The following is a 72,089-nucleotide window of genomic DNA, read 5'->3' as shown; positions in this document are numbered from 1 at the left end:
AAGACCTGAGAGACGTATATCAAACAGCTTTACTAGCAATAAAGCTAAAATGTGTATCCCTATCACTTTGTATCTATGCTCATATGTAATATTCTTTTCAAGTAAAGTTGTTGACTGATTTTGATACCAGGGTTATGCTGGCTTATAAAAATAGATGTGGAATGCACACTATTTCTCTAGTTTCTAAAGGAGCTTGTATATTCTTGGATTTTTTTTTTTTTTTCTGTTAAATATTCGATAGAATTCACCAATGAATCCGTCTGGGCCTGGAGTTCTCTATGTGAGGAATTTTATTATTATAAATTTAATTTATTTAGCACACAGGGCCGTTCAGATTTTCTGATTTTCTTATATTAGTTTTGGTAACTTGTGAAGCGAAATAAAGCACATCTTGAGCGGGAGAGGAAGAGGGAACGAGAAGGAAATGAAAAAGACAGGTACTCCTGTGATCATTGAGTGGAAGGAGTGAGGTGTAAGGAGAGGCTCTAAGTGTGAATTTGCTATCAAGTTAGTTATCTGCAGGTGGCACATATTCCTTGTGTACTGAGAAAAGACATGAAAAATGCCTATTCTGAAGTGAGTTAAAGTACTCCCAATGACTTAAGAGTTTAATAGCTTCTGCATCTCTGATTTCCAAGATTGAATTCAACAATTACAGGTCTTAAAAATAAAAATGGAATTTAATCTATAAAGAGAAGATCGTATTACTTGCAACAAAGCATAATGACTCTACAAGCCATCTATCTCAGTAAAACTGTCAAAAAAGTTAATTTGCATGTCCACTTTCACTAAATTAAGTTGTGTTTTAACATTTTATATACTCTTCATAAGTGTGAAGTTTTACTTTTAAATACTGGCCAAGTAAACCAAACCAAACCAAGTACATCTATTTTTTTTTTTTTTTATAGATCTTTATTGGAGTATAATTGCTTCACAATACTGTGTTAGTTTCTGTTGCACAACAAAGCGAATCAGCCATATGCATACACATGTCCCCATATCCCCTCCCTTTTGAGCCTCCCTCCCATCCTCCCTCTCCCACCCCTCTAGGTCATCGCAAAGCACCGAGCTGATCTCCCTGTGCTATGCTGCTGCTTCCCATCAGCCAACTACTTTACATTAGGTAGTGTATATATGTCCATGCTACTCTCATTTCGCCCCAGCTTCGCCCTCCCACCCCATGTCATCAAGTCCATTCTCTATGTCTACCTCTTTATTCCTGCCCTGCAACTAGGTTCGTTAGTACCATTTTTCTTTCTTTTTTTTCAGATTCCATATATATGCGTTAGCATACGGTGTTTGTTTTTCTCTTTCTGACTTACTTCACCCTGTATGACAGACTCTAAGTCCATCCACCTCACTACAAATAACTCAGTTTCATTTCTTTTTATGGCTGAGTAATATTGCATTGTATATATGTGCCACATCTTCTTTATCCATTCATCTGTTGATGGACATTTAGGTTGGTTCCATGTCCTGCCTACTGTAAATAGTACTGAAATGAACATTGTGCTATATGTATCTTTTTGAATTATGGTTTTCTCAGGGTATATGTCCAGTAGTGGGATTGCTGGGTCATATGGTAGTTCTACTTTTAGTTTTATAAGGAAGCTCCATTCTGTTTTCCATAGTGGTTGTATCAATTTTTATTCCCACCAACAGTGCAGGAGTGTTCCCTTTTCTCCACACCCTCTCCAGCATTTATTGTTTGTAGATTTTTTGATCATGGCCATTCTGACCGGTGTGAGGTGATACCTCATTGTAGTTCTCATTTGCATTTCTCTAATAATAGACCAATGGTACAGGATAGAATGCCCAGAAATAAACTCATGCACATATGGGCACCTAATTTATGACAAAGGAGGCAAGAACATACAGTGGAGAAAAGACAGCCTCTTCAATAAGTAGTGCTGGGAAAACTGGACAGCTACATGTAAAAGAATGAAATTAGAGCACTACCTAACACCACCTAACACCATACACAAAAATAAACTCCAAATGGATTAAAGGCTTAAATGTAAGACCAGACACTATAAAACTCTTAGAGGAAAACAGGAAAAACACTCTTTGACATAAACCACAGCAAGATCTTTTCTGACCCACCTCCTAGAGTAATGGAAATAAAAACAAAAATAAACAAATGGGACTTAATTAAACTTAAAAGCTTTTGCACAGCAAAGGAAATAAACAAGACAAAAAGACAGCCCTCAGAATGGAAGAAAATATTTGCAAATGAAACAGCAGACAAAGGATTAATCTCCAAAATATACAAACAGCTCATGGAGCTCAATATCAAAAACACAAACAATCCAGCTGAAAAATGGGTGGAAGACCTAAATAGACATTTCTCCAAGGAAGACATACAGATGGCCAAGAGGCACATGAAAAGATGCTCAACAGTACATCTATTTTTAAGAGGATTTGTCATATCTTAGAGTTCACGTGAATCCTACTAAGAATTATGGCAGAGGTGGGATGGGGAGGAGTGGCAACTTAGAAATTTGAGTGATGAGATCAAATAGAACATATTAGATTATATGTTAGTCCTGAAATTTGGATATAAACTTATGCAAAGGAAAAGTCACACATAAACATTTGTCATTTTAAAAAAAATTCAAGTGCTCTGCAATGCTATAAGTGTTATAGACATTTTTACAAGCACAACAGAAAATATTATAATTATCAAACAAATGGAAAATGCAAGTCTGGATCAATACGCAAAACTAATGGAAGCCATAAAGTTTTAGAGGAAGCATTTACAACTGTCACAGTTTATTCGAACAGTATGTGTCTTGGCACCCAGAGAACAATCCTCCTAGTCTCCTCCGGCATCAAGGTTCCTAGCTCAAAAATCAGAGTTCTTACTTGAATGACAGTTTGACAATTTTGTATTTATCAAAAGGAATGAAATCTAAAGCGACTATGAAAGAATAGTTTGCATGTTCTCATTGAACAAACATTTGTAAATTGACCTCTGCTTATGTAAATTACCAAGTTGAGGGATGGTAATAGGTTGGACAACTTTTATGCCAATTTAAAAATTCCCACCACCTTTTGGCTCTGGCTATCGCTGTGACAACCAGCAGTCTTCAGATATATCTTAACAGTTCCTCATTTCTTGCTTTTTGCCCTAGGGCTTCTCTTATGTCTCAATACAGGATGCTGTGGGAGCTGACGCAGCCTTTCTGGAACAGCTAGAGAGATAACATCTTGCTTGACGTGTGGTAGACAGGAGTCAGGGGATAAAAATCCCTCTCTCGAATGCCCTTAGACTGACAGTTCTGAGACATATTCTTAGTCTTCAGAAACTCTGCAGGGAAATTTAGTTCTGGTTGTTCATAGCAGAACCAAGTCAATAATGCACCTTTGGATTAGTCTTCCTTTCTTTCCCAGTTTACTCTTGCAATTCCGCGACTCTGGGTCCCTGGGATCACTTCACACATGTAAAACTGTCTCAAGCTCTGCTTTTTGGGAGAACCAAAACTAAACATTATTTTAAAATGTGGAAGTTTCCCTTCCTACCACAAGAAACTCATGTGCTATATATATTTTTAGTTTATCTCAAGCACAAGAAATACTGTTAGTATTACATCATGCAAAACAATTTTGTGCAAAATAATCACTAATTGTGTCACAAAACTTGTCCTTAAAGCAAGTGGCAGAGTTGGAATTCAAAGTCAGATTTGCTTACATCATCATTTATGTCTCAATAAGAGTAAGAGGGTGTGCTCAAATAAAGCAATCAAGGAGAGTTGGATAAAGACATGTTTACCAAGGTATAGGTAGGGGGGTTAAGGAAATCCAAAGAAGGATGGTAAACTGACCCTGGGGTCAGGAACAGCAGAGAGCCATTATTACTCCTGAACTGAAGAGGAGAGGGGAGGGAGTAATCAACAGAATGTGGAGATAGTAGCTCTATGGAGAGGGCTACCTTTCAAGATCTGCCACTTTGAGGACAAGAAAGCAGCCAAGCCACTGCAACCTAGCAAGGAGGGATCTAGGGGAGCAAGTACCACACCACCCACCATACACTGGAGGGAGAAGTCCACTGGGAAAGTAAGTAAAATCCTGTCCTAGCCATAATCCAGAGCTCCAATGGGATAAGAGATTGTGGTCAAAACAGACTGGTTAGTGGGGAACAAATTCTGATAATGCTTGACCCACTAACCTGGAGCAGAGATGGGCTACAAAGGACAGGGGAGTATTATGGAGGTCAGCAGCCGCTGACAAAGTCCAAGAGGGCTTTGCTACCTCATCCTTGGTGATGCTGATGAAATAGAAAAGAAAGTGGGACTAACAACAGACAAAGGAATAATTTAACAGTGATTAGAGTCTGGGGCCCCAGAGGACCACAGATAGAAGAAGACTCCCCTCCAGAGTAGAATCAAAACCTGCTTGATTCTAAGAATGCAAAGAACTTCTCACACCTCCAAAATAGGGACAGGAGGATACTGTCCATGTTAAGATTGCTCAGGAGGATTTTTGAATTAACACAGAATAATGGTTGTTTTATATCTCCTATTCTTCCCCTTTCTGAATCAGAGCTTGTGGAGTGGTTTTTCTGTCCCTGGTTTTAACACTGTACAATGCGTGTGGAAGGGAACAGATAACTAGTTTTATTACTTATTGGCTGCTGGAACAGGAATCATGTTCAAATCTGAAGAAGAGGACAGAAAATCACCTGAAGATCCTGGACTTTGAGCAGTATACAATGACGGGGTATGTCGTTGGGATATTTCTCGGCGGGAGGTCAGCATGGAGAGAAGGAGAAAGTGGATATTTGGTGAGTACAATTATGGACTCTGGCACGACTGGCCCAAGGCTGGCCAATATCTGTGTTTTCTTTTTGCTTAGTCCACAGCTAGACTACATTTCCCAGCTTTACTACAGAGACTTGTGGCCAAACAATAGGTCTCATCAATAAATGTGAATGGATGTAATGACTGCCATCCCTGAGGAGTAAAGAGCTTTTTCCACACATGCTCTCTTTTCTTTGCCTGAAGCCTTGGATACAAAGATCCTGTGAAGGACTCTGAAGTCCTATGTAATCAGAGGGGTTTGAGTTTGAAAATCATTTTGCAGAATGTAAGTTAATTGGATGTAAAGTGAGAAAGAAGGAGGTTTCTATTTTGGAAATTTACTGACCGGGGTTCTTTTTATTGGTGGCAGTCAGCTTTATATGATTAATATAAAGAGAAAGCATTCAATTTAATGTTACATAAAATAAAATAATTAAAACACAATAAGTTAGAAGAAAATAAAGAAAACAAATCATTGCAGAAATTTCAAGATGTTTCTTTGAGATAAAAAAAAAGTAAAATGAAATGTTTATGACAAGGAAAGAAACCCACTAAAAATAATAACAGGAATAAAAGGAGTATAGCTCTAGATGAAGCAGAGATTAACTATTAAGAAAACAAAATGAACAACTGTATGTGCCAATTTTGAAATTTTAAATAAATGAACAACTTCATAGAGAAATAAAACTTACAAAAACTGGATCAAATCAAAAGAAGAAAATTGACATATTACTGTTACATTATCACACGTACACATACACACTCTCACACACCCAGCTATTTTTCGAGTTGAAACATACCAAAGATTCAAGGGACAGAATTACAAAGTTTTCCAGAAAACAAAACATCAGAGATTGTTCCACAACTTTATGAGACCAGTATAACTTTAATGCCCAAACAAGATTTGGATATAACAAGAGAGGAAAAATAACAAGCTAATCTCATTTCTGAACATATATTCCAAAAAAAGAGAAAAACATATAAAGCAATATATTTAAAAAAAACAGTATGGCAAGATTGTGCTTATCCAGCAATGTACCCTGAATTCAATTTGGAAAAAAAAATCATTACAAAAATATATTAAAGGGGAAAAACCATATAATAATCTCAGTATATTTAGAAATGTTTTGTTAAAATTTAATATTCATCAATGATGAAAACCATGGTACACTAGGAAGGAGCTTAGGCTGAAAACAGGAAACTACAAAATACTTTCCATAAATGTCTAAGATACAGTCTTTTCAAAACTAGGATTAAGACAAAGATTAACAATTCTAGTCAATGTTGTAGTGGGGCAGAAAAAAAAGAATAAAGATATGTGGACTGAAAAAGAAGAAAACCAGCATTTTAAGCACAAATGAAACACCATTTACATGTAAATCAAGAAAAAAACTATGTTTTTTGTAAATTGTTCAAATGATTAATAGAGTGAAGCAAGGTAATTAGATATATGATAAAAATTCTGCTCCTGGGTATGTACCACAAAGAAGTTCTCAGAATACAAGGGTATGATATTAGGAATTACTGAAGCAGTATTTGTGTTGGGTGTTAGAGTATTGGAGACAACATGAGTCACTCATCCTTGAGAGTTGTAGATAGTAATGTAAGTGGAAAGACATGTGGGATATTATGAAACAACTGGAAGCAATTTATAGATGCAATATAGCGAAATTTGTGGAATGCAACTAATGCAGCACTGAAAGAGAAATTTGTAATCTTTAAATACTTATATTAACAATGAATACAACTTTAAAATTAATACTCTAAGCTTTTACTTTCAGAAGCTAGAAACCCAAATATAAGAGGAAGAAAATAATAAAAAGTGGAAGCCAGTGAAATAGAAAGTAAACTAACAAAAAAGAAAAGACATTCATATGTTAATAATTTGAAAAGATCATCAGTTTGGATAAAACCATAGTTCTGTAGATCAAGATGAAAGAGAAAAAGCACAAACTATCAATATTAGGAACGAAAGAGAGAACATCCCTACTGATCTTACAAACATTAAAACACGATAAGGCAATTTTGTTGATAACTCTGTGCCAATACGTTTGACAATTTAGATGGAAATTTTTTTTAATAAATTTATTTATTTATTTACTTTTGGCCGCTTTGGGTTTTCATTGTTGCGTGCAGGCTTTCTCTAGTTGCAGAGAGAGGGGGCTCCTCTTCATTGCGGTGTGGAGCACGGGCTCTAGGCAGATGGGCTTCGATAGTTGTGGCACGCCAGCTCAGTAGTTGTGGCTCATAAGCTCTAGAGCACAGGCTCAGTAGTTGTGGTGCATTGGCTTAGTTGCTCCGCAGCATGTGGGATCTTCCCGGACCAGGGCTCGAACCCGTGTCCCCTGCATTAGCAGGTGGATTCTTAACCACTGAGCCACCAGGGAAGTCCCCTTAGATGGAAAATTTATTGAAAGACACAAACTATCAAAACATACCCACAAAGAAATAGAAAATCTTGATAACCATGTATGTATTAAACAATGTGAATTCATTGCTGCAAACCTACCCACCATCAAAACTCGAGGTGCAGATAGCTACGGTGATGAATTCTATTAAATATTTGGGAAAACGGTAATACCATTATTACATAAACTCTTTCAGAAAACAGAAGGGAAGTATCTTTCAACTTATTTTTGAAGCCAGAATAATCCTTATACCAAAACAAGACAAGCACATTAAAAGACAGTTTAAGGGGCTTCCCTGGTGGCGCAGTGGATGAGAGTCTGCCTGCTAATGCAGGGGACACGGGTTCGAGCCCTGGCCTGGGAAGATCCCACATGCCGCGGAGCGGCTGGGCCCGTGAGCCACAACTGCTGAGCCTGCGCGTCTGGAGCCTGTGCTCTGCAACGAGAGAGGCCCGCGCATCGCGATGAAGAGTGGCCCCCGCTTGCCACAACTGGAGAAGGCCCTCGCACAGAAACGAAGACCCAACACAGCCAAAATCAATCAATCAATCAATCAAACATACGCATCTGATTCAAGATCCTCATTAAAAAAAAAAAAAAAAAAAAAAAAAAAAAAGAAAAAAAAAAAAAGACAGTTTAATTATAGACCAATATAATTCATGGGCATAGATCCTAATATCCTTAACAAATTTTAGCAGAGGGAATCCAGAAATACATCAAAGAAATCAGAAGAGTTGCTTTTGGGGATGTTACTACGGAGAGGATGCTAGGAAGCCACATAAGCAAATGTTCTAGAGGGATGGAAGTGTTCCATAGCTTAGGTGTGTGGGTTATCTAGATGTATGCATTTGTCAGAACTCATTGAACTCTATATTTAAGATCAGTGTATTTATTATAAAGGAAAAAATAGTAATTTGCAATGGAGAAATCTGGCAGACACCTCCTTAACCAAGTTATCAATATTAACATCACCAGTAAGAAGATATAGTGATACCATGCACTGAGAACATAACATTATTTCTGTGTATTATTTTTTTAAATGTATAATTTCAGTCTAATGATGAGTAAACATCAGACAAACCTAAACTGAGAAACATTTTGCAAAATGACAGGCTAGAACTCATCCAAAACGTCAACATCATAAAAGACAAGGAAAGAAAGAGAAAGGGAGGAACTGCCACAGATTAGAGGAGAGTAAGGAGACACAACAACTAAGTGCAATATAAGAACTGAAATTGGATCCTGGAAAAGAATAAGAACATTAGGTAAAAGACTGGTTAAATTTGAGAAAGGCTTGCATTTAGTTAATAGCAGCGTAACAATGTTAATTCCTGGTTTTGACAATTGTACTATGTTATTGAAGATGTTATCATAGGTGGGGGGGGGAATAAATTAGGAGTTTGGGATTAACATATACACACTACTTTATATAAGATAGATAATCAACAAGGACGTACTGTATAGCAGAGGGAACTCTACTCAGTATTCTGAAATAACCTATATGGGAAAAGAATCTGAAAAAGAATGCATATATATATATATACATAACTGAATCACTTTGCTCTACACCTGAAACTAACACAGCATTGTAAATTAACTCTACACCAATAAAATTTTTTTAAAAAATTTAAAAAGATGTTACTATAGGAAACTGGTTGAAACTTATGCATGAACTCTGTACTATTATTTCAACTTTTCTGCAAGTCTAAGATTATTTCAAAACAAAAAGTTTAAAACAATTAGTATATATTGAAAAACTATACAGGAAGAAAAGATACAGGAGACCCACGGGAAAAAAATGCACAGAAGAAAAATAGATCTATGAATAAAGGATAAACTGATATATAAAAACAGTATCATTTAGATCAGTGGAGATCATGAAAAATTCAAAACAATAATTTGCCCACATGCCTTTTAAGTGTAATCCAGATCCCACAGCCCAACTAACTTGTCTATTGGATTCCCATATTCTGGGCCACTAGTCACCTGCCTTAATCACCCCAGGGTCGGGTACCAGAAAACTAGAGACCCCAGAGCCAATGGAATTATTCAAACTACTCAATCCTAAAAATGTTTAACCTGCCTTGCCTGTTCCTTCCCGTGGAAGCCACAGTAAAGTTGACATCCATAAGTATAACAAACTATATTTTCAATGACAGTTATCTCTGTTAGCCTTACCATTTCTAAATAATAATAAAACCTATTTTAAAACAACATGAGAAGAAGATGGCGGAAGAGTAAGACGCGGAGATCACATTCCTTCCCACAGATACAGTAGAAATACATCTACACGTGGAACTGCTCCTACAGAACACCCACTGAACGCTGGCAGAAAACGTCCGACCTCCAAAAAGGCAAGAAACCCCCCCCGTGCTTGGGTAGGGCAAAAGAAAAAAGAAATAACAGAGACAAAAGAATAGGGACGGCACCTGCACCAGTGGGAGGGAGCCGTGAAGGAGGAAAGGTTTCCACGCACTAGGAAGCCCCTTCGCGGGCAGAGACTGCGGGTGGCGGAGGGGGGAAGCTTCGGAGCCACGGAGGAGAGCGCAGCCACAGGGGTGCGGAGGGCAAAGCGGAGAGGTTCCCGCACGGAGGCTCGGCGCCGAGCAGCACTCACCAGCCCGAGAGGCTTGTCTGCTTAGCCGCCGGGGCGGGCGGGGCTGGGAGCTGAGGCTCCGGCTTCAGTCGGATCGCAGGGAGAGGACTGGGGCTGGCAGCGTGAACACAGCCTGAAGGGATTGGCGCACCACAGCTAGCCCGGAGGGAGTCCGGGAAAAAGTCTGCAGCTGCCGAAGAGGCAAGAGACTTTTTCTTGCCTCTTTGTTTCGCGGCGGGCAAGGAGAGGGGATTCAGAGCGCCGCCTAAACGAACTCCAGAGAAGGGCGTGAGCCGCGGCTATCAGCGCGGATCCCACAGCAACAGGGGCGCAGAGGGAAAATCGGAGAGACTCCCGCACAGAGGCTCGGCGCCGAGCGGCGCTCACCAGCCCGAGAGGCTTGTCTGCTCCCCCGCCGGGGCGGGCGGGGCTGGGAGCTGAGGCTCGGGCTTCGGTCGGATCGCAGGGAGAGGACTGGGGCTGGCGGCGTGAACACAGCCTGAAGGGGTTAGCGCACCACGGCTAGCCGGGAGGGAGACCGGGAAAAGGTCTGCAGCTCCCGAATAGGCAAGAGACATTTTCTTCCCTCTTTGTTTCGCTGCGCGCAAGGAGAGGGGATTCAGAGCGCCGCCTAAACGAACTCCAGAGAAGGGCGCAAGCCACGGCGATCAGCGCGGACCCCAGAGACGGGCGTGAGACGCTGGGGCTGCTGCCGCCGCCTCCAAAAAGCCTGTGTGTGAGCACAGGTCACTCTCCACACCTTCCCTCCCGGGAGCCTGTGCAGCCCGCCACTGCCAGGGTCCCGGGATCCGGGGACAACATCCCCGGGAGAACGCACTGCGCGCCCCGAGCTGGTGCAACGTCACGCCGGCCTCGGCCGCCGCAGGCTCGCCCCGCCTCCTCTGTACCCCTCCCTCCCCGCGGCCTGGGTGAGCCAGAGCCCCCGAAGCAGCTGCTCCTTTAACCCCGTCCTGTCTGGGCGGGGAACAGACGCCCTCAGGCGACCTACACGCAGAGGCGGGTCCAAATCCAAAGCTGAACCCCAGGAGTTGTGCGAACAGGGAAGAGAAGGGGAAATCTCTCCCAGCAGACTCAGAAGCAGCGGATTAAAGCTCCACAAACAACTTGATGTGCCTGCATCTGCTGAATACCTGAATAGACAACGAATCAGCCCAAATTCAGGAGGGGGACTTTGGGAGCAGGAGATATTAATTTTTCCCCTTTTCCTTTTTTTTGTGAGTGTATATGTATATGCTTCTGGGTGAGATTTTGTCTGTATAGCTTTGCTTTACAATAGCTTTATTTTACTTCACTATATTATAGCCTCTTTCTTTCTTTCTTTCTATTTTTTCTCCCTCTTACTCTGAGCCGTGTGGACGAAAGGCTCTTGGTGCTCCAGCCAGGCATCAGGGCCGTGCCTCTGAGGTGGGAGAGCCAACTTCAGGACACTGGTCCACAAGAGACCTCCCAGCTCCACGTAATACCAAACGGCAAAAATCTCCCAGAGGTCTCCATCTCAACACTAAGACCCAGCTTCACTCAACGACCAGCAAGCTACAGTGCTGGATACCCTATGCCAAACAACTAGCTAGACAGGAACACAACCCCATCCATTAGCAGAGAGGCTGCCTAAAATCAAAATAAGGCCACAGACACCCCAAAATACACCACCAGACGTGGACATGCCCACCAGAAAGACAAGATCTAGCCTCATCCACCAGAACTCAGGCACTAGTTCCCTCCACCAGGAAGCCTACACAACCCACTGAACCAACCTTAGCCGCTGGGGACAGATACCAAAAACAACGGGAACTACGAACCTGCAGCCTGTGAAAAGGAGACCCCAAACACAATAAGATAGGCAAAATGAGATGACAGAAAAACACACAGCAGATGAAGGAGCAGGCTCAAAACACACTGGACTTAACAAATGAAGAGGAAATACGTAGTCTACCTGAAAAAGAATTCAGAATAATGATAGTAAGGATGATCCAAAATCTTGGAAATAGAATAGACAAAATGCAAGAAACATTTAACAAGGATGTAGAAGAACTAAAGAGGAACCAAGCAATGATGAAAAACACAATAAATGAAATTAAAAATACTCTAGATGGGATCAATAGTAGAATAACTGAGGCAGAAGAAAGGATAAGTGACCTGGAAGATAAAATGGTGGAAATAACTACTACAGAGCAGGATAAAGAAAAAAGAATGAAAAGAACTGAGGACAGTCTCAGGGACCTCTGGGACAACATTAAACGTGCCAACATTCGAATTATAGGGGTACCAGAAGAAGAAGAGAAAAAGAAAGGGACTGAGAAAATTTTTGAAGAGATTATAGTTGAAAACTTCCCTAATATGGGAAAGGAAATAGTTAATCAAGTCCTGGAAGCACAGAGAGTCCCATACAGGATAAACCCAAGGAGGAACACGCCAAGACACATATTAATCAAACTGTCAAAAATTAAATATAAGGAAAACATATTAAAGGCAGCAAGGGAAAAAAAAACAAATAACACACAAGGGAATCCCCATAAGGTTAACATCTGATCTCTCAGCAGAAACTCTGCAAGCCAGAAGGGAGTGGCAGGATATACTTAAAGTCATGAAGGAGAAAAACCTACAACCAAGATTACTCTACCCAGCAAGGATCTCATTCAGATTCGATGGAGAAATTAAAACCTTTACAGACAAGCAAAAGCTGAGAGAGTTCAGCACCACCAAACCAGCTTTACAACAAATGCTAAAGGAAATTCTCTAGGCAAGAAACACAAGAGAAGGAAAACACCTACAATAACAAACCCAATACATTTAAGAAAATGGGAATAGGAACATACATATCGATAATTACCTTGAATGTAAAAGGATTAAATGCTCCCACCAAAAGACACAGGCTGGCTGAATGGATACAAAAACAAGACCCATATATATGCTGTCTACAAGAGACCCACTTCAGACCTAGGGACACATACAGACTGAAAGTGAGGGGATGGAAAAAGATATTCCATGCAAATGGAAATCAAAAGAAAGCTGGAGTAGCAATTCTCATATCAGACAAAATAGACTTTAAAATAAAGACTATTACAAGAGACAAAGAAGGACACTATATAATGATCAAGGGATCGATCCAAGAGGAAGGTATAACAATTGTAAATATTTATGCACCCAACATAGGAGCACCTCAATACATAAGGCAAACACTAACAGCCATAAAAGGGGAAATTGACAGCAACACAATCATAGTAGGGGACTTTAACACCCCACTTTCACCAATGGACAGATCATCCAAAATGAAAATAAATAAGGAAACACAAGCTTTAAATGATACATTAAACAATATGGACTTAATTGATATTTATAGGACATTCCACCCAAAAACAACAGAATACACATTTTTCTCAAGCGCTCATGGAACATTCTCCAGGATAGATCATATCTTGGGTCACAAATCAAGCCTTGGTAAATTTAAGAAAATTGAAATCATATCAAGTATCTTTTCCGACCACAACGCTATGAGACTAGATATCAATTACAGGAAAAGATCTGTAAAAAATACAAACACATGGAGGCTACACAATACATTACTTAATAACGAAGTGATTACTGAAGAAATCAAAGGGGAAATCAAAAAATACCTAGAAACAAATGACAATGGAGACACGACGACCCAAAACCTATGGGACACAGCAAAAGCAGTGCTAAGAGGGAAGTTTATAGCAATACAAGCCTACCTCAAGAAACAGGCAACATCTCGAATAAACAACCTAACCTTGCACCTAAAGCAATTAGAGAAAGAAGAACAAAAAAACCCCAAAGCCAGCAGAAGGAAAGAAATTATAAAGATCAGGTCAGAAATAAATGAAAAAGAAATGAAGGAAACAATAGCAAAAATCAATGAAACTAAAAGCTGGTTCTTTGAGAAGATAAACAAAATTGATAAACCATTAGCCAGACTCATCAAGAGAAAAAGGGAGAAGACTCAGATCAATAGAATTAGAAATGAAAAAGGAGAAGTAACCACTGACACTGCAGAAATACAAAAGATCATGAGAGATTACTACAAGCAACTATATGCCAATAAAATGGACAACCTGGAAGAAATGGACAGATTCTTAGAAATGCACAAACTGCCGAGACTGAACCAGGAAGAAATAGAAAATATGAACAGACCAATCACAAGCACTGAAATTGAAACTGTGATTAAAAACCTTCCAACAAACAAAAGCCCAGGACCAGATGGCTTCACAGGCGAATTCTATCAAACATTTAGAGAAGAGCTAACACCTATCCTTCTCAAACTCTTCCAAAATATTGCAGAGGGAGGAACACTCCCAAACTCATTCTACGAGGCCACCATCACCCTGATACCAAAACCAGACAAAGATGTCACAAAGAAAGAAAACTACAGGCCAATATCACTGATGAACATAGATGCAAAAATCCTCAACAAAATACTAGCAAACAGAATCCAACAGCACATTAAAAGGATCATACACCTTGATCAAGTGGGGTTTATCCCAGGAATGCAAGGATTCTTCAATATACGCAAATCAATCAATGTGATACACCATATTAACAAATTGAAGGAGAAAAACCATATGATCATCTCAATAGATGCAGAGAAAGCTTTTGACAAAATTCAACACCCATTTATGATAAAAGCCCTGCAGAAAGTAGGCATAGAGGGAACTTTCCTCAACATAATAAAGGCCATATATGACAAACCCACAGCCAACATTGTCCTCAATGGTGAAAAACTGAAACCATTTCCGCTAAGATCAGGAACAAGACAAGGTTGCCCACTCTCACCACTATTATTCAACATAGTTTTGGAAGTGTTAGCCACAGCAATCAGAGAAGACAAAGAAATAAAAGGAATCCAAATCGGAAAAGAAGAAGTAAAGCTGTCACTGTTTGCAGATGACATGATACTATACATAGAGAATCCTAAAGATGCTACCAGAAAACTCCTAGAGCTAATCAATGAATTTGGTAAAGTAGCAGGATACAAAATTAATGCACAGAAATCTCTTGCATTTCTATACACTAATGACGAAAAATCTGAAAGTGAAATTAAGAAAACACTCCCATTTACCATTGCAACAAAAAGAATAAAATATCTAGGAATAAACCTACCTAAGGAGACAAAAGACCTGTATGCAGAAAATTATAAGACACTGATGAAAGAAATTAAAGATGATACAAATAGATGGAGAGATATACCATGTTCCTGGATTGGAAGAATCAACATTGTGAAAATGTCTCTACTACCCAAAGCAATCTACAGATTCAATGCAATCCCTATCAAACTACCACTGGCATTTTTCACAGAACTAGAACAAAATATTTCACAATTTGTATGGAAACACAAAAGACCCCGAATAGCCAAAGCAATCTTGAGAACGAAAAATGGAGCTGGGGGAATCAGGCTCCCTGACTTCAGACTATATTACAAAGCTTCAGTAATCAATACAGTTTGGTATTGGCACAAAAACAGAAATATAGATCAATGGAACAGGATAGAAAGCCCAGAGATAAACCCACACACATATGGTCAACTTATCTTTGATAAAGGAGGCAAGCATATACAGTGGAGAAAAGACAGCCTCTTCAATAAGTGGTGCTGGGAAAATTGGACAGGAACATGTAAAAGTATGAAATTAGAACACTCCCTGACACCATGCACAAAAATAAACTCAAAATGGATTAAAGACCTAAGTGTAAGGGCAGACACTATCAAACTCTTAGAGGAAAACATAGGCAGAACACTCTATGACATACATCACAGCAAGATTCTTTTTGACCCAGCTCCCAGAGAAATGGAAATAAGAACACAAATAAACAAATGGGACCTAATGAAACTTAAAAGCTTTTGCACAGCAAAGGAAACCATAAACAAGACCAAAAGACAACCCTCAGAATGGGAGAAAATATTTGCAAATGAAGCAACTGACAAAGGATTAATCTCCAAGATTTACCAGCAGCTCATGCAGCTCAATAACAAAAAAACGAACAACCCAATCCAAAAATGGGCAGAAGATCTAAATAGACATTTCTCCAAAGAAGATATACAGATGGCCTACAGACACATGAAAGAATGCTCAACATCATTAATCATTAGAGAAATGCAAATCAAAACTACAATGAGATATCATCTCACACCGGTCAGAATGGCCATCATCAAAAAATCTAGAAACAATAAATGCTGGAGAGAATGTGGAGGAAAGGGAACACTCTTGCACTGTTGGTGGGAATGTAAATTGATACAGCCACTATGGAGAACAGTATGGAGGTTCCTTAAAAAACTACAAATAGAACTACCATACGACCCAGCAATCCCACTACTGGGCATATACCCTGAGAAAACCATAGGTCAAAAAGAGTCATGTACCAAAATGTTCATTGCAGCTCTATTTACAATAGCCAGGACATGGAAGCAACCTAAATGTCCATCGACAGATGAATGGATAAAGAAGATGTGGCACATATATACAATGGAATATTACTCAGCCATAAAAAGAAATGAAATGGAGGTATTTGTAATGAGGTGGATGGAGTTAGAGTCTGTCATACAGAGTGAAGTAAGTCAGAAAGAGAAAAACAAATACAGTATGCTAACACATATATACGGAATCTAAGGGGAAAAAAAAAAAAAGGCCATGAAGAACCTAGTGGCAAGATGGGAATAAAGACACAGACCTACTGGAGAATGGACTTGAGGATATGGGGAGGGGGTGGGGTGAGATGTGACAGGGTAAGAGAGTGTCATGGACATATATACACTACCAAATGTAAAATAGATAGCTAGTGGGAAGCAGCCGCATAGCACAGGGAGATCAGCTCGGTGCTTTGTGACCACCTAGAGGGGTGGGATGGGGAGGGTGGGAGGGAGGGAGATGCAAGAGGGAAGAGAAATGGGAACATATTGTATATGTATAACTGATTCACTTTGTTATAAAGCGGATGCTAACGCACTATTGTAAGGCAATTATACTTCAATAAAGATGTTTAAAAACAAAAACAAAAACAAAAAAAAACAACATGATACTATTATACATACATGCATTCTCCAGCTTAATTCCTACATGCAGACTCTGAGGAAAGTAATGAAATCCACTCCATATTTCATAAATAAAGAAGTAGGAGCTTATAGAGATGAAGTAACTTCCCCAGAATTACAGGGCAGATAAGAGGCAAGAATCCAAGAATTAAACTCAGATCTACATAAAGTTAAATTTCACATGCATTATTGAGGGGATATGAATGGGATTTGCCCAAAATTGTATCAGTGCTCTTTTAGTTTACGGGTTAAAGGATACATCAGTTCTCAATGACATTTATGTAATGTCATCAAAGTTTAAAGATATCCCTCCATAATTTTGCTGTTTCCACTCTTTTTATGCTTAGTTTCTGGAATCACTGTTGCTTTTTCCTTGTTATCTGTATCCTTTCAAGGGTATTTTCATGGAGAGTTAAAGGGAGGTGGTTCTCAGATTCCATTAGTCTTTATAATCCCTGTGAGTCAGTTCTTTACTTTTAAAATTTGGTTAATATGCCTGTGTTACAGGCATGCATGCACATCTAAATACACATGCACATCTAAATTAATTTCCCAGATCTTTATTCTCCTAGCTCAGAACCCAAGAAAGGGGTTATGCATAGTCATTTGATCCATACCTTGATGTCACTAGCTGGAAGGATTTAGATTATTTGTGGCCAAAAATCAGAGAGCTGTGTTAAGTCAACCTTCTGATGTGCAGGCTATTATGACCTGAATTAACTGCACAATCAATCACCACATCATTAAGAAGGGACAATCAGACATTGCATGTCTCCAAACACGATGCAGGATACATGGCACAACTTAAGAACTATTCTTTCAAAAACAAACAAAACATCTAATCCCAAATTTTAGCATATCTGTAGGGCCAATAATTAGTATATTAAGAATACTAAGGGACTTCCCTGGTGGTGTAGTGATAAAGAATCTGCCTGCCAGTGCAGGGGACACAGGTTCGGGCCCTTGTCCGGGAAGATCCCATATGCAGCTGAGCAACTAAGCTCGTGTGCCACAACTATGGAGACTGTGCTCTAGAGCCCACGAGCCACAACTACTGAGCCCGCATGCCACAACTACTGAAGTCCGTGTGCCTAGAGCCCGTGCTCCACAACAAGAGAAGCCACCACAGTGAGAAGCCCGCGCACCACAATGAAGAGTAGCCCCCGCTCACTGCAACTAGAGAAAGCCCGCACCCCAACGAAGACCCAATGCAGCCATAAATAAAAAAAATTTTTTAAAAAGAATACTAAGGATAGAGAAACAAGTAAACCAACATCACAAAGCAAACAGCAAAGAAAATTTAGAATGTTGGAAGTATTAGAGGGCACGTGATCTGTTGTCTTTAGCAGATCAACAATATGTAATAGTATGGCTGTTTTAGATAAAAAGAGATGTAAGCAACATAACCACCTGGCAAGTGTGGACCTTACTTGGTTCCTATTTGAAAAAAATCAATTGTAAAAACATATTTCAAGACAATTGGAGAGGGCTTCCCTGGTGGTGCAGTGGTTGAGAATCTGCCTGCTAATGCAGGAAACACGGGTTCGAGCCCTGGTCTGGGAAGATCCCACATGCCGCGGAGCAACTAGGCCCGTGAGCCACAACTACTGAGCCTGCGCGTCTGGAGCCTGTGCTCCGCAACAAGAGAGGCCACAATAGTGAGAGGCCCGCGCACCGCGATGAAGAGTGGCCCCCACTTGCCACAACTGGAGAAAGCCATAGCACAAAAACGAAGACCCAACATAGCAATCAATCAGTCAATAAAGAAATCTTAAAAAAAAAAAAAAAAAGTTGCTTAAAGACAATTGGAGAAATTTGGTTATATAGGAAAGTATCCAGATAATTTTTTTTTAATTTATTTATTTTATTTATTTATTTTTTGCTGCATTGGGTCTTTGTTGCTGCACACAGGCTTTCTCTAGTTGCGGTGAGCTGGGGCTACTCTTCGTTGCAGTCCGTGGGCTTCTCATTGCGGTGGCTTCTCTTGTTGCGGAGCACGGGCTCTAGGTGCACGGGCTTCAGTAGTTGTGGCACGCCGGCTCAGTAGTTGTGGTTTGCAGGCTCTAGAGCACAGGCTCAGTAGTTGTGGTGCATAGGCTTAGTTGCTCCGAGGCATGTGGGATCTACCCGGACCAGGGCACGAACCTGTGTCCCCTGCATTGGCAGGCAGATTCTTAACCACTGCGCCACCAGGGAAGCCCCAGATAATTTTTTAAGGATATAGATACTGACTGATACAGGGGTGAAATAACAAAGTAGGGGTTTTGCTTTAAAATAATTAAGACAAAAAGAAAAAAGATAGTATAGATGAAACAAATGTAGTAAATCCTTAAAGAGTCACAACATGTTACAGTATAAAATCCTAAATAGGCTTTTAATGTTTCTTTTACAAAGATTGGGATAGAAGGATATTTAATCCAAAATTCACAGTTGATGAACTAGAATCCACTTCTTTTCCCCCAATATGAAGGGAGAGTATAATTTAAAAATTGTGTCCATTTTAACATTTTCTTACCTTTAGAAAATCTGGTATATAGTTCCTGAGGTTAGATTTTCTATCTGAGTTGGGAAAACGTAAACTTTGAAGAGAAAAATAATAATCTGATCAATTCCATGTATTTTTGCTTTTATAAACAATATTTGGCAAGTATTGGGAGCATGTAACAGATAATGTCCCTATTATATAATACTATAGCTTTATAATATATGATAATACAATGACATTCAAATATTCAAATGTCAATAAAATGACCTTCAAATATTAATTGAAATAAATAATCAGTGTGAAAGAAATAGAGTGAATAAAATGAAGAGTGCTGTAGTGCTGTCTACCTTAAACTCATTTCTTTTTCAGAGCATTTCTCCAACTTTAGGAAATATCAGATCTCTAAATTCCCTATGTCTTGTGTTCTATAATTATTTAATTCCAGTATCCTAAGAGGATTTCTGAAGGTTTTCACAAACAAATGGGTAATATTCTTTCAAAGAATTTGGTGAACAATTGTACAGAGTGATGTACAGAAAATGAACCACAGATTTGCCTCCTTTGGCATTTGTAGCTAAGGATCCTAAAGTCCTATTGTTCTAACCTCATTGTGGAGATCAAATAATGAGTGGAAGGGATAAATGATAAGCTTCAGGCTACAAGGATAGAGAACTGGTAAAATTTAAGTGTTCTGTTTAGTAGTTATCCTAGAATATAAGGGATATATGAAATGTGGACATATGTGTACTTGATAGACAGTGATTTATAATAGAATAAGGCTTTCCAGTAAGAAGGAATATCCTAAAAACAATAATCTAGGCGAGTAGATTATCCACATGTTCTTGGAAGAATAGCTTCACTTGCACACGGGGTTCATATAAGGAAGCAGGAAATAATAATTTAGAAAAACATGGCATGGCCACATGGGGCAAACCTCAATTTTTTCTTAAGAAACGTGTATAATCCCCAGTGTAGAAACGCCATGGATTCCCTGGAAAGTAAATAGAGGTGATGCTCGTCAGAATATGATTTTGAAATTGGACTTGGTAATTAACCACAAGCAACAAGAGAAAAGGGAAGTTGAAATGACTCTAAGATTTTGAGGTAATCACAACAGCAACAAAAATCATAGCTTGTACCTAACTTTAAAAAAGAATAGCTTTCCTCCATTTACTTATCAAACATTATTGTGCTAAACAACCTCTGCTTTGAAATGTAAATATTGATGATATTTTATACTTTTCTTCTGTACTAAATAGTGGGAAAGAAAAAACAATGCAGTTCATGTTTTCTTGCTGTTTTATTTCTTGGGGTTTTTTTTTTAGTCAGAGGTTTTCCAAATAATTTTTGAAGGAATATGTAAAAATCCTGGAATATCACCTATCCAGATCTGGGTGCAGACATAGAAGATAGTTTTATTTCTTCCAATAATGACAAAAACAACACTAAATATTATGTTCATTTCTGTCTCTCATCTGGTATATGTCTTAAACAAAACTACTTAAAATCTGTGAGATTCATTTACTTCTATGGGGCTAATAATGGCTTAAGTTTATTTAAGGAATAAGTGAGACTTTATACATACACTGGCACAAGTCTAAGTAGCTTAGAGTCCAAACCAGAGTAGGTATAGCCTTCCAACCCACAGTAGATACTGTGCTAATGACAGAAGTGATGAAGTTGTAACAGGGAGGTCAATGTGAGAAAAAGTAAATGAAGTCAAAATTAGGCAAGTGGACTTTTCCTTCAGAAACCAAGCAAAGAGCAAGACAGCTTTTGTACTAATAATCAGGAAAGATTTGCTGGACACTCTCCTCTTCCAGGAATGAAAATAAAATAATTTTAAAGGGCATGAGTGGCAGAAATGCAATTCATTAAATGAATTCAATGTAATGAACTGGAAAAGAGAAAGAAAGTGAAAAGGAGAAAGACTATGGGGTATCAGCAAGAATAGAATGACGAGAATTATTTTACACAATTCTCTAGGAAGGCCAGGAATTCCATATTCAATAGATCTATCTGTAAACTCTGTTCCCTCTCCCTACAAGACCAAACTTGAATGAGGAGAAAAAAAACAAACAAAACTTAACTGAAATCTGTGAAACTCTTAATGTGAGTTTTCCATTACAGATTTTCTGAAATTTCACCTGCTTGTCCACTTGGACATCAGAAAGAAAGACCAGAGACTAAACTCATTTGCAATGACTTCTGGCTTTTCCATTGACTATTGAGAACTATCACCAAAGAAAACAAACCTGATATTCAAGGAAGTCCATGATTATTCTCCAGTATGTGTTTCAGGAGGCACGTTCTCAGCTAACCCAAGTTCTTCCTTCTGAACCTTCTTTCCAATGAAAAAGTCAGTTCACTTACACTGCAAATCTGAATAATCTATTTGTTTAAAAACATCTGGGGCCTCAAGCATCACAGCTAACTCGATTTTAAATGGCAAGCCAGAGTTCTTGCAAATTAAAATAGCGTGAGGGTACAACACATTTGGGCTAATGATTTGGAGACGTTTTGGCCCTGCATTTATATGAGTATCTGAACAATGATTGCTTAATCATCACAAATTTTTATCAATGGCTGAGAAATAATTGCAGAATACAGATGAGCAGTACTCACACAATTAGTAGCTGTATCATGTTAACAAGTGATCTAAACTCTCAGGTCTTTAATTGAATTGTCTTTAAAATGAAGACAGTTTACATCGTTGACACTTTAATGCAATAGTTCCAAACAAAATTCCTTCCGTATTTATATGTCATATTTGGATTTAGATATTACTATTCACTTAATTCAGAAGAGGAAGCTAGAGAAGAGATATCTAAAAATAAATTGTTTGCATTAATAATATTATGGTATATAAATTGTTTGGAGTGGAAGCTGGATGTTACCATGTCAAAAAGAGAAAACTGTTGATTAGAAGTTATTTTGCTCACTCTCTTTGTCTTTTTTGAAAGGGTTAATGACAGACATTAGCTTGCTCCAGGCCACGTAGCTGATATCAGAGATCAGGGATTCAAACTTAGAATCCAGGGGTCTTCCCACTTCTGAATTAAGTTCTTTAATTTTAACTTGGTCTTTAATTCAATCATCTAAGATGGTATCTTTGATCTGTAGCATCTCTGGCAGAGGCTACTGTGTTTGTCCTCAATTATTAATAGAACTTCTGGGTCTGCTGCTTTCATATCATTCCTGGCTTCTCCTAATTTTATCTCTGATACCTGTGAAAATAATCATACTGCCTAAAATTTATTTAGAAAATATTTTAATTTCATAATTAAATGCTCCACATAATTGCTCTATGAGGAAGGCAAGGAAGATATTATCACTCCTGTTTCACTGAAGTTAAATGATTTTCCCCATGTTGCAGAGAGACCAAGTTTCCTATTTCTAATTCTGGAGTGATTTCCAACACCCCGAACAGCTGAGGGGACACCAAGATGGATGACCTGCTTCCACCAACCTGACACGTAACCTCTCTACCGCCACAAACGGGCAAACATTACAGAAAAGTTGGCAGCCTGAAATATATAGCCCCTTCTCTAAAGAACATAGACATAATTATATAATAAATTACACACTCACTTAAAAATCTCATTAAGGTGTTTCGAAATAATTTTACTATTTCCAAATAATGTCAGGTATAGCAGAGGATGGGGAAGGAGAGAGGTGATAAGCTCTTGGGTTCTCAGTCAGACAAATTCATCCTAGAAGAACCAAATATATCTCTTTCCCCTTTGGGAGCTCCTTATCTATCAGATGATGCTAATCAAACTTGACTAATAACTTCATTCGTAAAGTATGTTGTTGAAGAATGGTAGTCCTCATGAAAGAGAGTCAGAAAGGACACTGGCTGCTGCTTTATACTCACTAAGTATGCTTAACTTATTTAGTGGGTAAGTCAGGATATTCAAGTTAATTCATATCTCAGAACTCTAATTTTATTTTCTAAATGCATTAAGATTTGTGATAGATTTTACTTTATTTTTAAAAAAAATACTAAAAGTATATTCCTAACAATCAGTTTAAAACTTGAAAGTATATGTTGTCTTGTAAAAAGAATTTCACTTTTCTATTCATTTTTATTATTATTCTAGAAAGACTGTATCTGTATTTATTGTGGAACCAAAATTGTCAGGGGCTTCTCTTTCATATACTTTAATCTTCTCTGCTCATTCCCTTATGAGCTACATGTTTACTTCTACACAAACATTGAAATAAAGTGAAAAGATAATTTTGGTAAAGAAAAAGAATATAACTGCACACCATCTGTCAGATCTCCTTGATTTTAATGTGAGAGTTATTATGGATTAGGTTTTTCTAAAGCAGTGCCCTCCTAAATAGTTCACTGGCAGAAGTTTTAAAACAAAACTAAATCAATTTCCTTGAAGATGCCATCTATTATGAATACGAGACTTCTTGAGGTTGAGTCATCCTGTTTTAATATCAGTGTACTTTTGATTTTTATTGTATTAATTTGGAAATATCATGATATTAGAGTGGTTCAGTAGATTCCTGACCCTTCTTGGTGAGCATCTGAAAAATTCTCATTAGAAGGATAAATGAATGAATGAATAAATCAATGGTTGAATAAAATTTTTACAATTATTTTTCTTTGAAGAAAAAAGTAACTTCTTACTCTGAGGGAAAAAAATTCATATAATGTTTATTGTTCTGTGTGTTTCTTGTTATTATTTTTGCTTTTCCAAAAAAATAAGAATACAAATTATGTCATAGGTCTAGATGTCTGAATTTATTCTAGGAATAGACTCTAAAAGCATTTTAGTTTTTCTGTTTTTTATTTCTCAAGTTAGTAAAACTTACAATCTACTGTTTAAAGTCAATCTGATACATTTTAGTAGTGTCAAAGAACATACAGAACAAAGGCCCAAAAGGCACATAGAACTACATAGTTCATCTCTGGGACCTATGACAACGTGGGAAAACATAGTTTAAACAGTGCCTTGTTTCTGGCAAGAAGAATTAGAAGCAAATTCTCCCCACACAAGCTCACCTGCATCAGCATCTGTTTGGAAGAAAAGCATCTCGTGAGGAAAAAGAGGTTGAACTCTGACAGCCTGAACCATCTCTGTGCTGTACCTACCACCATAGAGTTTCAAGGATATTCACATATGACTGATGTTCTGGGGCAGCCCTGAAAAAGAACAAAGGGAAGGTGGAACAGAGCACAGGGAAGTCTCGGTAAAGGAAAAAGGCTGCAGCTAGTCAGCAGTAGGCAGAAAGATCAAAGGAGTATTGGTTTTGCATTTAAGAGAGTGCGCATAGAGAAAAAAACTTCTGTCCCAGACACACTTGCAGCATATATGTTGCCTGAAGAATGATAGCTGTGTATGTAATTTGAAAGACCTATACCACTGAGAGTTGTAACACATCAATGCTCAAGCACTTGCCTGCGCTTTGCTGGGAGGCATTTAGGCAGGCAAACTGCTGACGTGTTCCCCTCCTGTCACCAGAGCAACATTGGCTTCAGCAAACTGATAAGTATTTGCACTGAGAAAGCAAGAAGCAGAAGTCAGCATGAGGAGCATTGCACAACCAGAACTCCTGGAATCACGTGTGTGCAATTGATCTGTGCTCGAAGCCCAGCTGCTGAACTCATGGTCATCAGAGGAGGTGAGTTCCTGATTCACTGGCAGATACAACTAATAGTGCGAAATGACCAAGACTTACATAAACATCCTTGAGTTTCACGGAACATGTACTAAAGAGAAGTCTGTGGAATACTGGATTTCTTATAAGTAAACCATACAAAACCTCAGAGTCATAGTAAAGTGGACATTAATATACATGGGGCAGCATTAGTACTTGTGAACATGATTCATTCGGATTATATAGAGATATTAAGAGAAAATGGGAAATGGCAAAAAAGAGTTATTATATCTTGGACATCTAAAAAGACTTTAGGTGCAGTTGGCACTGAACCAAGGACACGCCCCCCTCAAAAAAAAAAAAAAAACAGTTAATTGACAGGCAGAGGTGAAGGAGACATATTTAGGCTGAAGTCTTAAATAAGCAAAGGCATAGAAATGAAAAGTGGAAAGGATATTTGTCAATGTCCAGAAACATTTGTGATTATCACAACTGGTGGGGTGGGGTGGGAGAGTGTGCTCTTGGTATCTACTGAATAGAGGCCAGGGATGCGGCTAAAAATCCTTCAGTGCATAGGACAGTCCCTAACAATAATAAGTATCTGACCCAGAATGTCAGTAGTGCTGAAGTTGGGAAACTTTGTCCTAATGCATTCCCTTCCACTGGTATAATAAAATATGCTAGTTTTAATAATTGCACTGGGGCAGTTTTAATAATTGCACTTTTACTATACACCAGGGCTCTCTGTGCACCACCTACAAGCAGTGATGAGGTCATTATTGTGAGCTGGGTGGTGAGTCCTCACCATCTAGCTGTAAGATCCCATACTGGTGTCTACTTTTTCTGACCACTTCTGATACCAAATGTTGCAGCCTGGGTTCCCTGGGAAGCATACTCTGACATATGGGGCATACAGAGATTCGTGTGCAGGAAGTTTATTAGGGAGTGTTCTTGAGACCAACCCCTGTGGAAGGGAAGGAAAGGAAGCAGGATTGGGCTGAGAGAGAAGCTTAAGCTCTGATAGTCTCAACAGAGGTTTCAGTCAAAATGCTTAAAGTTTTGAAATTGAGTTGAATGTTCAGAGCTGTCCTGAGATGAGGTGAGAGGACTTTTACACTGCATGTAATTAGTTATTGGAAACACACTACTTGAGGAAGAGCACATGACCTTGGACTAGGTGACTCTCTTCAGCCTAGACAACCTCTTTAAGGAGTTAACAGCTGAAGATTTTCTTCCGGCAGTGTTTCCAGAAGTTGGAGTGAGTTCCGTTTTCTTGAAGGGAGAATTAGGTTGTAAATCCCTGTAGCAGTGACTGTAGTCTTTGTCTTACGTACATTATTAAAAGATGTTCTTTTCCTGTAAGCTTGTTTAAAGATAATTAAAAACATTAAAATAACAACTTTTGTTTGCTTCTTCAGTCTTCTTTTTCCTTTCTTAAATGCGATTCATTCAATACTGAATTCCTGCATTATGTTTACTCTTCTCTCTCTTGCTAAGGGGAGGGAGGGACCCATCTGAAAATTCCAACCTTGTCGGATTAATCTCAAATTTATATTTCCATCTGTGATATCGTGAGCTCTTAAAACCCTTGGAATTTCCTAAATAATGGGACTGATCAAGGTGTCTTTTTTTATGTTAGATCTTTAGACTCCCATCTAAGAATGAGCGCTGGTTGCCAGGAGAACCAACCATATGATTAAAGGGTTGGAACTTTCAGTCTCACCCCACCCACACCTCCATCTCCAGAGAAGGGAGAGAGGTTGAAGATTGAGTTCAGTTGCCAATGGCCAATGATTTAATCAATCATGCTTATACAGTGACACCTGAATAAAACCCCACAAGGACAGGATTCCGAGAGCTTCCAGGTTAGAGAACACATAGAGATTGGGGAGAGTGGTGCCTGGAGAGGGTATGGAAGTGCCACACCCTTTCTCCATACTTTGTCCTATGCATCTCTTCCATTTGTCTGTTCCTGAGTTATATTCTTTTATAATAAGCTGGTGATATAGTAACATGTTACTCTGAGTTCTGTGAGCTGCTCTAGCAAATTAATTGAACTCAAGGCAGGAGTCTTGGGAACCTCTGATTTACAGTTAGTTGGTCAGAAGTATAGGTAACCACCTGAACTTGCCACTGACATCTGAAGTTGGGGGCAGGGGGTGGAGGGGCAGGTGGCAGTCTTGTAGAACTAAACCTTTAACCTGTGGAATCTGATGTGATCTCCAGGTAGTGTCAGAATTCAGTTAAATTTTAGGATACCCAGCTAGTGTCCTGAGAATTGCTTGCTGGATGGGGAAGTACTCCCACCCACTAACCCCCCTGCCCCTCAACACACTGAAATTTGTACCAGAACCAATTTACTACCTTTGAACACTCTCCTATATCTCCAACTGCATTGAATCTTTTTATACTAGTGAAAGAAAGAAAGAAAAGGCAGCCCCAGACATTCAGAAGCTTGCCCGGCACTCACAACCAGCCATGTTATTCTATTAAATATAAACAATTTTACTTATCATAAACCCCAGAGAAGGTTACATTCAGACCATGATAAAATGAGAAAAAGTATGGTTACTTCATAATTATGTATAAGCACAAACAAAAGTAGGGTGACTGGGTCACCCACAAAATACCAAATTTCCACTTTCTTGGCCTAAATGAATAATTGCTGTTTCTTTACCAATTACAATTATATCATCATTCTAGCCTCTTTTCTATATAGATATGATTTATTTATATCATATTATAGATATGATTTATTACAATAAAAGAACTGCTCTTCTTACTAAAAATCCCCACTTCTTCCTACCCTCTCCCAAATCAAAGCCTAAATCCTATACTTTAAGATTTAAGATTTTTTTCTACTACCCTCTTGAGACACACCATGATTCCTCATGGTTGTATTCTCCTTCATTGTGATAAGTGATAGAACCAACTTGTTCAATACAAGTATGTTCCTAGCGGTCTTTGGCTGAAGAGAAATGACAATGGATAGTTCGCTTATGACCACTGATGCCAAAACCTAAACTGATAAGTCCTTAAGAAGAGGGACCTTTTTATATCAGAAAGACCACTGAAATTAGATTCAGAAAATCTGGCTTTAGATTCCAGGAATATATCCAAAATAGCAAAAATACTAACTTGAATAGATATCTGCACCCCCATGTTCATAGCAGCATTATTTACAATATTCAAGACATGGAAAAAACACAAGTGTCCGCTGATAGATGAATGGATAAAGAAGTTGTGATATGTATGTTTATATCTATATCTATATCTATATATATATATATACATATATATATGTATACACTCACACAATGGAATATTATTCAGCTATAAAAAATGAGGAAATCCTACTGTATAACAGCAGTTGTATGCATATGTTCAAAGGGAATCATTTCCCTATCTGTTCATGTTTCTGAGTTCAGAACAATAAAATGAATGCGACAACTTTAGAGAATCTTTAGATAACCTTATCCTTTACCATCCTCTTCTCAATTTTGTAGTTGGTAAACTTTCTGAATATGTTGAAAAAATTGAGCTTAGCATTCTACCACTGATTCCCTTCTAGAAAGAAATGTCTTGAAGTTTAATGTGTATTTCAGATTCTTCTCTATTCTAGTAAATGAATAGGTATCTAATGTGAAGGCTTGGAAATGTGTACCACATAAAATGGCTGAAAAAATTCAACAATGAAATAAGAGCTAGAGAACTCTCCATAAAGAGAGAAAGTTACATGGCTGGCATTTCATCATATTCTTTTCCTTCTATCTTGACTATTTTTCTTGAGTTCAACTCTGGTTTTGCTGAGAGAATCATGTAATTTACATTGACTCTTCTGTTCCCTTCCACAGCTAATTCTATCTGATACAGTAATGTGACTTTTTTTTTCCAGAGCAGCAAAAAGTAGCTTAGAAGTTTCCCTCTTAACTTCCACTGCTTGTTTTCTCAGAATCTGAAATGTATTTTGCATGCAAGAAAGATTAAACTGCATTAGAGTTGGCTGCCCTTATTATTTTCTTAAAAACAAAAGAACACTTGAATGTTCCATATCCTTCCAACTTTCCAGCTGTTTTACTAGTCTTCCTTTCTTTTTTCTTTTATGTTACTTCTTATGAACTCATCAAAATAGTAAACAGGAACTAACCCCAAATGATCTTTCTTATATACTTTTAAACCATCAATTAATATTTGTTGCTGTTATTTTTAACCTACTATGTGTCTGAAGGTTGTGCAGTTGGATCTAGATGGATTAGTAATTCCTAAATCTGGCTGCATCAATCTAGGGTGAAGCCTAAAATGTTTTAAGCTCCCAAAGTCCTTTTGATGTGGAGAAAGTCATAGGAACCAACAGACCAGAGGACTTTTAGGTTCCTTTCCAACTCTGAGATTTTATGATCCTAAACTCTCAGCCTATGGCAGGGTTCATTTTAAAACATAAAATTATTCTTTACTGTGATATACCAGTTTATGACTTCCCTTTCAATGGGGGATTGCATAGTTTCCTGGGCATCACAATGTTTTGAAACAGGTACCTCAAAGTGCTTATGATGTATATGTTTTAAAATACTAACTGGAACATAGTTCTGAGTTTAATAGTCACTATATCTTGTTCATGCTGTGATGGTTCATTTTAACAAATACTTTCACAGTTCAAGCTCCTTGTATTCAAGGAATTACAAGGGATGGAGATTGGGGATAATTTAAGAGAGACAAAAATCATAAATTTAGGATAATTATTTTTATGTTTTTGAGAATACTCAGATATCCTAATCCAGCCACTGTAAGTCAGCCTTTGCCTAAATTTAATTTGTCTCTTTACAATGGTTATTTTATTCTTATTAAAACCTACGCAATTAGACATTTGAAAAGCTTTTCAAAGTAAAATTTAGTTCTGCATGGAAACCACCCCTAATCTCCTCTGGGATGTGATTTCTCACTCAAAACTTCAGCATGAAAGTGTGCCATAGTCCATACCCTCTTTTGACGTGCTTACCTCATTACCTTCCTCTGCTGGTACTGGTGGGCCTGACTTGCCTTCCTTCTACAGAATCTGTTCTTTAAAAAAAGACACAATCTCAACATTTAATCCCTGGGTTCAGTTAAACTAAAGCAGGAGCCAGGTTCTCATCTGAGTATCTGAGTTCTGTGAATAATTTCCTGTGACGCTCTCAGAAGTTCATTAAATACAACAGTCAAGGCTCTTTTGTCTTGCAAGCAGCAGAGATTTAATACGACTAACTTAAGCTGGAAAAGGAAATGACAAAATGATATTTGATAGCTCCAAGAAAACTGGAGATCTAGTTTTAGAGACTATGAGACCAAAACAAGCCTGAAGTCATGTCACAGAATGATTCTCATGAGTATACTGTGAGAAAACACAGATTCTAACACCATCAGTACTCGATTTACTTCCACTAGGACACCTCCCTTGCAAGAATGGATTCCTCATCTTTTTCATAGAATTAGTTTCAGAGTCCAGACTTGGATCAATACATGAGGTCCTGTGCTCATACTTTAATCTCTTTGATAAGGAAGCCTGAGGAAATCCGTATTTGGGATTTTTTTGGCTTCCGCAGCAGGAGAAGTTTCTGCTTTATAAGAGGGAAGGTTTCCCAGACATAGGAAAGGAGATATGATTTTGGGTGGCAAAAAAATCCCTAATTTAGACATCCTCCTTAACTGTCCAAATTTAACATACATCGTTTTTTCCAAACAAAAATAACGCATCCACCATAGTGCGTCTATACCTTATGCAACAATACACGTCTGCTTTATCATCTAAATTCTATTTTCAGTTAGGATACTTTTGGGTATGAGTAACAAAAAACTCAATTGGCATACACCATAGGAATTTATAAATTTATAGAACAATAATTTTGGAGAATAAGCTGTTTGTTAATTTAGTAACACAATGATACAAGGTACAGGAGAGAGGGAGAGAGGGAGGAGGAAGGAGAACAGTTTTATCTTCCTTATCTCCTCATCTCTTAATATTGGGAGAAAATTATTTTCCAGAACGTTCCAGAAGGCTTTCTTGTATAAATCATTGCCCAAGACCATGTCTTCTGCATGTGTCTAAATTAATCACTGGCAAAGGAAATGGGATTACAATGATTGGTTTAGACCCCTGGGGCAGTAGAGGGTTCATCTTTCCTGAGCATATTGTTATTTGATAAATGTAAACAAAAAAATAAATAAACCAGAGTTCTGAAAGGTAGAATTGCTTCTTTGTAGGCAGTTTCTGCCACAATTGACCTTTCATTTTTTACAGTTTCTTAAATTATAAAAGAAATATCTGGCTTAAATTCTCTCTAAATTTTCTTAAATGCTAATTTAAGCAGGCTAATTAAGAAAAATACATGAATATTCTCTTTAAAGGTCATGAATATATAATGAGGGAGGTAGAAGGAGATAGATTTATAACTCCAATTCAAGGCAGAATGAATTACATACTTTATAGAGACACTAGCTGTAATGGGATCACACTGAAGTGATATATTAATTGCTTGTATGTAGTAATTACTCAATACATATGGACTAAAGTGAAAATTTATAGACATAATATATTTCCATTAAGTATATAGTATGAAAATCTAATAAGACACTAAAAATTACTGACTTGATTGGGATTAAAGGATATTTTTATGTTTTCCATATTTTGCATTTATAAAATAACAGATGACAAAAAGGATTTTTTTTTTTTTGCCACAAGTATTTTTCTTAAAGTTTAAATTCACATGCTCAAGAAAAATCTAACCCATGTTGCAGACTGTTCACAATAAATTTACACTTATAGTGGTATATTATATTATATATTTGAGTATCTAATGACTCTAAGACTTTGGTTTTATTTCAAAATAATAACTTCATTCCTAAGAAATTTGTAAAAGACTTTAGAGTTTACAAACTGCTTTCCCATTCACTACTTCATGTACTTTTAAAACTACATTGTAAGGCTGATAAGCTGGTAGTTGGTTTTTTTTTTTTAATTTTTTATTAGAGAGGACACAAGTACACAAAACCTAAGGTCAAATAACTAGTGACTCACAGAGTTCAGTGATTAGAACTCAGGTCCATTGACTGCTCACTGTGCCACTTAATTTGGTTTTTTTTTTTCCAAAAGAGAACAACTTTCAATACCAAAGGCTTCAATTTGATTAAAAATTCATAAATAGCTGCAGCTGGATGGGACTTTGTCTTTCCTAGTACAGTGTCCAAAAAATCAATTATCTATGTTTCACTTTAAAAATAAGGTAACCTAGGGCTTCCCTGGTGGCGCAGTGGTTGAGAGTCTGCCTGCCAGTGCAGGGGACACGGGTTCGAGCCCTGGTCTGGGAAGATCCCACATGCCGCGGAGCAACTGGGCCCGTGAGCCACAACTACTGAGCCTGTGCATCTGGAGCCTGTGCTCCGCAACAAGAGAGGCCACGATAGTGAGAGGCCCGCACACCGCGATGAAGAATGGCCCCTGCTTGCCGCAACTAGAGAAAGCCCTAGCACAGAAACGAAGACCCAACACAGCCAGAAATAAATAAATTAATTTAAAAAAATAATAATAAGGTAACCTAGTAGAATAATTTTCCTTAAAGGGAGTGTTAGCTCAGTTAAAATTACGGTTAACAAAATATAATCTCTAAAACTCACCAAGGTGATTACTGGGTTGATACTGTAGTATGAAGGAAGATATCTTGGACTGATTGGTAGAAAAATGAGGTTCACACCAGAGTCCTTCTACTGACCATGTGGAAGTCATTTTCTTTCTAGTGTTAGACAAGGAGTGTAGTGTTAGATAGACTGTTGTCGTGTTAGACAAGATTGTCTTTAAGGTCCTTTATAGCTTTCATAGCTGTTTCCATAGATATAAATTGAATAAAAGAAATCAAAGATTCATAGGGCTTCCCTGGTTGTGCAGTGGTTGAGAATCTGCCTGCCAATGCAGGGGACACGGGTTCGAGCCCTGGTCTGGGAAGATCCCACATGCTGTGGAGCAACTAGGCCCGTGAGCCACGATTACTGAGCCTGCGCGTCTGGAGCCTGTGCTCCACAACAAGAGAGGCCGCGATAGTGAGAGACCCGTGAACCGCGATGAATAGTGGCCCCCGCTTGCCACAACTAGAGAAAGCCCTTGCATAGAAACGAAGACCCAACACAACCATAAATAAATAAATAAAAAATTAAAATAGCTTTACCTTAAAAAAAAAAAAAAAGAAATCAAAGATTCACAGAATATTGAAACCAAAAGAGACTTTCCAGATAATTTATTCCAATCATTATTTTAGAGATAAGGATACCTTTGTCTGGAGAGGGAAAGTGACTGATCCATAGTCACATAGAAAATTAGCATGCTTTATTCATCTGGCAGAAGTAGCTCAGTTTCTTAGTAGGTGTTACTTGTTCTTCTCTCTAGACTAGGCACATATCTAAGATAAACAGAAGTTATTAGCCTAGTGGCAAGTGTTTATTACTAGGAATAGGACCATAGGTTCTACTTCAAAGCAACCAGCCAACTGTATGGCCTTCGACAAATCATTTATTTGTCTTGACTTCAACCTCCTCATCTGTAAAAGAAAACACTGGAATAGATTAGGCACACATATGATAAGAATTTTTATGAGAATTCCATTTATTCATCTATTTATTTAAGAAGTATTTATTGAGTGTCCAGTATATGCCTGGATTGTTCTTGGCTCAGTTCTGGGTATTGGGTTTGTAAAAGCAAGCAAAGTACACACGTTCTCAATCCTGGGAAGATGCAATCTCTTCTGAAAGGAGGAAATTTTTTTTCAAAAAAAGATAAAGAAATAAATAGATAAATTCAGAGCCTAATGCTAGACATTTTAAGGGGCATCAAAATGCATGGGTCAAAGATTTGTGACTCATGAAGATTTAAAAGCTACTAGAGGGCTTCCTTAGTGGTGCAGTGGTTAAGAATCTGCCTGCCAATGCAGGAGACATTGGTTCAAGCCCTGGTCTGGGAAGATCCCACATGTCATGGAGCAATGAAGCCCATGTGCCACAACTACAGAGCCTGTGCTCTAGAGCCTGCAAGCCACAACTACTGAACCCACATGCCACAACTACTGAAGCCCATGCACCTAGAGCCCGTGCTCTGCAACAAGAGAAGCCACCACAATGAGAAGCCCATGCACTGCAATGAAGAGTAGCCCCTGCTCGCCACAAATAAAGAAAGCCCATGCACAGCAATGAAGACCCAATGCAGCCAAAAATAAAATTAAAAAGAAATAAATTTACAAAAAAAAAAAAGCTACTAGAGAACAGAAGCTCGAAGGAGGTTCTACATTGTTTTTATAGAATATTGTATTGCAGGAACCTAGCATATGCCTGAAAATAATAAGTACCAAACAAAAGATTAACAAGTGAATAAATAGAAGAGAAAATAATATTTAAAATGTTTATGATCACAGTTGTTCTTCCTATATTTAAGATTCCTTTTATAAAGGAAGTAAGCTGTTGAATTTATGGTTTGAAAGCATTAGTTAAATTTTTAAAAGGATAGCTTTACTGCTTGAGAAGTAGACCTGGAGAAGTAGAAATAAAGGACAGATTTTTATGTTCTTATTTTACATCCATATCTATCTCTACATTTTATTCATCTCTTTCATCAGAAATATTGATGTTTAGGGAAAGGTTATTTGCTTTGAATTTGTTCCATGTCATTTTGTTTTGTCTTGGCAGAGGGGTGAGTGTCTTCTGATGATAAAAATATTAACTAAAAGCAAGAATGAATCTCTCACTCAAAGACCATGATTTTAACACTTCAGGAAATTTGTCATGCATATTTGCAAGGCAAGACATATTTTGTTCCTTTGTGATAACTGGAACTGCTATAAATAGAGGAAATATCCTTCACTGTGAGATTATAAAAGTTTTGTATATTTGAAAAGTTTAAAGTAGAGGAATAAAGTATAATAAAAGGGTAAAAATAAGCACATAACCATACTCATTCTTGTGCAAATTATAAACCACAAAAGAAAAGATCAGGTATCTCATAAATAGGGGAAATCTCAGAGATTTGCCCGTGATATTTACTATTTATTATTTAATTAATACTTTGAAGTATGTAAACTAAGATATATATGTATATGTGTATCTATGTATCTATATTCCTAAAGTGCTACACCTTTTATGCTTTTGTTAAACCACAAATTTTCCTTAAGCCATGAATTTGAAGGAATTTAAGTTTCATAATTAGAATTTCTCAAAGTACACACTGTTGGTTCAAAAATTCAGGAGTTCCCACACGAAATCTGAAATTATGCACCTCCCTGCCCACCCAGCCCAAATGTGGAAGACAAGGAAAGGCAAAGAAAGAAGCAGATTACTCCAAGTTGGTAGGTAACAGGTTTAATAAGCAAGGGAGCTAACGTATGCGACTTGTCTTGGGCGATGCAAAACAAGCAGATCTCTGCATCAACCTGACAGAATCTTAAAAGTTTTTATAGAGAGGCCTTAACTGGGTTCAGTCACATACACAGTCCAGATGGTCTCAAGGACACATTGCTCTCTCAAGGCTGTGTCTTTGAAAGCTGCTCCCATTATGGGAACACTGGGTCGAATGTACATCCCAAGGGGGGAAGAGGTGAGGAGCTTAGGATTGCCTGGGTCCAGCTCTCAGGTCAATCAGAGGTTATGTCCTGTTGATGACCTCCTCCAACATACACTTCAGATCAAATATAAGTACAGCTTTTCAAAGCATATTGTAACTGTGATTACGCCTTTTTCATTTCTAACAATACACTGTTAGCATCCTCAAATTTCAAAGCATTTATTAAAACCAAGGGTACAGGAGGAGGAGCTTCAAGATGGCAGAAGAGTAAGACGCAGAGATCACCTTCCTCCCCACAGATACATCAGAAATACATCTACATGTGGAACTGCTCCTACAAAACACCTACTGAACGCTGGCAGAAGACCTCAGACTTCCCAAAAGGCAAGAAACTCCTCACATACCTGGGTAGGGCAAAAGAAAAAAGAAATAACAGAGACAAAAGAATAGGGACGGGACCTGCACCAGTGGGAGGGAGCTGTGAAGGAGAAAAGGTTTCCACACACTAAGAAGCCCCTTCGCGGGTGGAGACTGCGGGTGGCAGAGGGGGGAAGCTTCGGAGCCCCGGAGGAGAGCGCAGCCACAGGGGTGCGGAGGGCAAAGCGGAGAGACTCCTGCACAGAGGCTCGGCGTCGACCAGCACTCACCAGCCAGAGAGGCTTGTCTGCTCACCCGCCGGGGCGGGCGGGGGCTGGGAGCTGAGGCTCGGGCTTCGGTTGGATCGCAGGGAGAGGACTGGGCTTGGCAGCGTGAACACAGCCTGAAGGGGTTAGTGCACCACAGCTAGCCGGGAGGGAGTCTGGGAAAAAGTCTGGACCTGCCGAAGAGACAAGAGACTTTTTCTTGCCTCTTTGTTTCCTGGTGCACGAGGAGAGGGTATTAAGAGCGCTGATTAAAGGAACTCCAGAGATGGGCGCAAGCCGCGGCTATCAGCGTGGACCCCAGAGACGGGCACGAGACACTAAGGCTGCTGCTGCAGCCACCAAGAAGCCTGTTCGCAATCACAGGTCACTCTCCACACCACCCCTCCCGGGAGCCGGTGCAGCCCACCACTGCCAGGGTCCCGTGATCCAGGGACAGCTTCCCCAGGAGAACGCACGGTGCGCCTCAGGCTGGTGCAACGTGATGCTGGCCTCTGCTGCCGCAGGCTCGCCCCAAACTCTGTACCCCTCCCTCCCCCCGGCCTGAGTGAGCCAGAGCCCCCAAATCAGCTGCTCCTTTAACCCTGTCCTGTGTGAGCGAAGAACAGACGCCCTCAGGAGACCTACACGCAGAGGCGGGTCCAAATCCAAAGCTGAACCCCAGGAGCTGTGCGAACAAAGAAGAGAAAGGGAAATTTCTCCCAGCAGCCTCAGGAGCAGCGGATTAAATCTCCACAATCAACTTGATGTACCTGCATCTCTGGAATACCTGAATAGACAACAAATCATCCCAAATTGAGGAGGTGGACTTTGGGAGCAACGATATATATATATATTTATTCCCTTTTTCTCTTTTTGTGAGTGTGTACGTGTATACTTCTGTGTGTGATTTTGTCTGTATAGCTTTGCTTTTACCATTTGTCCTAGGATTCTGTCTGTCCTTTTTTTTTCTTAATAATTATTTTTTATTTTAATAACGTTATTTTATTTTATTTTACATTATTTTATTTTATCTTCTTCTTTCTTTCTTTTTTTTTCTCCCTTTTATTCTGAGCCATGTGAGGACAGGCTCTTGGTGCACCAGCCAGGCGTCAGGGCTGTGCCACTCAGGTGGGAGAGCCAAGTTCAGAACACTGGTCCACAAGAGACCTCCCAGCTCCACGTAATATCAAATGGTGAAAATCTCCCAGAGATCTCCATCTCAACACCAAGACCCAGCTCCACTCAACGACCAGCAAGCTACAGTGCTGGACACCTTATGTCAAACAACTAGCAAGACAGGAACACAGCCCCATCCATTAGCAGAGAGGCTGCCTAAAATCATAATAAGGCCACAGACACCCCAAAACACACCAGCAGACATGGACCTGACCACCAGAAAGACAAGATCCAGCCTCATCCACTAGAACACAGGCACTAGTCCTCTCCACCAGGAAGCCTACACAACCCACTGAACCAACCTTAGCCACTGGGGACAGACACCAAAAACAACGGGAACTACGAACCTGCAGCCTGCAAAAAGGAGACCCCCAAACACAGTAAGTTAAGCAAAAGGGGAAGACAGAGAAATATGCAGCAGATGAAGGAGCAAGGTAAAAACCCACCAGACCAAACAAATGAAGAGGAAATAGGCATTCTACGTGAAAAAGATTTCAGAGTAATGATAGTAAAGATGATCCAAAATCTTGGAAATAGAATGGAGAAAATACAAGAAACATTTAACAAGGACCTAGAAGAACTAAAGAGCAAACAAACAATGATGAACACCACAATAAATGAAATGAAAAATTCTCTAGAAGGAATCAATAGCAGAATAACTGAGGCAGAAGAACGGATAAGTGACCTGGAAGATAAAAGAGTGGAAATAACTACTGCAGAGCAGAATAAAGAAAAAAGAATGAAAAGAATTGAGGACAGTCTCAGAGACCTCTGGGACACCATTAAACACACCAACATTTGAATTATAGGGGTCCCAGAACAAGAAGGGAAAAAGAAAGGGACTGAGAAAATATTGAAAGAGATTATAGTTGAAAACTTCCCTAATATGGGAAAGGAAATAGTTAATCAAGTCCAGGAAGCACAGAGAGTCCCACACAGGATAAATCCAAGGAGAAACACACCAAGACACATATTAATCAAACTATCAAAAATTAAATACAAAGAAAAAATATTAAAAGCAGCAAGGGAAAAACAACAAGTAACACATAAGGGACTCCCCATAAGGTTAACAGCTGATCTTTCAGGGGAAACTCTGCAAGCCAGAAGGGAGTGGCAGGACATATTTAAAGTGATGAAGGAGAAAAACCTACAACCAAGATTACTGTAAGCAGCAAGGATCTCATTCAGATTTGACGGAGAAATTAAAACCTTTAAAGACAAACAAAAGCTAAGAGAATTCAGCACCACCAAACCAGCTTTACAACAAATGCTAAAGGAACTTCTCTAGGCAGGAAATACAAGAGAAGGAGAAGACCTACAATAATAAACCCCAAACAATTAAGAAAATGGAAATAGGAACATACATATCAATAAGTACCTTAAATGTAAGTGGATTAAATGCTCCAACCAAAAGACATAGATTGGCTGAATGGATACAAAAACAAGACCCGTATATATGCTGTCTACAGGAGACCCACTTCAGACCTAGGGACACATACAGACTGAAAGTGAGGGGATGGAAAAAGATATTCCATGCAAATGGAAATCAAAAGAAAGCTGGAGTAGCAATTCTCATATCAGACAAAATAGACTTTAAAGCCAAGACTATTAGAAGAGACAAAGAAAGACACTACATAATGATCAAGGGATCAACCCAAGAAGAAGATATAACAACTGTAAATATTTATGCACCCAACATAGGAGCACCTCAATACATAAGACAAATACTAACAGCCATAAAAGGAGAAATCAACAGTAACACAATCATAGTAGGGGACTTTAACACCCCACTTTCACCAATGGACAGATCATCCAAGATGAAAATAAATAAGGAAACACAAGCTTTAAATGATACATTAAACAAGATGGACTTAATTGATATTTATAGGACATTCTATCCAAAAACAACAGAATACATATTCTTCTCAGGTGCTCATGGAACATTCTTCAGGATAGATCATATCTTGGGTCACAAATCAAGCCTTGGTAAATTTAAGAAAATTGAAATTGTATCAAGTATCTTTTCCGACTACAATGTTATGAGACTAGATATCAATTACAGGAAAAAATCTGTAAGAAATACAAACACATGTAGGCTAAACAACACACTACTTAATAACAAGAGATCACTGATGAAATCAAAGAGGAAATCAAAAAATACCTAGAAACAAATGACAATGAAAACACGACGACCCAAAACCTATGGGATGCAGCAAAAGCAGTCCTAAGAAGGAAGTTTATAGCAATACAATCCTACCTTAAGAAACAAGAAACATCTCAAATAAGCAACCTAACTTTACACCTAAAGCAATTAGAGAAAGAAGAACAAAAAACCCCCAAAGTTAGCAGAAGGAAAGAAATCATAAAGATCAGATCAGAAATAAATGAAAAAGAAATGAGGGAAACGATAGCAAAGATCAATAAAACTAAAAGCTGGTTCTTTGAGAAGATAAACAAAATTGATAAACCATTAGCCAGATGCATCAAGAAAAAAGGGGAGAAGACTCAAATCAATAGAATTAGAAATGAAAAAGGAGAAGTAACAGCTGACACTGCAAAAATACAAAAGATCATGAGAGATTACTACAAGCAACTCTATGCCAATAAAATGGACAACCTGGAAGTTATGGACAAATTCTTAGAAATGCACAACTTTCCGAGACTGAACCAGGAAGAAATAGAAAATATGAACAGACCAATCACAAGCACTGAAATTGAAACTGTGATTAAAAATCTTCCAAGAAACAAAAGCCCAGGACCAGAAGGCTTCACAGGCGAATTCTATCAAACATTTAGAGAAGAGCTAACACATTTAGAGAAGAGCTAACACCTATCCTTCTCAAACTCTTCCAAAATATAGCAGAGGAAGAAACACTCCTAGACTCATTCTACGAGGCCACTATCACTCTGAAACCAAAACCAGACAAAGATGTCACAAAGAAAGAAAACTACAGGCCAATATCACTGATGAACATAGATGCAGAAATCCTCAACAGAATACTAGCAAACAGAATCCAACAGCACATTAAAAGAATCACACACTATGATCAAGTGGGGTTTATCCCAGGAATGCAAGAATTCTTCAATATATGCAAATCAATCAACGTGATACACCATGTAAACAAATTGAAGGAGAAAAACCATATGATTATCTCAATAGATGCAGAGAAAGTTTTCAGCAAAATTCAACACCCATTTATGATAAAAGCCCTCCAAAAAGTAGGCATAGAGGGAACTTTCCTCAACATAATAAAGGCCATATATGACAAACTCACAGCCAACATCGTCCTCAATGGTGAAAAACTGAAACCATTTCCACTAAGATCAGGAAAAAAAACAAGGTTGCCCACTCTCACCACTATTATTCAACATAGTTTTGGAAGTTTTAGCCACAGCAATCAGAGAAGAAAAAGAAATAAAAGGAATCCAAATCGGAAAAGAAGAAGTAAAGCTGTCACTGTTTGCAGATGACATGATACTATACATAGAGAATCCTAAAGATGCTACCAGAAAAGTACTAGAGCTAATCAATGAATTTGGTAAAGTAGCAGGATACAATATTAATGCACAGAAATCTCTTACATTCCTATACACTAATGATGAAAAATCTGAAAGTGAAATTAAGAAAACACTCACATTTACCACTGCAACAAAAAGAATAAAGTATCTGGGAATAAACCTACCTAAGGAGACAAAAGACCTGTATGCAGAAAATTATAAGACACTGATGAAATAAATTAAAGATGATACAAATAGATGGAGAGATATACCATGTTCTTGGATTGGAAGAATCAACACTGTGAAAATGACTCTACTACCCAAAACAATCTACAGATTCAATGCAATCCCTATCAAACTACCACTGGCATTTTTCACAGAACTAGAACAAAACATTTCACAATTTGTATGGAAACACAAAAGACCCCAAATAGCCAAAGCAATCTTGAGAAAGAAAAATGGAGCTGGAGAAATCAGGCTCCCTGACTACAGACTATGCTGCAAAGCTACAGTAATCAAGACAGTCTGGTACTGGCACAAAAACAGAAATATAGATCAATGGAACAGGATAGAAAGCCCAGAGATAAACCCACACACATATGGTCACCTTATTTTTGATAAAAGAGGCAAGAATATACAATGGAGAAAAGACAGCCTCTTCAATAAGTGGTGCTGGGAAAACTGAACAGCTACATGTGAAAGAATGAAATTAGAACACTCCCTAACACCACACACAAAAGTAAACTCAAAATGGATTAAAGTCCTAAATGTAAGGCCAGACACAATCAAACTCTTAGAGGAAAACATAGGCAGAACACTCTATGACATAAATCACAGCAAGATCCTTTTTGACCCACCTCCTAGAGAAATGGAAATAACAACAAAAATATACAAATGGGACCTAATGAAACTTAAAAGCTTTTGCACAACAAAGGAAACCATAAAAAAGACAACCCTCAGAATGAGAGAAAATATTTGCAAATGAAGCAACTGACAAAGGATTAATCTCCAAAATTTACAAGCAGCTCATGCAGCTCAATAACAAAAAAACAAACAACCCAATACAAAAATGGGCAGAAGACCTAAAGAGACATTCCTCCAAAGAAGATATACAGATTGCCTACAGACACATGAAAGAATGCTCAATATCATTAATCATTAGAGAAATGGAAATCAGAACTACAATGAGATTTCATCTCACACCAGTCAGAATGGCCATCATCAAAAAATCTACAAACAATAAATGCTGGAGAGGGTGTGGAGAAAAGGGAACCCTCTTGCACTGTTGGTGGGAATGTAAATTGATAAAGCCACTATGGAAAACAGTATGGAGGTTCCTTAAAAAACTCAAAATAGAAATACTGTATGACACAGCAATCCCACTACTGGACATTTACCCTGAGAAAACCATGATTCAAAAAGAGTCGTGTACCAAAATGTTCATTGCAGCTCTTTTTACAATAGCCAGGACATGGAAGAAACCTAAGTGTCCATCAACAGATGAATAGATAAAGAAGATGTGGCACATATATATAATGGAATATTACTCAGCCATAAAAAGGAACGAAATTGAGTTATTTGTAGTGAGGTGGATGGACCTAGAGTCTGTCATACAGAGTGAAGGAAGTCAGAAAGAGAAAAACAAATACTGTATGCTAATACATATATATGGAGTCTAAGAAAAAAAGAAAGAAAAAGAAAAGGTCATGAAGAACCTAAGGGCAAGTCGGGAATAAAGACTCAAACCTACTAGAGAATGGACTTGAGCATAGGGGGAGGGGGAAGGGTAAGCTGGGACAAAGTGAGAGAGTGGCATGGACATATATACACTACCAAACGTAAAATAGATAGCTAGTGGGAAGCAGCCACATAGCACAGGGAGATCAGCTCGGTGCTTTGTGACCACCTAGAGGGGTGGGATAGGGAGGGTGGTAGGGAGGGAGATGCAAGAGGGAAGAGATATGGGTACATATGTATATGTATAAATGATTCATTTTGTTATAAAGCAGAAACTAACACACCATTGTAAAGCAATTATACTCCAATAAAGATGTTAAAAAAAAAAAAAGACTGAAAAAAAAAAAGGGTACATGGAGCGCTTGCTCCAAATCTCATAAGATCATAAATTATTTTTTCCATATTTTCAATTCAATTTGACTGTTATACACAAGGCATGTACTGGGCAATGTGAAGGATACATAATTAGTGCTCTCTTTTTCATGAGCTCATGGTATATTAGTTTTTACCTACATCTCTAATCTCCTAAACTTTATCTCTTATTTTTTCCATTTCACCAGTTAAATTTTTTGTATATTCCCAACCTGCAAATTGGCCAGAATAGGATTGAGTGTTACTCAAACCCAGGTGACCTAGAGCAGAAAGGTCTATGACCTCTAGACTTCATGTCCTATGTTGTGTTGTTCCAAGTTTAAAGCAAAACACATAAAATGAAACCAAAAAACTCCCAAGATTTAATACAGGAAGTGATAGCGCATTCTTATAAAATTAGCAAAAATGTAGGCAGAGTGTGAAGCAAACCATGTGAATTAATATACTACGTGGGAAAAATCCATAAATACAACAATATTAAAACTACTTAATATTCTTTAAAAAGCTCATACAATATTAATGTAAACTTTCATTTGAGCTAAGATGGAGTAACAGAGAGGAGATGTATCTTTATATTTAAATAACTTGACAATTGAACAAAATATATGAAACCATGCAGAACTGTGATCCTTGAGAGAAGGGAAACAAGATAAGCTGTAAAATTTCACCAGCTTATGTCTAGAATGTGTCTAGGTGACACTCAAGGTAAAGAAACCAAACAGAACCTGATGTTCTGACTGAAATAAGGACAGAATTTAGTCATTTAAACAGACATCAAAGTTCGGAAAGATCAAAGTGGTTAGAGTTTGGGGGCACGATACTAGAAAAGAGAGCACTTGCCCAGATGGAAGTCACATGAGATATTCAGAGAGGTCCTCTTGGGTCTTCAGCTGAGTATTATCTGTACACACATCAGAGGACACAACCAGAGGCTAGGAGAAAACAATCTAAAGGGGAAAACAGAACAATAGCAAGATCCCATAATGGGCTGGGAATAATCTTCCTCCCCCAAACTGACTGAAAGACCTTGCACTTGGAAATGGATGCCACTTCAGTAGTATGGCTAAATTACTCTTAGATTAAAACCCTTGGATCTTCCCTAGGAAAGCTTACACCTGCGAGAATAGCTGACATTAAAAGGCTACAAATAACAAATGTTGGTGAGGATGTGGAGGAAAGGTAATACTTGTACATTCGTGATGGGAATGTAAATTGATGCAGCCACTATTGAAAACAGTATGGGGGTTCCTCACATAACTAAAAATTGAACTACCATATGATCCAGCAATTCTACTCCTGGATATATATCTGAAGGAAATGAAAACACTAACTCAAAAAGATACATGTACCCCAATGTTCATAGCAGCATTATTTACAATAACCAAGATATAGAAGCAATCTAAGTGTCTATCAACAGATGAATGGATAAAGAAGAAGTGATACACACACACACACACATTGTAATATTACTCAGCCATAGAAAAGAATAAAATTTTTCCATTTGCAACAACATGGATGGGCCAGGAGTGTATTATGCTTAGTGAAATAAGTCAGACAGAGAAAGACAAATACTGTATGTTATCACTTACATGTGAAATCCAAAAAATAAAACAAGCAAATGAATATAACACAACAGAAACAGACTCACAGATATAGAGAATAAACTGGTGTTTACCAGTGGAGAGAAAGAGGTGGGGAGGGGCAAGATAGGTGTAGGGGATTAAGAGGTACAAACTACCATGTATATAATAATCTACAAGGTATATTGTATAGCACAGCCAATATTTTATAATAACTTTAAATGGAGTATAATACATAAAAATACTGAGTCAATATGTTGTACACCTGAAACTAACATAATATTGTAAATAAACTATACTTCAATTTAAAAAATGAGGAAATTCTGACAATTCTCACAGAAAATTGAAACCTAAGGAGATGTGACTACTACATATAATTTGGTATCTGGATGGGGTCTTGGAACAGAAAAAGGACAAGAGTAAAAGTGAAGAAAATCTGAATAAAATATTATCTTTAGTTAATAAAAGTATATCAATTGGTTCATTAACTTTAACAAATGTACATACTAATATAAGATATTAATAGTCAGAGAGGTGGTATATAGTATATATGGGGACTTTGTACAATTTTTGCCATTTTAGTAAATCTAAACAATCCTACAATAAAGTTAGAAAAAAGATGCTAAATGAAAGAACCCAAATACAAAATTCTATGTACTATATGATTTCATTTATATGAAATTCCAGAACACTAAAAACTATAGTGGCTGAAAATAGATCAGTGGTTGCCATAAGGCAGATATGAAGGAAGGGTATTGGTTGAAAAAGACCAGGGACCTTTTGGGGTGATAGATTCTGTACGAAGGTTTTGGTGGTATTTACATCACTGTGAATATTTATCAAAATTCATTATAAGTAAATTATACTTCAATAAAGCTACTTACAATTATGAAAATCAATCGCAGGAAATTTAGAAATCTGTGAACCTGTTTTAGATTCCTTCCAGAAGGCAAGAACCATTTAAATAAGTATGCAAGAGCATCTCCTCTTTCAGTAAAAGTCTTCTCTAATTCTGAGAACTGAAAAATATATTCATCATGTTTACTTTTCAATGAGTTGCCATTGGTGTTGTGGACTGCTGCTCCTAGGGCAAAGGGAAAATGTGTAGCTTGCTCAATTTGCTGCAAGAGTCACCACTGGAAAGTCTGAATCCTAGAGAGCAGAGATGAAGATGCTTCCTGCTGGTGCCTTTTAAATTTACTTTCATGATCTAAATATGCTACCCAATTTTTTTAGCTTAATTGAATTTTCTTAGAAGAGCGTATAGTATTTCTTTACGTATAATACACTGCATTGTGTTGGACTCAGAGGATTTATTTAGGCTAAATTAAAATTTGAAAATAAAGATACACTTAATCAGTATTACTTATTAATACTTAGCTGCATTTCTTTATTTAAATATTATAAGGGTATTATGTAGGTTTTTTTTGTTTGTTTGAGATTTTCCATTTTTAGTTTATGTAGGCCTTATATATCAAAAAGAAACATAAGGAGGGATTATACAACTTGGAAAAATTGAAAAAGTCCTCCTGGAAGAGATGGCAGTGTTCCATTGTGGAAAGAGTATAGTTTTTGAAATTGGAATATACGGTCTCAGGAGAGCTGATTTCAAATTTTAGCTCCATTCCTTTACCACCTAAATAATACTGAACAAATCAATGAACATTGCTGAGCTTCAGTTCCATCCATTTCACAGGTCATTGTGAAGAACAAATGAGGTAATATTTGTGAAGATACCTGTATTCTATAAATTAATATGCTGAACCTCAATAAATTGCCAGTATTTGAATTTTTATTTCTAATGTGGTGATTCACACAGTTCAACTTGATACTGGATATTACCCTTTTTTATTATTAAAGCTGCTCCACCTTGCATAGGAAAAGCTAGGAAACAGATAGCACCAAGTACATTTCAGATAAGAGAAGTGGCATCAATGAAGATGTAAGAATAGAGGAGGAAAAAAATGTGTAGGTGTGATCAGAGAGTGAAATAAAAGCTGACTAGGATGTAAAGTACTAAGAGGGAAAGTGGGGAAACACCACTGGGAAAGAAAGACTGGTCTTACTGAGAAAATCCTTAACTGCCAGGCTGAATAGTTTTAACCCAATTCAAAGGCAATGGGATTTTTGAGGAGAGGTGTGACGTGATCAAGGTTTGTATGACAAAGTTTACTCTGGCATCATACAAAGAAACCTGGGGAGACAGGAGGATGGAAAAACCACTTGGAAGGATGCAGCTTTCATCCAGCACGACATACTGGGGATTAACCCCAGATGTTTTCCTAAGACAACTGCAGATGTGCACGGAGTCAGGGAAGGCTCAAGCTTTTGGAAAGTCAGGAGAGAAAACAAACCACACAATGAAACCCTCTCTTTGTTTATGTAAAGATCTAGACTCCATAGAAAAGATATTCACCCCACACCTTCCTTCCCCAGCTCCCCTGCCATGTTCCAGCCCTGTTTCAGCCTAAGTAACAAAAGACATTTCACAGTACACTATTTTCATGGGGTGTTTTTGAAACCGTTCATCAACCAGCTGCAGTTCTTTTTGTTGACTCTTCTTAATGAGTTTGTGAAGGACTCTGTAACCTTTGAAAATCAATTTTTGGTCTTCTCAGGAATTTGTCCCTTTAAAAAAAAATAAAGGATGCAGTTGTCCAATTGGACACACCACAAGCAGGAAAGAAAGTTATCTGAAGAAATCACAAATTTAGAACAATCAAGTCAGCTTAACTGTGTCTCCCAAATCTGGCTACCTCTGAATTTAGAAGCTATCCTTTTGAAGACAGAATTATTTTTCTCAGCTATTTCCATGTTCCTGCCCAGGAATCATCCACAAATCCCTCCATTAATATTCAGTGTGAGCCTTTGATGACATGCTGAATATTTGAATGACATGGTCAAAAATCACCTCTCTTGTGTAGGCAGTACATTTGAGATTACATTGTGGGAAACACAGCAAAGAAAATAAAAATTCAGTCTTTTGTTTCAGATATTCATAATTTAAGTGCCGCAATAATCACATATATGAAAATTGTCACTGTGACTAACTTTATAAATAGTTTCAAGTAGTTTCAGAGAGGATCAAAAAAAAAAAAAAGAAAGAGAGAAATACATCCCCAAAGTCACATAACTAGCAAATTATAGAGCCAGAGTTATAACCCAGGTCATCTTATTCTGGAGCCCACGTGTTCAACTGTTATGGTATTCTGCTTTGCATCAAACACAGGTCTAACTTCTGTCATAAGCCTTACTCACTGCTCTTTGCATTGAATTATATTTAGATATGTCTATGTTTCTTTTACCAACATGCTGAGAGATAATGGCATTTAAAGAGCTTATTTAGAAAAGTTCCTGGCACTTAGTGTAAATTTAATAAATAGCTCATATTATCATAAGTTAAAATAGAGACGCAAAAACAAATGTTGGTCTTATGTTATTTAGAAGAACCCGAACTAAGAGTTAAAATGTGAGAAGGATTTTGATAGGCAAAATTTAGGAGGCACAATATCCATGGTAGGAGTGGGGATTGGGCTTGGAAGAACTGTAGCTGAATTAAAGGTGAGTGTTGTGAGGATTGATGGGGAGGAACAACTTGAAATACAGCCAGAGTCCAAATTAAAGAGAATTTGTGTGTTACCTATTAATAGGTTTATCAGGAGGGAAAGGAACAGAATATTTATACTTTACAAAAATACTTTTGGAAGCAGAGTGGAAGGTAAGTTGAAGAGAGGTAATGGTAGGAAAACCAGTAGGGAGATACAGCTAGTTGCCCATGATTACTAATTAAGGACTAAGATTTATAGGCTGCTTACTATGTGCCAATCACTATTCTGAGCTCATTTAATGCATTAACCAATTTAATTTTATAATAAATTTATGAGGTGAATATTTATTGAAGCAACTTTCCTCCCATTTCACTCTCAAAAGTGTCCTGGTTTGGACAATACATTATGTGGTCCCTTCACTCACACAGAACTTTATCCCTAAGGGTAGGAAGTTGCAATAAAGCAAAACAGTGCTATAATGAAGCAACTATGGCATTCAGTATATGTATTGGGAGGGCTTAGAAGACAGGATCGTTGAATAGAGATTGCAGCTTTACCTCAGGATTGGTTCTATTATCAATTATTTCTGACCATAAGAACCAAATATTGTTATAGCTAGAAGGGACACCTGAAATCACCTAATCCAACAGACCTTAACTTTACGTGTAGGTGGGCCTAAAGAGACCATAGATAATATTCAGGGATTTATAAATTCCCCAGCCTTGCAGGCAAACTTTGGAATATGTTAATATATGGTCTTTTTTTTTTTTCCTTAGCAAACCATCCTCTTTGTTTTAATATATTATCAGTTAGGAGACATTTATCTGGGACAACCCATAAAACGCTGAGTACCATAGGGAAAAAGTGAGTATTTTTACACAGCTAGTCAATGACAAAGCAAGGACTAATATTTTGTCCTCTTTTTCTTATACCAATAAAAACAACTGAAAAGATGTGCTTTTGTATTTTAATGTTTGATATAGTTTGTTTAACCAAAGAAAATGTGAACAGTGAATGTGAAATTTAAGGAGTCAGAGACTGCATTTGTTTTATTTATAGTGTTCCCAGTACAAATAACATAGCCTGACACAGGTAGGCTCCCAGAAAATATTTGTTGAGTAAATTAATGAATGACAACTGGTCTGACTCACTGCACTGTTGCAGTTGGATTTCTGAGAACAATGCACATTTCAACCACATGGTGGTGCCATTTTACAGTTTATTTGAAAAATGGAGCTAAGGAGAAGAGCAAATGACCCAACATATTACCTTTCCTTTAAGAAGGCAATTTAAATCCAGAGTATGAAATGAATTATTTAGATAATTTATCTGGCTATTCTACTCACTTAGAAACCTGTAAAAGGTAAAATGGCCACAAGACATGAATTACTGGTAGAGGATATTAACATTGCAGATGAGCAGCTTTGGCTTATGCTGGTTTAGCATAGGGAATGTCTTAATCCAAGTGACATCTTCTTGGTAGCTGGTAAGTGTCACATTACAGCACTCTTTTGATCACTAAACACCCTTGGGATTGACAAAAGCATCGACAAGATAGCTAGATCAAGACAGAGAGCCCACCTGAAGTCTAAAGGTGATGACCTGTGAGCCACAAAGGTCTCAGGAGGAGAAACAGAACTGGAGCTTCTCCAGATGTCTTTGTTTTATCTCAGATTAAAGCAAATCAAGGAACTTGGATGAAGAGAGGCAGAAAATAGAGCTTTGGAAGTGGGGTTGGGTGGTGGAACCATAGGGAAGTGCAGTTATGAAGTCTACTTGCAATGTTCTAAGGAGCAGATGATTCTCATTTAGTTTAGTTTTCACATTCAGTAATGGGGGAGGGGGGGCAGGAAAGAGATGAGAATTCCTGCCCTGATCAACACCATTTCAGATTTGACTTTATGTTTTTCTTTCTAATGCTTTCAGATTGTCTCTGCACATTCACTCTACCTCTAATACACACATACCCTCTTCTTCTACACACACACGCACACACACACACACACACACCCCACAGATATTGCCTTCTGCAACTGTGGCCACGAGCCTCACCCTCTGCATAGTGCCCTATGTTTCCAGCTGATATGGGATCAACTATTTAAATACCACTTCCCACATGTGACTCTTATCTGCTCTTTTATTCTCATTTAAGTGACCCATCATTCTGAATCTTCCCAAGACAGATGTATTTTGAATTAATACTGGGACTACATTCTTCCTATAAATTATCCATGACAAACTAGTAAAAGGAAACATAAAAACAGTCCTAGGACAAGGAATAGAGCATAGCTGACATAGACTCCACTTTATAGATTTTCTTTGGCTCTCTTCAATAGCCTGCTATAAACCCCTAGACATACTTCCTTACATTCTCTTTTTATATTTTTATTTCCCCAACTCTAAAGGTCTTAATGACACCTCATTTTTAGTCAAAGCTCTAAGACATACATGCTAGAATCTTGCTGCATCAATCTAGTAAATAATGTCTCAGAGTTTTGCATCTTTCGTCCACCCAACCATATGAAAATGGTGTTTTCTCAAGGCTCACTGTATTATATTAGAATATCCATCCCATCAGTGAAATCTCCTTAACCTTCTTAGGGGTTTTCCAACTCAAGAAATTCCATTTAGGCAATTGAAGGATGATGAGAAAGTGTGTGTGTATGTGTGTGTGTGTGTGCAAGTTGACATTATTGAAATACATTCACTCTTTTCTTTAAAAGTTTTACCAAAGGATAGGAGAAGGTCATCTGTGGCTGAGACCAACAATTTTTGTAATGGATTGCAGATAGGAGCATACAGAAAGAAGTAGTAGCTGAGAAGCCTGCTTCCAAGGACACCCATATTAAGAGTTAACACCTAGGAAGTTCCAGGCTTAAAGTCAAGTATGGTTGCCAAGGTGAAAGAAAAAGGAGGAGGGGAAGGGGAACAAGGAAAGGAAGTGGGGAGGGAGGAGGTGGAGGAAAAGGAGGAGAAAAAGAAAAAGAAAGGAAAATAAATAAATGGAGTTTTTCATAGTAAGCAATTATAAGGAGACTGGTAGCTTTATGACAGATTAAAAGCTAAACTGCAAAACAACTAGCTGACCAAAGAGAACCATAGAAAGAGATGGCTGAAAGGACCCCTCTTGGGGTCAGAACAAACCTCAAAGACTAGTCTCAAAAACTACTTTTGCTTGGATTTATTTGTATCTGACTGTAATTCCATTTATGTTTCAGGGCATTATTGAAAACAATAGAGCAATCAGCCTGCAATTAGAGGAGCCTAAAATCTGAGGGAGACATCAAAGTAAACAGACAATTTAACAGAGAGTTTAGAGAAAGTGACAGTCAAAGAGAACCCTGCTAAAATCACTATCCTCCCAGGGTGACTGTGTGCATGCCCAAAGCTGCACCCTTTGAAGAGCAATATCAGAGGGTTCGTGCTGATATGAAAATAGACTTCACTAAAATAATCTAACCAATTCACTAAACAAAGTAACAAGCAAACACAACAAAACAAGTCCCAGAAAGGGGTGAGGAGAATCAGCATCCAGAATTGTTACAATATATTGCCCAAAATATCAAACTTTCAGAAAAAAATTATCAGACATGCAGCTAAACAAGAAAGTGTGACACATACACACACAAACAAAAAGCAGGCAACAGAAAATGCCTGTGAAAGGACCCAGCTGTAGTATTTGATGGACAGACTTCAAAGCAGACATTATAACTATATGCAAATAACAAAAGGAAGCTGTTTAACAAAGTAAGGAAAACTAAGATGACAATATCTTATCAAATACTGAATACCAATAAAGACATAGAAATTATAAAAAAAGAATCAAATGAAAATTATTGAAATTACCAGATTAATTTCAAATATAATTCAATAACCAAAATGAAATATTACTAAAGTAGGTTTGAGTAGAGTAGGTTTGACCTGGGAGAAGAATCAATGAACTATAAAGTAGAAGGTGATTATGCAATCTAAAAAAACAGTGAGAATAAAAAATGAAGAAAAATTAACAGAGCTAAAAAAATTAGAGACAATGTTGGCAAAAAATTCAAAACTTTGATGAAAAACATTGATCTACACATTCCATGAATTTGAAGTAGGATGCATACAAAGAGATCCACACACAGATACATCATGGTAAAAATGTTGAAAGCCACAGACAAAATTTTGAAAGCAGCAAGAAAAAAATGACTCATCACATACAAGAACCCTAATAAAAGAATTAGCTCACTTCTCATTAGAAACAATGGAGACCATAAAGCTACAGGGTAACAGATCCAAAGGGCTGAAAGAAAAATACCGTCGACTAAGAATCTTACATCTAGGGCAGATTGATTCAGGATGGTGGAGTAGAAGGACGTGTGCTCACTCCCCCTTGTGAGAGCACCAAAATCACAAATAACTGCTGAACAATCATCGACAGGAAGATATTGGACCTCACCAAAAAAGATACCCCACATCCAAAGACAAAGGAGAAGCCACAGTGAGATGGTAGGAGGGGCACAATCACAATAAAATCAAATCCCATAACTGCTGGGTAGGTTACTCACAAACTGGAGAACACTTATACCACAGAAGTCCACCAACTGGAGTGAAGATTCTGAGCACCACGTCAGGCTTCCCAACCTGGGGGTCCAGCAGTGGGGGAAGGAATTCCCAGAGAATCAGACTTTGAAGGCCAGTGGGATTTGATTGCAGGACTTCGACAGGACTGGGGGAAACAGAGACTTCACTCTTGGAGGACACACACAAAGTAGTGTGCACGTTGGGACCCAGGGGAAGGAGCAGTGACCTCATAGGAGACTGAACCAGACCTACCTGCTAGTGTTGGAGGGTCTTCTGCAGAGATGGGGGTGGCTGTGGCTCACCGTGGGGACAAGGACACTGGTAGCAGAAGTTCTGGGAAGTACTCCTTGTTGTGAGCCCTCAGAGTCCACCATTAGCCTCACCAAAGAGCTGGGTAGGCTCCAGTGTTGGGTCACCTCAGGCCAAACAACCAACAGGGAGGAAACCCAGCCCCACCCATCAGCAGACAAGCAGATTAAAGTTTTACTGAGCTCTACCAAACAGAGCAACACCCAGCTCTACCCACCACCAGTCCCTCCCATCAGGAAACTTACAGAAGCCTCTTAGATAGCCTCATCCACCAGAGGGCAAACAACAGAAACAAGAAGAACTACATCTGGCTAGATTCTTATGTGTGTTTATGGAGCTGAGTCAGTGCTAATTTAAGCATATAAACTAAACCTATGATGAAATATGATAAGGCAATATAGTAGTGCCACTCAAATGTAATTAGAAGTATTTTGATAAATATAATAAAAACACTTTAAATATGAAAAAAGAAGAACTACAATTCTGCAGCCTGTGGAAGGAAAACCACATTCTCAGAAGATAGACAAAATGAAAAGGAAGAGGACTTTGTACCAGATGAAGGAACAATATAAAACCCCAGAAAAATAACTAAATGAAGTGAAGATAGGCAACCTTCTAGAAAAAGAAATCAGAATAATGATAGTGAAGATGATCCAGGACCTTGGAAAAAGAATGGAGGAAAAGATTGAGAAGATGCAAGAAATGTTAAAAAAGACATAAAGAATTAAAGAACAAACACATAGAAGAATTAAAGAACAAACAAACAGACATGAACAATACAATAACTGAAATGAAAAATACACTAGAAGGAATCAATAGAAGAATAACTGAGGCAGAAGAACGGATAAGTGACCTGAAAGACAGAATGGTGGAATTCACTGCCACAAAACAGAATAAAGAAAAAAGAATGAAAAGAAATGAAGACAGCCTAAGAGACTTCTGGGACAACGTTAAACACAGCAACATTAACATTATAGGGGTCCAAGAAGGAGAAGAGAGAGAGAAAGGACCCGAGAAAATATTTGAAGAGACTGTAGTCAAAAACTTCCCTACATGGGAAAGGAAATAGTCACCCAAGTCCAGGAAGTGCAGAGAGTCCCAGGCAAGATAAACCCAAGGAGAAATACGCTGAGACACATAGTAATCAAACTGACAAAATTAAAGACAAAGAAAAATTATTGAAAGCAATCAAGGGGAAAAAAAGACAAATAATATATAAGGGAACTCCCATAAGGTTAACAGCTGATTTCTCAGCAGAAACTCTACAAGCCAGAAGGAAGTGGCAGTTTATATTTAAAGTAATGAAAGGGAAGAACCTACAACCAAGATTACTCTACCTGGCAAGGATCTCATTCAGATTCGAAGGAGAAATCAAAAGCTTTACAGACAAGCAAAAGCTAAGAGAATTCAGCACCACCAAACCAGCTCTACAATAAATGCTAAGGGAACTTCTCTAAGTGGGAAACACAAGAGAAGAAAGGGACCTACAAAAACAAACCCAAAACAATTAAGAAAATCATAATAGAAACATACATATCGATAATTACCTTAAAGGTGAATGGATTAAATGTTCCAACCAAAACTTGCTGAATGGATACAAAAACAAGACCCATATATATGCTGTCTACAAGAGACCCACTTCAGACCTAGGGACACATACAGACTGAAAGCGAGGGGATGGAAAAAGATATTCCATGAAAATGGAAATCAAAAGAAAGCTGGAGTAGAAATACTCATATCAGATAAAATAGACTTTAAAATAAAGAATGTTACAAGAGACAAGGAAGGACACTACGTAATGATCAAGGGATCAATCCAAGAAGAAGATATAACAATTATAAACATATATGCACCCAACATAGGAGCACCTCAATACATAAGGCAACTGCTAACAGCTATAAGAGAGGAAATCGATAGTAGCACAATAAAAGTGGGGGACTTTAATACCTCACTTACACCAATGGGCAGATCATCTAAACAGAAAATTAATAAGGAAACACAAGCTTTAAATGACACAATAGACCAGATAAATTTAATTGATATTTATAGGACATTCCATCCCAAAACAGCAGATTACACTTTCTTCTCAAGTGCACATGGAACACTCTCCAGGATAGATCACATCATGGGTCACAAATCAAGCCTCAGAAATTTAAGAAAATTGAAATCATATCAAGCATCTTTGCTAACCACAATGCTATGGGATTAGAAATCAATTACAGGGAAAAAATGTAAAAAACACAAATACTTGGAGGCTAAACAATATGTTACTAAATAACTAAGCTATCGCTGAAGTAATCAAAGAGGAAATCAAAAAATACCTAGAGACAAATTACAATGATAACACGATGATCCAAAACCTGTGGGATGCAGAAAAAGCAGTTCTAAGAGGGAAGTTTATAGCAATACGAGCCTACCTCAAGAAACAAGACAAATCTCAAATAAACAATCTAACCTTACACTTAAAGGAACTAGAGAAAGAAGGACAAACAAAACCCAAAGTTAGTAGAAGGAAAGAAATCTTAAAGATCAGAGCAGAAATAAATGAAATAGAAACAAAGAAAACAATAGCAAAGAGCAATAAAACTAAAAGCTCGTTCTTTGAGAAGATAAAATTGATAAACCATTAGTCAGACTCATCAAGAAAAAGAGGGAGAGGACTCAAATAAATAAAATTAGAAATGAAAAAGGAGAAGTTACAATAGACACCACAGAAATACAAAGCATCCTAAGAGGCTACTACAAGCAACTCTATGCCAATAAAATGGACAACCTGGAACAAATGGACATATTCTTCAAAAGGTATAACCTTCCAAGACTGAAACAGGAAGAAATAGAAAATATGAACACACCAATGACAAGCACTGAAATTGAAACTGTGATTAAAAATCTTCCAACAAACAAAAGTCCAGGCCCAGATGGCTTCACAGGTGAATTCTGTCAAACATTCAGAGAAGAGCTAACACCGATTCTTCTCAAACTTTTCCAAAAAATTTCAGAGGAAGGAACACTCCCAAACTCATTCTATGAGGCCACCATCACCCTGATACCAAAAACAGACAAAGATACTACAAAAAAAGAAAATTACAGACTAATATCACTGATGAATATAGATGTCAAAATCCTCAACAAAATACTAGAAAACAGAATCCAACAACACATTAAAAGGATCATACACCATGATCAAGTGGGATTTATCCCAGAGATGCAAGGATTCTTCAATATATGCAAATCAATCAATGTGATACACCATATTAACAAATTGAAGAATAAAAACCATATGATCATCTCCATAGATGCAAAAAAAGCTTTTGACAAAATTCAACACCCATTTATGGTAAAAAAAAACTCTCCAGAAAGTGGGCATAGAGGGAACCTACCTCAACATAAAAAAGGCCATATATGACAAACCCACAGCAAACATCATTCTCAATGGTGAAAAACTGAAAGCATTTCCTCTAACATGAGGAACAAGACACAGATGTCCACTCTCGCCACTGTTATTCAACATAGTTTTGGAAGTCCTAGCCACGGCAATCAGAGAAGAAAAAGAAATAAAAGGACTACAAATTAGAAAAGAAGAGGTAAAACTGTCACTGTTTGCAGATGATATGATATTATACAAAGAGAATCCTAAAGATGCCACCAGAAAACTACTAGAGCTAATCAATGAATTTGGTAAAACTGCAGGCTACAAAATTAATGCACAGAAATCTCTTGCATTCCTCTACAGTAATGATGAAAATTCTGAAAGAGAAATTAAAGAAACACTCGCATTTACCATTGCAACATAAAGAATAAGATACCTAGGAATAAACCTACCTTGGGAGACAAAAGACCTGTATGGAGAAAACTATAAGACACTGATGAAAGAAATTAAAGATGATACAAATAGATGGAGAGATATATCATGTTCTTGGATTGGAAGAAACAATATTGTGAAAATGACTATACTACCCAAAGCAATCTACAGATTCAATGCAATCCCTGTCAAGTTAACAATGGCATTTTTTATAGACCTAGAACAAAAAATCTTAAAATTTGTATGGAGAGACAAAAGACCCCAAGTAGCCAAAGCAATCTTAAGAAAGAAAAACAGAGCTGGAGGAATCAGACTCCCTGACTTCAGACTATACTACAAAGCTACAGTAATCAAGACAATATGGTACTGGCACAAAAACAGAAACATAGATCAATGGAACAATATAGAAAGCCCAGAGATAAACCCATGCACCTATGGTCAACTAATCTATGACAAAAGAGGCAAGGATATACAATGGAGAAAAGACAGTCTCTTCAATAAGTGGTGCTGGGAAAACTGGACAACTACATGTAAAAAAATGAAATTAGAACACTCCCTAACACCGCACATAAAAATAAACTCAAAATGGATTCTAGACCTAAACGTAAGACTGGACACTGTAAAACTCTTAGAGGAAAACATAGGAAGAACACACTTTGACATAAATCACAGCAAGATCTTTTTTGATCCACCTCCTAGAGTAATGGAAATAAAAACAAAAATAAACAAATGGGACCTAATGAAACTTAAATCCTTTTTCAAAGCAAAGGAAACTACAAACAAGACGAAAAGACAGCCCTCAGAATGGGAGAAAATATTTGCAAATGAATCAACAGACAAAGGATTAATCTCCAAAATATACAAACAGTTCATGAAGCTCCATATTAAAAAAGCAAACAACCCCATCCAAAAATAGGCAGAAGACCTAAATAGACATTTCTCCAAAGAAGACATACAGATGGCCAAGAAGCACATGAAAAACTGCTCAACATCACTAATTATTAGAGAAATGCAAATCAAAACTACAATGAGGTATCACCTCACACCAGTTAGAATGGGCATCATCAGAAAATCTACAAACAACAAATGCTGGAGAGGGTGTGGAGAAAAGGGAACCCTCTTGCACTGTTGGTGGGAATGTAAATTGATACAGCCACTATGGAGAACAGTATGGAGGTTCCTTAAAAAACTAAAAATAGAATTACCTTATGACCCAGCAATCCCACTAGTGGGCATATACCCAGAGAAAACCAGAATTCAAAAAGACACATGCACCCCAATGTTCATTGCAGCACTATTTACAATAGTCAGGTTATGGAAGCAACCTAAATGCCCATTGACAGATGAATGGATAAAGAAGTTGTGGTACATATATACAAAGGAATATTACTTAGCCATAAAAAGGAACGAAACTGGGTCATTTGTAGAGACGTGGATGGATCTAGAGACTGTCATACAGTGTGAATTAAGTCAGAAAGAGAAAAACAAATATTGTATATTAATGTATATATGTGGAACCTAGGAAAATGGTACAGTTTAACTGCTTTGCAGGGCAGAAATAGAGACACAGATGTAGAGAACAAACGTATGGACACCAAGGGGAGAAAGTGGGGGGTGGTGGTGGTGGGATGAATTGGGAGATTGGGATTGACATGTATACACTAATATGCATAAGATCAATAACTAATAAGAACATGCTGTATAAAAAAAATAAATAAAATTAAATTTAAAAAAAAGGATCTTACATCTAGGAATAAAAAAAGAAAGGTGAAAAAAAGACTTTTCCAAGTAAACACTGAGAAAATTCTTTTCTAAAAGAATCTAATGTTAATTGAAATCCACACAAAAAAAGAGTGCTGTTAAAGGTTGTCATGTATTGGTAAAAGACCATATACATATATATTTCTTTTTTTTTTCTTAACTGATTTATAAAGTAATCATATAAAATAATATGTATATAACATAATGTTGGACCTGTTACATATGAAAATGTAATATATTTTACAATAACAGCACAAAGGAGGTGCTTGTGAGAAAAAGCAGTTTTGAGAAGGAAATATCATGAGATGGTGAATTGAATCCAGAGTAATAAATGAAAAGACCAGAAATGGCAAATAAGAAGATGAGTATTTCAAACTCTATAAATACAAACTTCCCTTTCTTTTGTCAGTTTGTTTAATAAAGATAAAATTATATAAATTAATAATTATAACAATGTGTTGTTGGGTTTATAACATATATAGATGTATTACATATAACAATAATAGCACAGAGGGGAATATTATAAAAAACTGTATGCCAATAAATTAGTAACTTAGATATTATGTACAAATTCCTAGAAAGACATAAATTATTGAAACTGACTCAGGAAGAAAGACAAATTATGACTGATGTAGAACAAATATAGATATTGAAATAGTAAGAACAAAACTGCCCACAAGAAAATTCCAGATCCAGTGGCCTCTCCCCATTGTATTATCTTAGCACCCTCATCAAAAATCAGTTGACCATAAACGTGAACATTTGTTTCTGAATTCCCAGTTGTATTCCATTGATAGATATGTATGGTTTTAATGATTTGACATAACAGCATGGTACTGCAATATGAATAGACATATAGATCAATGAAATAGAGTTGAGAATCCAGAAACAAGCCCTCACATTTATGGTCAACTGACTTTTGGCAAGGGTGCTAAGATAATACAGTGAGGAAAGAATAGTCTTTTCAACAAATGATGCTGAGATAACTAGATAGCCAAATTCAAAAGAATTAATTTAGGCTCCTGTCTCACATCATATTATAAAATTAACTCAAAATGGACCAAAGACTTAAATGTAAGTGCTAATACTATAAAACCCTTAGAAGAAAACAGTCATGTTTTAAGAAGAAATTGTGCTTCAAAGGTAACCATCAAGAAAGTGAAAAGACAACACACTAAATGGAAGAAAACATTTTCAAATCATATATTATAAAAGACTTTGATCTAGAATACATAAAAGAAAAACCCTTACAATTCAATTATAAAAAGACAACCCAATTAAAATTAGGTAAAGGATTTGAAGAGACATTTCATGAAAGGGCAAATTCAAGTGGAGCGTAGGCAAATTAAAAGATGCTAACATCATTAGCCATCATGGAAATGCAAATCAAAACCACAATGAGAAACTACTCTCTGCCAATGAAATATCTATTATCAAAAAGACAGGACAATTGTTGGTGAGGATTTAGAGAAATTGGAACCATCATGTATTGCTGGTAGAAATGAAAAATGGTGCAACCTTTTTAGAAAGCAGTCTTCCAGTTCCCCAAAATGTTTTAAAATATGGATTTACCATACAACCCAGTAATCTCACCCTTACCTGTATACTTAAGACAATTGAAAATATTTCCAAGTGAAGACTTGTACACAAATGTTCATAGCTGCATTATTCATAATAGTCAAAAAGTAAAAACAATCCCTATGCCCAACAACTGATAAATGGATAAATAAGATGTGATGTAATCATGCAATAAAATATTTATTAGTTAAAATAAATGAAGTACATATGCATGCTACAACATGGATTAACCTTGAAAATATTATGTAAAGTGAATACAGTCACAAAAGATCACATATTGCATGATCCCATTTATATGAAATATCTAGAATAGGCAAATCTATAAGACATAAAGTAAAATAGTGGTTGTCTCGGGCTGGAGGGATTGGGGGAACATAGGGAAGCCTGCTAGTGGGATGGAGTTTCTTTATGAGGTCATGAAATGTTTTAAAACGTATTGAGGTTATGTTTGCACAATTCTGTGACTGCACTAAAAACCATTAAATTTTACACTTTAAATATGTGAATTGTATGGTATATGATCTATATCTCAATAAAGTTGTTATTTTTTAGTAGCATTTTCTCATGAAATTTCAGAAAAACAAGAATAATTAAGAAACTTTTAAAAGCTTTCAGAGAGGCAAAAAAGTTTACCTATAAAGGAATAAGAATCAACATGGCATTTAAAAAATCTCAGTCACACAGAAAGAGACAAGATTTCAAAATTCCGGAGAAAATTTTCAATTTGATTTTTATACTAGAATGTTCTCACTCAAGTATAAATAGTGTATTAGTTTCCTATTGCTGCATAACAAATTATACAAACTTAGCAGCTTAAAACTATCTACATTGACCAATTTCTATGTGTCAAGCGCCCAGCCTGACTTAAACTGGGTTCTCTGCTCAGGGTCTCACGTAGGAACAATTTAGGTGTCAGTTAGGCTATATTCCTTTCTGGAGCTCCATGTTCTCTCCAAACTCACATGGTTGTTGGAAGAATTCAGTTCTTTGTGGTTATAGGACTGATGTCTCCTCTTTCTTCCTGGGTCATCTGGGGGCTAATTTCAGCTCTTAGAAGACCCCTCAGTTTCTTGCCATGTGGCCCTCTCATAGGCTCTCTTACAAATGGCAGCCTATTTTTCAAAATCAGGAGGATAAACTGTCTGTTCGATCTTCTAAGATGTCATCTTTTAGTCTCTAGAGTGACTATGCCATCAACTTTTCTAGAAGCAAGTCACAGTTTCCCACCCACACTCAAGGGGAGGGCTCTATACAAGAATTTGACTCATTTGAGGGTCACCTTAGAATTCTCCCTACCATACAGGGCATAAGTCTCAGAAAGTTTATTATCCTTATGCCTTTTCAGAGCAAGTTATCTCAGATATATTCTTACAAAAATGGCACAAAACAAAGAAAGAGGGAGTTGTGATATAAAACAGTGAGATATACCACAAATACCATATTGATAAGGTTACAGTCAGTGGACTCTGGTGTCTGTTCATACCTGCTCACAAGAGCTGACTGTTAACTTTTTAAGAATTAAATAACATAAATTTACAATTAAGTAAATTATATTTAAGAAAAGAGATAATGAATACTCAAAACTTATTACTTCCTAGTTATTTCACTACAGCTTATTACTACCTATGCTCTTGAGGTTATTTACATATATTATATCTCTATGGTAGAAACACTAGATAATAGTGAACTACAGCTCATCTCATTCCAATCCTGCATTCAGTGACTTCACGTTGGCAGTTTGAAATTAGCCATGTAGGGAGTATTTACACCATGAAAATTGACAAATGTTACAAAGAGGGGCTCAGTTCGCCATCACAGAGCTGGTTGTTAAATATTTAGAACATCATTGGCTGCAGGTAGGAATTTTACATTTCAAGGCACTATGCCCTACAGCAAAGCAGCATGAACTGGGTCTTTATAGCTATGAAATTTGAATAATGACAGTAAAAGGGCTTGAGAATTTGGGAATGGGGGAAAATATTTAGAGGGTAGGACAAGGGATTCAGATATGGGTATGGTGTAGGACCCCCAACTCCATACCCCAACCTAAACCTTCTTTTGGAATGAGAATTTCTTAATACCTTTGGTAAAGACTATTCCTTATTATATTTCCCAGCTCTGAAGGATTATTAATCCCTAGATGGGCCATGCAGAAAATTGTTCTCTCTTGATGATCCTGTGAAGTAACAGGGAGAATAAAGATTAGTTGGCCCAGATGGAGAACAAATTTATTAAATTCTTAGCCCAGAGAATATCATATTCCTTTATTTAAATTGTAATATAGTTGATTTACAATGTTGTGTTAGTTTCTGGTGTACAACAAAGTGATTCAGTTATATACACACACACATATATATGTACATATATTCTTTTTCATATTCTTTTCCATATGGTTTATTATAGGATATTGAATGTAGTTCCCTGTATTATTCAGTAGGACCTGTTGTTTATCTGTTTCATATATAGTAGTTTGTATCTGCCATCCCAAACTCCTAATTTATCCCTCTTTTACCCCACTTCCCCTTTTGTAACCATAAGTTTGTTTTCTCTGTCTGAGTCTGTTTTTGTTTTGTAAATAAGTTCATTTGTATTATATTTTAGATTCCACATATAAGTGGTATCATACTGACTACTTCACTTAGTAGAATATCATATTCCTTTAACTTCACCTTTACTAAGTGTGAGATTATTGTGGGCAAAGGGTCAATTCTGCCTGAAAATTTCTTTAGGTCAAACATAGTGCTTTCACAAAACACATGCTCAGTAAATACTGTGTGTAGGTTCATATTAAGTTGAATTGAGCTGAGGTATCTGGAATAGAATTAAGGTTTATGTCTAGTACTTTACAATAAAAATGATTTAAGGACCATAAAGATAATGTACTTAGAATAAATGCTTATGAACAAAAGTAATCTGATAGTCTCTAATGTATTTATGAACATTCTATCTAGAAATGTTGTATAGAAAGTGAGTCTCAGAGGCATATATCTATTTACACTTAAAATACAATTTTATAAATTAATTTTTTGAAAAACAACTAAATTAGAAAGTTCCAACTAAAACTTAAGAACACAACTCTTGGGACTTCCCTGGTGGTGCAGTGGTTAAGAATCCACCTACCAATGCAGAGGACACGGGTTCAATCCCTGGTCCCGGAAGATCCCACATGCCGCGGAGCAACTAAGGCCGTGTGCCACAAGAAGGGAAGCCACCGCAATGAGAAGCCCGCGCACCGCAATGAAGAGTAGCCCCCGCTCACCGCAACTAGAGGGAGCCGGCACGCAGCAACGAAGACCAACGCAGCCAAAAATTAAAAATTAATTAATTATTTTTTTTAAAAAACAAATAAAACCCACAACTCTTCCCAAATGTAAAGTTTCTCTTCTTTCTGTGCATTCTGAGTATTTTATCTTTTTACCTAAAATGACAGTGAAGTGTCTGGTTAATGCTGTTTGACTTCTGCTTTACAGGACACTTTTTTTTTTTAACTCAGGAAAAATTAAAATTTAAACTACTTTCCTCATGCAGAAGGAATATAGAGGGAAAAAAATATTTGTTAAAGTGTTTCATTCTTGTGTTAATTTCTCAATGAGTACTTGAATCGAGCATTTTATAAATAGGTATGCTCATGATTCTAATATTTCAGTTTTCATTGTACAGGCTGAAGTTTCTGATGTAACTCTGGGAAATGACTTCCTTGGTGAGGTCTCCAGTTTGCAACACCTCCAATTTTGTAGTCTCCACTGATTATAATTTAGTGCTAAATTTTGAGCTTGGCAATACACAAGAACTCTGAACTTGGTATTTGATTTAATTTCACTCGACATTTAATGAATGCTAACAAGTACTGTACACTTAGAATGGCTCTTCAACTAAGTCATGACCTCTAATCTTTAATGTCTTTATGTTTTCATTATCTACCAGCTCCATTTTATCTTCATTTTCCCTTATGACCAGCTTAGACTCCATGTTTCACTATTATAATCATTCAATCTTTATTTTGAAAATATCCAGGATTCCATTTCCCTTTCTGCCCCCATCATCATCGAAAAAGTAACTCAACCATCCATTATTTCTGTGACTACAGCAGAGCAGCTGGAAAGAGTCATGCACCAGGGTAGAGTATATTAGTTTCCAGGGTATATTAGTTTCCTAAGACTACTGTAACAAATCACCACAAATTAGTTGGCTTAAAACAACAGAAAATTATTCCCTCACAGTTCTGGAGGCCAGAAGTCAGAAATCATTATCATTGGACTGAAATCAAGGTGGTGTCAGGACCATTCTCCCTCCAGAGGCTGTTGTAGAGAATATTCCACATTCCTTGACTCTTCCAGCTTCTGGTGACTGCTGCCACTACTTGCCTTGTGGCTGTAACATTTCAGTTTCTGCCATTGTGGTAACATTGCCTCCTCTTCTTCTCTGTGTACAATCTTCCTCTCCTGTGTGTATAAGGATACGTGTGATGGCATTTAGAGTCTACCTGGGTAATCCTGGATAATTTCCTCATTTCAAGATACTAAACTTAATCACATCTTGCAAAAACATTACAATGTAAGTTAACATTCACAGGTTCCAAGCTCTAGGGTCTAATACCTTTGGGAGACCATTTACTAATCTACCACAAATAGTTTCATTTTAAATTCCGGATCTCAAAATTTAAGTAAGTTCTCAACATAGCCTAGCAATCTTACTGTATCTACTGACTTTCCAAGATGACTGTACATCTGCTCTCTGTCAAATATTACATGGTATCATTTCCAAACCTCTCTCTTAGCTAAAGACTATGAATCTTCACATGATGTTTTCATTTCCTATCCTCCAACCTCATTCCATGCCACTGTTCAATTGCTCACTATGCACCAGCTCCAGTTCATTCAACATATACAGCTGTTTTTAAATTCAGAGCATTTTATACATACCATTCCCTCTCTCTGATATGCTGCATTCCACTACTATTCCCTTCTCTCAACCCTACTCCAAATCAAAACCAAGACTCTTCTTGCCTAATCCTCTGATGTCACAGAATATCACTCTACATTGGTCTTTGCAGATAACATTACCTTGTTTCCTGTTTCCACTATCTCCACACTTCTCCCACTATCTACACACATTGTCTGTTTAATGTAATTAAAGACCATGATTGTTTATTCATCATTAAATACCTAGTATTTTGTCCAATGTTCAGACCTTAAAAGGCACACAATTATTTCCTAAGTGAACTAATTACTGGGACTCAAATGGTAAAACTTCACAATTTTAGGTTGGAATAAACAACTTTATGGCTGGAAATGTGAACTTGGGAATCAAAGAGACTTATATATGAATCCTGGCTTCCTCATGTTTTAACTGGAAGAATTTGGGTAAGTTAAATAGTAGCTTGATATTCTACCTACCATTAGTTAAAAAACTGAAAGTGTCAAGTCACAACTCTCCCTCTTACCGGTTCTATGAACCTTGTCAGACCTCAGTTTTTTCAACTCTAAAATGGTAGGCTTGGATTCAGTGATCCCTACATACAAATCATGTCTAATATTCTATAATTTCATTTTTGTGCGGGATTCTAAGTGATAAAATTCAATAGGACAGAAAAAAATTTCTTAAAATTTGAGAAAAATGACATAACTGAATATTTGCTGAATATTTAAAACTATTTAAACTTGTCAGTGTTGGTTTATATGTGAAATGTAGTACATGAAAATGTTGGTCATCATAACATCTATCTTTCCAGATTTTACTGTGCTTTATTGAAAAGTTGACAAGCCATACCGTTTGCCAATCATCTTTCATCCTCAACATTTGACAGATTGGAAAGCTGTGACAAAAAACTAATTTCAGGTCAGCTTGGGTTATTCTTTGAAACTTTCATGAACTAGATGAATGTGCTCTATGTGAAACAGATGATAGTTTTGGACAACACATCTGTGAGATGGATAGCTAAGAAACAGTATGAGTTAACTCAAGAATTTTTATTTTATATAATGTCAGAATATGGAGGGGAAAAAGTAACCTCTTTGGTACAGTAAGACAATGTCACGTCTAGAAACCACTAGTTACTAATCAGCAAAATATTTTTAAGATGATTTCAGGTTATCTTTCAGGTAAGAACTGAAGGCCAGCACGTATGGATAATAGACCCTTGATATCAGAACAATGAAAGATATTTAGGATATTCATGCACTGAGTAATGCAGAAGAAACAACAATGAACTTAAAAATAGGATGATCTGGATTCTGGTTCTGGCACTGCCACAGCTAACTTCATAACAATATATCAAATGAAGGTATATGATGCCAAAGTGTTTTCTCCTGCACTAAAATGTATTGACTCAAATACTTCCTGTCAACTCTCTACAATATGTGTATCCGTTAAAATAATCTAATGCAAGTAACAAGACTCAACTCAAAGAAGCTTACATGATAAGAATATCTGTAATTTCATATACTATGAAGTCTAGTGATTGGGCATTTGAAGGTTGATTCAACTAATGTCATCAAGGGTCCAGGTTCTTTCCACCTGTGAAGTCTCATCTCCTTTTAGTTCCATGATGCTGTAGCAGTTTCAAAAACAACATTTTCACACACAATGTCAGGCACCAAAAGAGACTTCTTTATGTCCTTAAAAAGATAAAACTCAAAACATTTTTTATTGAAGTTTCACATACATACACACACACACACACACACACACACAGAAAGAGGGGAAATGTGTATGTGTGTACACACAAATGTAGGAATATGGTATATTTGATACCTTAGAACATTTCTGTCAAACTAATAAGTATAATGAGATTGGTTGGTTACTCCTAACTGTGCTGGACAAAGTGGAGAAAGAAAAGGATGAGCATAGGATTCAAATTATCAGCTCAAGCACCTCACAAATGACCTGAAAGTTTCTATGTCTGCCCTGAAAAAAACCCTTATCTCCTTTAGCTGCAGAGCTGAAATTGTTGAAAACCAAACCCAGGGCCTCATCCTGAGAGTGGCTGAGTTATAATGCAAATTGAATTCTCAACATCACAGAGTTCTGCTATTAAAATAAGGGCATTACTTGGGACAGAATGAAATCCTCAAAATGGGAATGGGAACACGTGGGAAGTTCTTAATGAAGCTGGAAACATTAAACCCATGAATTCTGATGAGTCTTCTTTGCCAGTAGAGGTTTCCATTACATCCCTGTCTAAGAAGATTAACCCTGCTTTGCCTAAAGAAACTATAATGGCCTTCCCTGAAATAATTGCAAGACACTGTTGATTCTCTTCAAGACCCCCACTCGCACCCCTCTTTGCTTCTAGACCTATAACTAGACTCAAGTCCCAGTAAGCCCTGAAAGTTGAAGTAGGAAATGTGTTCCATGTAGAGGTGTGCCATAGTCCAAAAGAACTACAAGCTTTTTCCAATTTATACAGACAGAAATCCAGAGAATATGTGTGGGAATGGATATTGATCCATCGGATAATGGTGGAAGGAACATAAAGTTAAATAAGGTTGAATTTATTGATATGGACCCACTAAGCAGAGATTCTGAATTAAATGTTGCAGCTTAGAAGGTTAGAAAGGGTTCTTTCTTTTTGGTTTGACTGAAACATAGACCAAAACATAGACCAAAAGGTGGCCTACACTTAATTAACTTGAAATGCCAGCACTGCCTTGGTATATGGTGAAATGATTCAAAGGCTTAGGGAAATTGGAATGTTAGAGTGTATTTATCATGTAAGACCTGCCCATTTACCCCTGCAGGGTCCAGAGTTCTCACCTTACAAGACTGTTAAGAAATAAGTTTGTGACAGGGGCACCGGCATCCTGGAAGAGCTTCTTGGTCACTCTTTTCTACAGGTCAGAAATTATTGTGAGAACTGCTGTCACTGAATTACGAAACCTAAGTATAACGGGGATAATTGGATTGCAGGGTGGCAGGGACCAAGTGGTGGTATTAATTACCAAAGGCAAGGTGGCTGTGGTTGTCATATGGACAGCAGAGTCAAAGCAGCTATCACAATAGCCTTGCAGAGTCCTAGAAGTAAAATAGTGGACAGTCTACTAAATTCTTACTTGATCTGTGTACATGGGATCGTTATAGGTTAAGTGAACTAATGTCTAACTTGAATCATAAAAACTGAGTCATGGTCAATCAATTAATTCCTAGATATGAGCCAGTCTATAGCTCCCAAACCTCTTGAATAAAGGGGAGGCTGGGTCCTCTTGAGGAAGGACCCTACCACGCTGTCAAAAATTTGTACTATTCATCTTTCTCCTAGCCTTCCCTGAAAGTACCTACGGCCTTTTACCAGGGTGACTATACATAGGGAAAAGGAAATAATTAGCCATTATTGTACACTGGCTCTGAGCTGACACTAATTCAAGGAGACCCAAAATATTGCTGTGGTCCACTAGTCAGGGTAGGACTTATGGAATCAGATGATTAATGAAATTTTAGTTCAGGTTTGTCAAACAGTAGGTCCCCAAACTGATTCTATGGTTATTTTCCCAGTACTGGAATTCATAAGTGGAATAGACATACTTAGCAACTGGCAGAATCTGCACATTAGTTCCTTGACTCATTGAGTGAGGACTATTATGGTGAGAAAGATCAAGTGGAAGCTACTAGAACTACTTCTACCTAGGAAAATAGTGAACTAAAAACAAAGCTGCATTCCTGTGGAGATGGTAAAGATTAGTGCCATCATCAAGGACTTGAAGGTGATTTCCATAACAACCCCATTCAACTTGCCTATCTGGCTTGTGCAGAAAACAGGTGGATCTTGGAGAATGTCAGTGGATTATTATAAACTTAACCAGCTGGTGACTCCAATTGTAGCTGCTGTACAAGAAGTGGTTTCATTGCTTGATCAAACTAACACATCCTCTCACATGCAACTATTAATACGGAAAATGAGTTTTTTCTCCATACCTATTAGTAAATACCACCAGAAGCTGCTTGATTTCAGCTGGCGAGGCCAGCAGCACACCTTTACCATCCTACCTCAAGGTATATCAATTCTCCAGTCCTATGTCATAATTTAGTTCACAGGGATCTTGGTTGCCTTTCCTTTCCATAAGGCAGCCATCAATCACACTGGTCCATTACATTAGTGAGCAAGAAGTAGCAACCACTCCAGACTTATTGGTAAGAAACTTGTATGTCAAAAGGTGGGAAATAAATCTGACAAAATTCAGGGACCTCTACCTCAGCAAAGTTTCTGGGGACCCAGTTGTGTGGGACATGTGGAGATATCTCTTCTAAGGCAAATGATAAGTTGGTGCATCTGGTCCCTTCTACAACCAAAATAAGAGGCACAATGCCTAGTGGACCCCTTTGGATTTTGGAGACAACATATTCCTCATTTACATATGTTACTCCAGCCCACTTTTTTTTTTTTTTTTTTTTGTCTGCGTTGGGTCTTTTTTGCTGTGTGCGGGCTTTCTCTAGTTGCAGCGAGTGGGGGCTACTCTTCGTTGCAGTGCGCAGGCTTCTCATGCGGTGGCTTCTCTTGTTGTAGAGCACAGGCTCTAGGCACACTGGCTTCAGTAGTTGCAGCATTCAGGCTTAGTAGTTGTGGCTTGTGGGCTCTAGAGCACAAGTTCAGTAGTTGTGGCGCATGGGCTTAGTTGCTCCATGGCATGTAGGATCTTCCCGGACCAGGGCTCGAACCCGTGTCCCCTGCATTGGCAGGCAGATTCTTAACCACTGCGCCACCAGTGAAGTCCCAGCCCACTTACTGAATGATCCAAAAAGCTATCTGTTTTGAATGGGGCCCAGAGCAAGAAGGCTCTGAAACAGGTGTAGGCTGCTGTGCAAGCTGCTCTGCCACTTGTGTCATATGATCCAGCAGATCTACTGGTGCTTGAAATGACAGTGTCAGGTAGGGATGCTGTTTGAGTCTTAGGCAGGCCACTAGAAGTCAATTACAGTGCAGACTCTGAGGATTTTGGAACAAAGCCCTGCCTTTCTCTATGGATAGCTACTTCTTTTGAGAAACAACTTTTGTCCTGCTACAGGGCCTACTTTGGGTGATTGATACTGATTACCAGGAGAAAATTAGACTGCTACTCCACAATGGAGGTAAGAAAGAATATGTCTGGAATATAGGATATTTCTTAGGGCATTTGTTAGCAATACCATATCACGTGATAAAAGTCAATAGAAAACTACAATAACCCAATTCAGGCAAGATTTCTAATGGCCCAGACCCTTCAGGAACAAAGTTTTAGAACATGTTTTTTGATGAACAAATAACTGATTTTCTTTGATGAAGAAATGAATATACACTTAGGAGTAAAATTGCTAGATAAGGTTTATGTATGTCCAGTTTTAGTAGCTACAGCAGAAAAACTCCATAGTTTTGCTAATGTATATTCCCATTAACTGTTTATAAGAATTCTAGTTGTTCTACATTCTTTTCACCACTTAGTAGTTTCTCTTTTTAAATTTTAACTCTCTAGTAGGTATATGTTAGTATTGCATCATGGTTCTATTATGCACTTTCCTGATGACCAGTGAGGCTGAACACTCTTTCATATAATATATAATATTCAACATAATATAAACAAAAACAAAATATTTCACATATATACATATATGTAGATTTTATAGTTTCTATAGATACTATATGTATATAAAAGATTTTATATATACAAATTTTGTACATACGAATATTTTGTTCATTGTTTTATATGGAGACATATTTCTATTGTTTTGTAATTATATCTATATCATGTTGTGAAGTGTGCATTCAAAACTTTTGCCTTTTTTTTTTCTGCTGGGTTGTCTTTTCTTTTTACTCAGAAGGACTTCTTTGTATACTTTGAAATTTGCCGTTTGCTTAAGATATAATTTTAAATGTCTTCTCCATTTCTATGGACTATTTTTTCCCATCTTTTAATGGTATCTTATGAACATTATTAATAATAGAAGTTCATAATTTTAATATAGTATAATTTTAATAATTATACTATACATACAATTATACATACATAAAATTACACATAATTTTAATACAATTTTAATATAGAATTAAATTCCCCCTCTGGTTAGCCCTACTTTGCATCATTTAAGGCTGAAAAAAAAATTAAAAACCTTACCAAAACACTCCTGGAAAATTACCTCTCACATTTCATTGGCTAAAATTGCATCTTATATCTGTTTCTCAACCATTAAATGCCAAGAAGAATGGAATTACCAGGACTGACCGAGACTAATTAAAATCAATACCCTGGGGCTGGAGAGGGGTCCAGTTTCCAGGTGGCCCTTTACCTGGTCTCTGGACACCTGTACACTGTCCACAGGGGCAGTCAATATTTATTAAATGAATAAGTTCTTTCAACCAAGAAAAATAGAGGAAATGGCTGTTGGATAGTCAACTAAAATTAACTGTGGAAAGTATATTCTTTATGTGAATTCCTTGCCTGTTGTCTCTAATCATAGGAATTTATTGGATCATGACACGGTCTAGAAACCTCGAGACTCATGGGATGTCAAAGCCATATATATATATATATATATATATATATATAAGCAAATGGCACAACATACTTTTTCTTTCCAGTTTCTTTCTAATCTTTTCCTCTTTCCATGTGGATTGATGTTATTATTACCTCATTTAAGGCTTCTACATAGTATTTTCTCCCTCTACCTCACTACACAGAAATCCATTCATGATTTTCTTCCTAATGCATTGTTTTCTTCATGATGTACTTCCCTGCTTCCAAGCTTTTAATGACTTCCAAACGACAAAGGTATTGTGATGGCTCATTTTCTATGTCAATTTAACTGGGTCATGGGGTTACGTAGATATTTGGTCAAATATCGTTCTAGGTGTTTCTGTGAGAGTATTTTTGGATGAGATTGGCATTCAGATCAGTAGACTGAGTAAAGCAGATTGTCCCCCTTCAACCAATCAGCTGAAAGCCTGACTAGAACAACAAAGCTGACCCACCACCCCACCCCCAGTAAGAGAGCATTCCTTCTACCTTGACTATCTTAAAAGCGGGGCATTGACTTTTTCCTGC

The sequence above is a fragment of the Balaenoptera acutorostrata genome, chromosome 4 (assembly GCF_949987535.1).
Source record: "Balaenoptera acutorostrata chromosome 4, mBalAcu1.1, whole genome shotgun sequence".
Lineage (NCBI taxonomy): Eukaryota > Metazoa > Chordata > Mammalia > Artiodactyla > Balaenopteridae > Balaenoptera > Balaenoptera acutorostrata.
The sequence above is the reverse complement of the archived record's forward strand: the minus strand, read 5'-3'. Positions refer to the sequence as shown.